Below are 72,089 nucleotides of genomic sequence, written 5' to 3'. Positions count from 1 at the left end.
TAAATGAAAGAGAAACAAAGAAAACAATGGCAAAGATCAATAAAACTAAAAACTGGTTCTTTGAGAAGACAAACAAAATTGATAAGCCATTAGCCAGATTCATCAAGAAAAAGAGGGAGAGGACTCAAATCAATAAAATTAGAAATGAAAAAGAAGAAGTTACAACAGACACCGCAGAAATACAAAGCATCCTAAGAGACTACTACAAGCAACTCTATGCCAATAAAATGGACAAGCTGGAAGAAATGGACAAATTTCTTAGAAAGGTTTAACCTTCCAAGACTGAACCAGGAAGAAACAGAAAATATGAACAGACCAATCACAAGTAATGAAATTGACACTGTGATTAAAAATCTTCCAACAAACAAAAGTCCAGGAACAAATAGCTTCACACGTGAATTCTATCAAACATTTAGAAAAGAGCTAACACCCATCCTTCTCAAACGCTTCCAAAAAATTGCAGAGGAAGGAACACTCCCAAACTCATTCTATGAGGCCACCATTACCCTGATACCAAAACCAGACAAAGATACTACAAAAAAAGAAAATTACAGACCAATATCACTGATGAATATAGATGCAAAAATCCTCAACAAAATACTAGCAAACAGGATCCAACAACACATTAAAAGGATCATACACCATGATCAAGTGGGATTTATCCCAGGGATGCAAGGATTCTTCAATATACGCAAAGCAATCAATGTGATACACCATATTAACAAATTGAAGAATAAAAACCATATGATCATCTCAATAGATGCAGAAAAAGCTTTTGACAAAATTCAACACTGATTTATGATAAAAACTCTCCAGAAAGTGGGCATAGAGGGAACCTACCTCAACATAATAAAGACCATATATGACAAACCCACAACAAACATCATTCTCAACGGTGAAAAACTGGAAGCATTTTCCTAAGATCAGGAACGAGACAAGGATGTCCACTCTCACCACTATTATTCAACATAGTTTTGGAAGTCCTATCCACGGCAATCAGAGAAGAAAAAGAAATAAAAGGAATACAAATTGGAAAAGAAGAAGTAAAACTGTCACTGTTTGCAGATGACATGATACTATACATAGAGAATCTTTAAAATGCCACCAGAAAACTACTAGAGCTAATCAATGAATTTGGTAAAGTTGCAGGATACAAAATTAATGCACAGAAATCTCTTGCATTCCTATACACTAATTATGTAAACTCTGAAAGATAAATTATGGAAACACTCCCATTTACCATTGCAACAAAAAGAATAAATTACCTAGGAATAAATCTACCTAGGGAGACAAAAGACCTGTATGCAGAAAACTCTAAGACACTGATGAAAGAAATTAAAGATGATACCAACAGATGGAGAGATATACCATGTTCTTGGATTGGAGAATCAATATTGTGAAAATGACTATACCACCCAAAGCAATCTACAGATTCAATGCAATCCCTATCAAATTACCAATGGCATTTTTTACAGAACTAGAACAAATCATCTTAAAATGTGTATGGAGACACAAAAGACCCCGAATCATCAAAGCAGTCTTGAGGGTAAAAAATGGAGCCGGAGGAATCAGACTCCCTGCCTTCAGACTATACTACAAAGCTACAGTAATCAAGACAATATGATACTGGCACAAAAACAGAAACATAGATCAATAGAACAAAATAGAAAGCCCAGAGATAAACCCACGCACCTATGGTCAACTAATCTATGACAAAGGAGACAAAGATATACAATGGAGAAAAGACAGTCTCTTCAATAAGTGGTGCTGAGAAAACTGGACAGCTACATGTAAAAGATTGAAGTTATAATGCTCCCTAACACCATACACAAAAATAAACTCAAAATGGATTCAAGACCTAAATGTAAGACTAGACAATATAAAACTCTTAGAGGAAAACATAGGAAGAACACTCTTTGACATAAATCACAACAAGATCTTTTTTGATCCACCTCCTATAGTAATGGAAATAAAAACAAAAATAAACAAATGGGACCTAATGAAACTTCAAAGCTTTTGCACAGCAAAGGAAACCATAAACAAGACGAAAAGACAACCCTCAGAATGGGAGAAAATATTTGCAAATGAATCGATGGACAAAGGATTAATCTCCAAAATATATAAACAGCTCATGCAGCTCAATATTAAAGAAACAAACAACCCAATCCAAAAATGGGCAGAAGACCTAAATAGACATTTCTCCAAAGAAGACATACAGAGGGCCAAGAAGCACATGAAAAGATGCTCAACATCACTAATTATTAGAGAAATGCAAATCAAAACTACAATGAGGTATCACCTCACACCAGTTAGAATGGGCATCATCAGAAAATCTACAAACAACAAATGCTGGAGAGGTTGTGGAGAAAAGGGAACCCTCTTGCACTGTTGGTTGGAATGTAAATTGATACAGCCACTATGGAGAACAATATGGAGGTTCCTTAAAACACTAAAAATAGACTTTCCATATGACCCAGCAATCCCACTACTGGGCATATACCCAGAGAAAACCATAATTCAAAAAGACACATGCACCCCAATGTTCATTGCAGCACTATTTACAATAGCCAGGTCATGGAAGCAACCTAAATGCCCATCAACAGACGAATGGATAAAGAAGTTGTGGTACATATATACAATGGAATAATACTCAGCCATAAAAAGGAACGAAACTGGGTCATTTGTTGAGACGTGGATGGATCTAGAGACTGTCATACAGAGTGAAGTAAGTCAGAAAGAGAAAAACAAATATCGTATATTAACGCATGTATGTGGAACCTAGAAAAATGATACAGATGAACCGGTTTGCAGGGCAGAAGTTGAGACACAGATGTAGAGAACAGACGTATGGACACCAAGGGGGGAAAACCGCGGTGGGGTGGAGATGGTGGTGTGCTGATTTAGGCGATTGGGATTCACATGTATACGATGATGTGTATAAAATTCATGACTGATTAATAAAAAAAAACAAAAACTGATAGCTAGTGGGAAGCAGCAGCATAGCACAGGGAGATCAGCTCAGTGCTTTGTGATCACCTAGAGGAGTGGGATAGGGAGGGTGCGAGTGAGGGAGACGCAAGAGGGAAGAGATATGGGGATATATGTATATGTATAGCTGGTTCACTTTGTTATAAATCAGAAACAAACACACCATTGCAAAACAATTATACTCCAATAAAGATGTTAGAAAAAATCATACTGTTAATGTTAATAGAATTGTCTATAATTCAGAATTTAATTAGAACGCTTAAGCTCTAAAGCCATAGGAATTAGGGGAAAAAAGAGAGAGATGAGAATGGGCTGAAGAAGCAAGGGATGTATTTCTGGAGAAGGGTAAATTTATCTGGACCTTGAGGGATGATAGTGCTTGCAGAGCTAAACAGGGAATGAAGTTCCATGTGGGCAGAGCAACAGCTGTGGCATGATCCAGGCACATGCAGGTCTGGTGAGAAACTCACTGGACCAGGTTCAGACTAATGAAGTCCAGTGTACTGCGTGTTTACATGAGCCTTTTCTCCTAGAAGTGTCTTCAGTGCCCATTTCAGATGAAAATACCTTCCTGGAAGTGACAACAATGTCAACTAAATTTTCGTATCTCCCCATTATACAATAAGGATGTGATTGGGTTGCAACATTTACGAGGCAGTTTTTGAAATATCTTTGAAAATAATTGTCAGTTCCTGCAGTAAAAATGAGCCTTTCATGTGACTTTCCCCCCAAAGTTCCCTAATCTGGTTGAGTTTGCAATTCTTGGCTCTATCATCATGTCCCATTAAGATTAAAATATGGAGTGATTTCAAGGGGTCCAGGGCTGGGGCAGAAAATAAATGCATGATGTTCTAATTGCTATTTAACATCATGGAATTGGAAGGAATGAGGTTAATGGACCACCCCAATGCATATGCAATCTTCCTCATTCTGAATGGTTCTCTGGCACTTTTGATTACCCACTGAAGCAATATAGCCTCCTCTGGAGGCTAATAGCCTCCTCAGAGGCCTCTTTCCCTACTCTGTGATTAAACCATAATTTTTGCAAATATCCTTACCCTCTCTTCAGCTTTGAAAATGGTCTAGCCAGCTTTTGGAAATGTATTGTCTCCAGCATGCCCATAGACATGGCAATCACCTGTCTTAATGTTTTCCAAGGTAGTTTCTATGTCTCATACCTTGTGCCATCATAAAACCTAGTACAAAGAATATGGGCTGGAAAAGTTTGGCAAATGCACTTAAAGGAAACTGCCTTCAATGTGCTCAGTGAAATAGCTTTCATTTTACCACTAACATAAACCCATAATTAGACCTACTTATCTACATTCATAACAAGTCCTTCTGCTTCTCAGTTCTGTTCCTACATCAAGCATGGGCTCAGAATCACTCTATACAGTGCTCCTCTCCTTGATAAAACTCTTCAAGAATCAATTCAAGACCTCCTGGACAGTCTAAGACACCGGGTCTTGCCCTTAGCTCTTTTCCTTGAATCCTTCCTGTCTAATCCACATACCTTCATTCTTAGCCAAGGTCTGTAATTTGTTTTTGTTTTTGTTTTTGTTTTTTATTTGATGTGTGTTTCTGCTTTCACTCTATTGCATCATTCTAAAGGCATATGAAAAATTTTAGTCTTTTTAGTTCACAGTTCTTTGGATCAAAAATACTCCTAAGAGGATGGATCGAAGGACTCTCATAGATATCAGAACCTAATATAGATCACGACATCATGGATTTCTAACCATATTCTGCTATCAAATGTAGGTTTTGATATCTTAGGAAGAGTGAGTTTATCTAGGAAGAGTAGAAGAGCTATGAATTACTGGGGCCAAATTGTAGACTGTGATAAACTGTTATGAACCATGCATCCCTGTATTTCTGTTCTTTTATAGTGTTCTTTCATGTTTATTCTTGGATTTTAGCTGTGATTTTCTTTGCCTATGGGACATTAGCAACTATGAAAAACACAAAGGCATGAAATGCTTGGAAAATGGGACTTGCTTTCTTGCAATGCTGCCACTTAAAAAAAAAAAACTCAGGATCACTCATTGGAGATAACATGACTCAGTAGACATCAAAAACAAACCACCAGACATAAGAAACCATCTAAGACCATCCATTCCCAGTTAGCTGCCAGGTGACTATAACTACAGAGTGAGACCAGACGAGACCAGAAGAAAGCCATCCAGCTGAGTCCAACCCAAATTTCTGACCAACAAATAAAATGATCATTGTTTTTAAACCACTAGTTTTGAGAATAGTTTATTTCACAGCAATGGGTAACTAACACATATTTTAAGCAGAATAGTAACATGATCTAACTTAAGTTATAAAACGATCTCTCTGACTACTGTGTGGAGTCTATGTCATAGAGGAATAAGGGTAGAAACCTAGGGACAATAAAGAGATGATTGCAGTAGGTAAGGATTGATGTGGGATGTGAGAAGGAATCTGGAATAAAAGGGACTGAGATAATTCAGAAATCTAGCTGGGCACAACTATTTTTTCAAGGATAGGAAATATATCTTGACTGAGTCCCAGGTCTCCTTCCAGGGTGTGGCTCCTATTCCATTTTTTCTCCATAACACTTGGTTACATCTTCTGAGAAACACTTTTTTTTTTCCCCCATGAAAAATAGCAAGTGGTTTCCTATGAATGTCTTTCTCAGGCTGCTTCCTGATCTTTGAAGTTTGAGCCCTAGAGTTCTCTTTTCATTTTGACTTATCTCAACCACTTTAGGTACAGACCATCAGTGCTTTCACTAATTTTACTAAGGCAATCCTCTTAAAAATGTTGTGTGTTTCCTATAAATCTTATTTGTGTTCACCCAATGCCCCCAAAACCACACCCAGAATTCTTTTCAAAGCAAACATCTCCACAATTTGAATGTGTCAGTCTACCATAGAACAGTATTCTTAAGATACTTGTTACCTGGGAAGTTCTACTAAGCACTGTCTTAAATCTTTCTGAAGTTTTAACAAAGAGTTTTACAAACCCTTTATTTGATCTTTACTGAGGCTATTTTTTACTTTGAGAATCTTTAGTCAACCAGAGAGACCAGTGATGTGAAAGTTTTATTTTCCAACTCAGCCAGTCCTGGCTCCTCTACATTTTATCTGAATTTTACTTGCAAACTAAGTAATCAACACTTTAGTTAGTCTCTTTCTTCCTATATTTTATCATATACAATTGAAGGAAGTAAATTGACATTGTTAAAATTCTGTTTGGAAATCTCCTTAGCCAAATCCACAAGGTCCCAATACATTTTCTATCTTCCAATTACCACAGGTGCTCATTTGGACAATATTTTATACCTCCATAAAACACCATTTTCCAAGCCTCCAAAAGCACTTTACTCACCATTTTGCCTGCCTTCACTTTTTGGTTCACTCTTTTTCCAAACTTCACCAACAGATTCCTTCCCACTTTTCCAGATTTCTCCTGCTGTCCAATCCCAAAGCTTATGCCACATGTGTAGGATTTTAGTTACAACAACATTCTGCTTCTAGATAATTTAATAGACTAGTAATGACCCCCAATAAATCATATCCCTGTATCTACCATACACTTATGTAGTCCCTTCACACATGGACTCTGGGCTTGGCCATATAGAATATCAATACACATGATGCAGAGATTTGAAAGTGCTTAAGCATTGGAGACAGCTCTCTTGAAATTCTGTCCCCACCATGTAAAGCATCTGACTCTTCTGCTAGAGACACATGGCCCAGCTGACATCTTTATACAACCACCAGACATGGGAGGCCATTTAAGTTTATCCAGCCTGAGATAAGTTGTCAGAATACCATAGTCGTAAGAGTGACCTCAAGCAAAACTAGCAGAAGAAATATCCATCTGAGCCCAGCCCAAATTCCTGACCCACAGAATTTACTTTTTATTAAAAAGTAAATGAAACTATTGCAATTTTAAGCCACTATGCTTTGCAGTATCTTATTAGACAGCAATAGATAACCAAAAGAGAAACTGGTACCAGGAGTGAGTACTATTATAATAAATACTAAAACATGTGACATTAGCTTTGAAACTGGGCAGCAGTTAGAATCTGAAAAAAAGAGAGACTCATGTTATATAGCAGCAGAACAACTGACAAAAATATTGTTGGCAGAGATTTGGGACACAGAAAATGTACTTAATGAATTTATAACTCTGACTAGAACAATCTCTGGATAGAATGTTAAAAAATATCAGCTGGATATTTCTAGCTATGCATGATTACTGTAAGACAGGTATAAACTAAATATTGTTTTGTTTTCTGGTGAATTTGAAAGACATATGAAGGGCCCAAAATTTTTCAGATTGGAAAATAAAACTATTTTTCATCCCTAATCTCTCCAACCAGTCAAATATTCCCAAAGAAGGAAATGGCCTCTCTGTAAATATCAAATCAAGGGTATGGCTGTAACATCATTTGTTAAAACTTTAGAAAGATAGGGATAGCATCTAATAAAGTCTCACAGGTAGAGCAAATATATCTAGGAATCTAAAGGTTGTGTCCCTCACTAGCTTATCATACTTTAAATGGAGAGGATTTGACTCAAAAAGGAATGTGATTGTAGCATTTTTCATATCTTAGTGGTGTGAAAATAATCTTATTTGGAAGCCCGCAAGTCTTTTAGTGGAATTTTATTATCTTGAACTAAATGGAACAAAGAAAGTTCAAAATAAAAAGAGACCTCTGATTGCTCAATGTGTACATGCAGGAAACAGCTTGAGAGAGCTACTCATTTGCAAAAATAGATTATTTGTTATGTAAAAGGAAATATGGACAGGTGAAGTCAAGTGCCTAGAGGGAAGAGCTAAAACTGGGAGAGAAAATAGATAAGTAAACTTATCTATAAGGGAGAGAAATAAATAAGGAAACTATCACTGGAAGTAGAATTATTCCCTAATTAGGGAATATCTCTTGTCCAGATGAGTGGAACTCAACAGCATGTGCCTGGTTTTATTTCAGAATTACTACAGGCCAGTTAATTATTCAAGAATTTTGTACATTGGTTGTTTAACCACTGGTAATTTGATGTCAGCCATAGTGGGAATATTTACACCACAAGTATCAGCAAATCTACAAATCAGAGATTTTAATTTTTTTCAGAGACCCAGTTGATCAGCACCCCATGGCTGCCATGTAAACAAGCCCAGTCTTATTTACTGGAGGATGAGAAGCCACCTGGAACAGAGATGAATCATCCCAGCTGCAGCTCAGCTAAACCAACCAGTCTACTAACTGGAAGGTGTGTGAGTAAGACCATGTGGGACCATCCACACCCAGCTGACCTTCCAGATGACTTTAGAACTCCCCAGTTGAACTGCAGCCTTGTGGACAATACTGAAATTCTTATTGTTTTAAGCCACTAAGTTTGGGTGGTTTGTTATGCAGCAATAGATAACCAGAACAACAGGTTAATAATTTCTCATCCCATTCAGTAAAATCCATAATTCTTAGTATGATATACTAGTCCTACGTGATCTGAGCACCCAATAGGTCCTAATCTCATTTCTTTGTGCTCTTTCCCCTTGTGTAGGCTGCTCAAGCCACTCTGGCTTCTTGGCTGTTACTCAAATAGGACAAAACACTTTCCAACTTCAGAGCTTTTGCACTTGCAATTCTCCCTGAAACACTCTTCCAGGCAGATACCCACATGGCTCCCTCTTTTAGGTTTATTATCAAATGTCACCTCATCAGAGGCTATCCTTCATAAAATAGCCCCCTTCACTTCATTCCCCTTCACATTGCTCTATTTTCCTTCATAACATATATCTAATCACTTGTATTATTACATGTTATCACATAATATATACACACATATATTTCAATAATCCATATGACTATATGCAATATACAGCAGGTACATACAATTATAATCACATGAATATATTACATATTAATATATATATTTTTTATTTATCTGCTACCAATAAAATATAATTTCTTTGAAAGCAGGGCATTATCTGTTTTGTTCTCTTCCATATCTTTAACCCTTAGAACTAACCTGGCACCTAGAAGGTGCTTAATAAGTATTTGTTGAATGAATTATTTATGTGGAATATGTTATATATCACATGTATGGCATTCTATTATGTACGGAAGAGAAGATAGAGAATAAGGCAAAAAATACAACCTATGCTTTGATAATGATAATAATATATATACACACAGTGCTTCTATGTACCTGGCACTGAAGTATGTGCTTTACATATGTGAACTCATTTAATTTCTCTTTAATCCTATGAAGTATGTACTATCATTATCCCCATTTTAGAAATGAGGAAAATTAAGTATGGGTGGGGGTTACGTACTTGCTCAACATCCCACAACTAATAAGTGTCAGAATCAGATTCCAACCAAGCAGTGGACTCGAGTTCAGTCAAGCTCTTGTCCAATATTCTATATGTCCCTCAATTAATTTATGGTCTAGCTGGAGAAACAAAATCCTTCTTAAAACAGAAAATAGTTAAGTGCTGTGCTATGCCATTTAATTATAATTTCAATAAAAATTCAGACAACCTGGGTGTTGATCAAACCTGTCATGGCCAGAAGAGATTTCCTGGAGAAGACAGGGCTTGGGGAGCTCTGAAGTGCCAGCTGAGAAAGGCAGTCTCTCTAGGTGGAGGATTCAGCTTGAGTAGTGGAGGAGCAGAAAGAAAGAACTCAACAGGAACGGGAAAGAGTGTTGGTGACCAGTGGTGATCTAATGGACTGACCTTATATGTGGTTTTAGGGAAATCACAGGGCCTTGAAGGAAAGATCAAGCAGAATATGTCTTAAGTGGAGACGTGATATTGTGAAAAATTCATCTTCTGATTATCAATTTATTTATTCTCTAAAAAAGAGTACCTTTGAGTACCTACTAAGTTAAAGGGACCTTGCTAGGTACTGTGAGAAGTGGGAAACTACGTGGGACATGACCCTCAACTTGGAGAAAGTACATCCTAGTAAGGGAGGTAAGGCTTGAACCCAAAAACCTGCTGGAGAAGGCGGATGTGTTGAGCGTCCTTGGGTTATTCACTGGGCTTCAGAATTTCAGAAAAAGGTTAGGATCCCTTCCTGCTGAGGAGCTTGGGAAGGATATTTTGTACTAGTAGTGTTGAACTTGAGACTTAGAAAACAGGTAGCCATCTTATACAATGAGTTGATTGAAGAAATTCCAGGTGGAAAAAGAGCAGTGGCTAAATTTACACCTACTATTTTAGAAAAGGTGGGAAATGGGTTTGAAGAATGAATAGACTGGGTTTAAAAACAAAAGAGCTGTTTCCTTAAATTATGTTTCTAGAAACAGTAGATTATCAAGATGTTAAATTAAAAATGGGTTATTTTTATTGTTTGTATATGTCTGTGTGCACATGCATGTATGTGTTCATGTTTGAGCCTGTGTTTGTACATGTGTGTGGTGGGCAAACACATTGGAAAACTAAAATAGAGGATTTGAACAATGCAGATAGTGGCTACAATGGTAAGTTGAGAACAGATTGCAGAAATCCTTGGAAAGTTTGTGAACAGAGAGGTGACATGAAAATATCAGCACATGAAATCTACCTGAATGAGAAACTAAAGGACAGATGAGCTGCTGTTTAAAACACTCATAGAGTGTTCTAGATAGGAAACAACAAAAGATTTGTTTCCATAAATAACTCTTAACAGAAGGGTGATGCAAAGTCATTTCTGTATGTTATAGTTCATTTTTAAAACCTCATCCCCACTTTTCTCTTACCTCTAAAATAAATGTATTACATGGAACAGGGTCACATTTTAATTCTCATTTCTTAGAGTATTGATATTCTGGGAATTCAGATTTCTCTAAGGTTGGAGGCAGTAAGAGATACCATCTATAAATATTGGAAGCAAGATGAGTGAGTGATCACCGGTTTCTGCTCCGGTGGTGCAGGACCCCAACTCTGAGTAGCTCAAATGATTCGCAGCATCAGGGCCCAAATCTAAGAGAACACCTTGTTCATTGGACTTCTCATTCTCAGCTGGTTCTCAAAAGTATCTCATTTTCCTCTCACAGGGTCATTAATGCTATCACCTTGAATGTCAGTTAAAGGGTATCCCTTGCATGACTTGGCATGGTTCCCAGATATGTATTTCATCCAAAATATAGAGACAAAATTACCAATAAAGAAATTATGAGTGACTAACGATGCTCTGGCTCTGTCATCCTCCTCCACAGTTGAATACTCTTCATTGTTAGGGACTCGTTTTTCCTTGCAATTCAGCTTCAATTTTCCCTCACTTGGCTTCCTCCCATCACTCCTAATTACAGACTAATAAAGCCTTTGGATTACTGCGTACAATTTTCATCCCTCCTTTCTCCCACCTCAAATTTCCTCCAGAGGTTTCCCAAACATAGAACTGTATCGTATTGAAGGAATGGTGACCAAAACCCACACGTTTATTCCATGGAATTAAGATCTAGGGTTTGAGGATGTATGCTCAAGCGTTGTTCTCTATTTTCACACATTATCCCTACTCCTAGTTTAAGGAAAGTATCCACTATAAGGGCTGTCTGAGCCGAAGGCTACCTGGAACAAACTGGAAGGCACAGAAATGGATCTGTGGAAGGTGCTTGATGGCCAAATTTCAGTGAACGGAGATATCTTCTGAATTAATGAATCCAGTTGTTTAGCCTCAACCCAGCCTATCTGCCAACACTGGCTGGAGAACCTTTACCTGACACCTACTGGAAGGCATTGCTTTTACTGGTCCCAGAAAGAAAAATACAGTTCAGTTGTATTTCCTGACCTACTCTAACTCACATCCTTAATGCAGTCTCTTCCCCCTCAAGATCAGACTACCCCATGGAATCAAACATTGAAGGCATGCGTAGGAGCAAACTTGAGTTACTAATTGTGTGATCTTGGGCAAGTTACTGAATTTCTCCACATATTTATTTTGAATATTTCATTTAAAAGAGTCATCAAAGTTCAATGTGGTGAAGGATATGATAATTGCCAAGTCAAATGCTATTAATATTCACTGGGACAGGAGTTCAAAAGAAGGAAGACTAAAGACTGGGATATTAAAAGTGGACTACTTAATCAAGAGAGGATTTAAGACAGACCCCCAAGGATGAGTAGTAACTGGAGACCCTGAGAGAGGGTCTTCCAAGCAGGTGAGCACCATGAACAAAGACTCATCTTTCCTAAGGAAAAAGACCTTAATTAGCATTGCCTTTTTCTCCTTATTTTATGTGCACACTGCAATTATTAAGGTGTAAAATCCAACCCAAAACTTAAATTTTGGGGGTCATCCCAAATAATTTGGAAGTAAAGATCTACTATTACCTGCCCTCTATACACTTTAGGATTTAAGAGTATAACAATCCTACCCCTTGATCCCTGCCACTATTACCCTTCTTATCCCACTCACCTCTAAATCATAAATACCAGCATAAATTGTATTTTGTAGAATGGATGACTAGAGAGAAATAGAGTTGGTTTCATTAATGACCCTGGATTGGGAGCAATGACATGGGCCTCCCAGTGCTATGAAAATCAATCAGTGTGGCCTGACTCTGGGGACGTTCTGACTGGCTCGCAGACACCTCTGGATGACAAGGGAGGTGAGGTGAAAGCCCTCCCATTGGCTACCCCTGGCCTGGAAATCAAACATGATTTATCTACATTAGTGAACTTCATCTTTGTCTTATTATCCCAGCCACAGCTTGTGACCCAGGCCAACTCTCTTGCCTTTTAATAAACAGATTTAATAGGACTGATAGTTTGGCAATTTGTAGGGTAAATTAGATTTAATTTGGCCTGAATGCCACTGATTTCTCTTATTGCTCAAAACAAATCTTATCCAGGACTGCATGTCATCTCAACACGTTCTCAACTGATACAGCTGAAAACAGCCAACAGACAGATTGAAATGAGTGAATGCTCTCCAATGAGGACATGACTCTCTCTCTTATTCCTTGCTTCTTGTAACTTAGTTCCCTTAGAAATAAGGTCCAGTATGGGGGCAGTGACTATGACAATAACAGAACCAGTGACAATCCCATTGTGTTGCCACCATTAGGTGTCTTGGCAGAATAAGCTGAACGTAGTGTCCTGTTACATAGAAAATATCAATATTTTAGAGATTTTGCATAGAAATCATTCTGAAATGTAATATAAATGCTCAAGCCCTCTTAAACAGATTGCACAGAACACAATTTTACTTTTCCTTGCTGACTGGGAGCTGATCAGAGCATCATTTGTTATACTGTACTGGAGAGCAGTGACTACCTTGGGCCTGTGTAGCTGACCATCTGCCTCTAAACTAAATAGCTCTAGTCATGTATCTTGACTTCTCATCTTTCCTTTGTCTCTTCCCTCACAAACAGCTGTCATTCTTCAGTATGTGGAATACCCTGCCAGTTACAGCCTTCCTTCACGTCTAGAGTACTCATTAGTTCTGGTCACCAAAACATTCTGGCTATGGTAGCCTTGAATGTTCTGGCTCCCTTGAGGTTTGGGGCATGTGGCCTGGGCCTGTCAATTTCATCACCAGTACAAGACCTCCATGAGATTTCCTCTCTGACATCATGACTGAGCACTCTAGAAAGTGGCTGCTTTGTCAAACTAGGTCTGAAGCAGAGCCCCCATCCAGCCTATGATGACAGCAAAGAGAAAGAAGCATTGTAATAAGCCATCAGGAGTTTGAGGCAATTTGTTAATACAGCATAACTTACCCTACCCTGGGAAGTTTACTTTCTCAATTTCTAATTTGAACATGCTAACATGGTTTGGACCTTGACATAAGATAACTAACCTTTTTTTTTCTTTTTATTGCTATAAATAACCTTTCAGTGGGCTCTCATCTACAGGCAAAATGCTTCAAAATACATCAAATCTATGATTTTTGTTATTGATGTTTAGAATTCCTTTTTTAAACCTATATATCAGTTGGGCCAAAACCATATATAGAATGAGTGCCTTTTTCACTGTGAACAATGCCCTACTCCTTTATAATGGAAACAGGCCAGTGTAATCAACCTGCCTCCAGGTAGCTGGCTGGTCACCCTGGGGAATGGTGCCATGTCCATGTTGTTTTTTGCTGCTGTCAGACTGAGCACTTAGCAGTAGCTGTTGCCAATCCATCCTTGGTGACTAGCAGTACATGTAGCTGAGCTTACATATACCTTCCATCCCTGCCACCATGGCCACTTTGTTGATTAACATATTAGGCAGTGACAGGAGTGGCTGCGGAAGGAAGCTGACGGGTGTTCACAGAGCAGGTCATACTATCCTCATGATTATTAAAATCCAACATTACTGGCAACACCCTTTGATGAGTATTCACATGGTACACAAATACACTAGCTGTCCATTCCAATAAGTCTAACTATAGGCCTTTTCCCCAGACCTTGTTGACACTAATTTTCCACTTGTGTTCTTTCCAGGTCCTTGACCAGCCAGCCAAACCATCCATAATCAACTAACTGGTATAGGTCTGCAACTCTTTCCATCTCTCCTGGACCCTATCCAATGTCCTGCCACTAGGAAGATTTCTCTTCACTATTGTCTTTGAGGGCCAACTGGAATGAGGATATAGTGCAGCAACCATACACTTTTTAAAGGTGACTATATCATGTAGAACCATCTATAAAACACAAGCCCATGATTTTCTTCTTCAGTGGACTGATGGTAGGGAGTTCCCTATGAGGCCATAGTTTGAGAGAGAAAAAAGAGTGTAGCAGAAGTAGAGGTCACGGGCATCTGGGCCACCTCCTCATGCAATACACTAGTGCTCTCAGAGGCTGCTTAAGCCCAGTCTCATACATATCACTTACATTTCATAATGTAGACCTCCTGTCCATGATGAACATCATGGCTTGGTGGATCACACAACACCAAATTGTGATGAGCAGCTCAGGTCACATGGTAATTTAGTGGGCTTTGGCCAAACATTCAGTCTCTACTAAGGCCAAATAGAAAGCCAAAAGCTACAGGAGAATAATTATATAAAAGATAATATGAGGAGCTTGAACCAAGATGGCAGAGTAGAAGGATGTGCTCTCACTCCCTCTTGTGAAAGAACTGGAATCACATCTAACTGCTGAACAATTATAACAGAAAGACACTGGAACTCACCAAAAAAGATACTCCACGTCCAAAGACAAAGGAGAAGCCACAGTGAGATGGTAGGAGGGGCGCACTCACAATAAAATCAAATCTCATAACTCTTGGGTGGGTGACTCACAAACCGGAAAAAACTTATACCACAGAAGTCCACCCACTGGAGTGAAGGTTCTGAGCCCCACGTTAGTCTTCTGAACCTGGGGGTCCAGCAACAGGAGGAGGAATTCCTAGAGAATCAGACATTGAGGGTAGTGGGATTTTATTGCAGGACTCTGACAGGACAGGGGGAAACAGAGACTCCACTCTTGGAGGGCAAACACAAAGTAGTGTGCACATTGGGACCCAGGAGAAGGAGCAGTGACCCCAGGGGAGACTGAACCAGACCTACCTGCAAGTGTTGGAGGGTCTCCTGCAGAGGCGGTGGGTGGCTGTGGCTAACCAAGAGGACAAGGACACTGGCAGCAGAAGTTCTGAGAAGTACTCCTTGGCATGAGACCTCCCAGAGTCCGCCATTAGCCCCATCAAAGAGCCTGAAGGCTCTAGTGTTGGGTCACCTCAGGCCAAACAACCAAAAGGAATGGAACACTGACCCACCCATCAGCAGTCAAGTGGATTAAAGTTTTACTGAGCTCTGCCCACCAGAGCAACAGCCAGCTCTACCCACCACCAGTCCCTCCCATTAGGAAACTTGCACAAATCTCTTAGATAGCCTCATCCACCAGGGGCAGACAACAGAAGCAAGAAGAACTACAATCCTGCAGCCTGTGGAAAAAAAGCAACATTCACAGAAAGATAGACAAGATGAAAAGACAGAGGGCTATGTATCAGATCAAGAAACAAGATAAAACCCCAGAAAAACAACTAAATGACGTGGAGATAGACAACCTTCCAGAAAAAGAATTCAGAATAATGATAGTGAAGATGATCCAGGACTTCAGAAAAAGAATGGAGGCAAAGATTGAGAAGATAGAAGAAATGTTTAAGAAAGACTTAGAAGAATTAAAGAACAAACAAACAGACATGAACAATACAATAACCAAAATGAAAACTATATTAGAAGGAATCAATAGCAGAATAACTGAGGCAGAAGAACGGATAAGTGACCTGGAAGAGAGAATACTGGAATTCACTGTTGCAGAACAGAATAAAGAAAATAGAATGAAAAGAAATGAACACAGCCTAAGAGATCTCTGGGACAATATTAAACACAACAACATTCGCATTATAGGGGTCCCAGAAGGAGAAGAGAGAGAGAAACGACATGAGAAAATATTTGAAGAGATTATAGTCAAAAACTTCCCTAGCATGGCAAAGGAAATAGCCACCCAAGCCCAGGAAGTGCAGAGAGTCCCATACAGGATAAACCCAAGGAGAAACACGTTGAGACACATAGTAATCAAATTGGCAACAATTAAAGACAAAGAAAAATTATTGAAAGCAGCAACGGAAAAATGAAAAATAACATACAAGGGAACTCCCATAAGGTTAACAGCTGATTTCTCAGCAAAAACTCAACAAGCCAGAAGGGAGTGGCATGATATACTTAAAGTGATGAAAGGGAAGAACCTACAACCAAGATTACTCTACACAGCAAGGATCTCATACGGATTCGATGGAGAAATCAAAAGCTTTACAGACAAGCAAAAGCTAAGAGAATTCAGCACCACCAAACCAGCTCTACAACAAATGTTAAAGGAACTTCTCTACGTGGGAAACACAAGAGAAGAAAAGGACCTACAAAAACAAACACAAAACAACTAAGAAAATGGTCATAGGAACATACATATCGATAATTACCTTAAACGTGAATAGATTAAATGCTCCAACCAAAAGACACAGACTGGCTGAATGGATACAAAAACAAGACCCATATATGCTGTCTACAAGAGACCCACTTCAGACCTAGGGACACATACAGACTGAAAGTGAGGGGATGGAAAAAGATATTCCATGCAAATGGAAATCAAAACAAAGCTGGAATAGCAATACTCATATCAGATGCAATAGACTTTAAAATAAAGAATGTTACAAGACACAAAAAAGGACACTACATAATGATCAAGGGATCAATCCAAGAAGAAGATATAACAATTATAAATATATATGCGCCCAACATAGGAGCACTTCAATACATAAAGCAACTGCTAACATCTATAAAGACGAAATCAACAGTAACACAATAATACTGGGAGACTTTAACACCTCACTTACACCAATGGAACGATCATCCAAAATGAAAATAAATAAGGAAACAGAAGCTTTAAATGACACAATAGACCAGATAGATTTAATTGATATTTACAGGACATTCCATCCAAAAACAGCAGATTACACTTTCTTCTCATGTGCACACGGAACATTCTCCAGGATAGATCACATCTTGGGTCACAAATGAAGATTCAGTAAACTTTAGAAAATTGAAATCATATCAAGTATCTTTTCTGACCACAACGCTATGAGATTAGAAATGAATTACAGGGAAAAATCGTAAAAAAAAAAAAAATATACATGGAAATTAAACAATATGTAACTAAATAGCCAAGAGATCACTGAAGAAATCAAAGAGGAAATCAAAAAATACCTAGAGACAAATGACATTGAAAACAGGATGATCCAAAACCTATTTGATGCAGCAAAAGCAGTTCTAAGAGGGAAATTTATAGTTATACAAGCCTACCTCAAGAAACAAGAAAAATCGCAAATAAACAACCTAACCTTACACCTAAAGGAACTAGAGAAAAAAGAACAAACAAAACCCAAAGTTAGTAAAAGGAAAGAAATCATAAAGATCAGAGAAGAAATAAATGAAACAGAAACAAAAAACAATAGCAAACATCAACAAAATTAAAAGATCGTTCTTTGAGAAGATAAACAAAATTGATAAACCATTAGTCAGAGTCATCAAAAAAAGAGGGAGAGGACTCAAATCAATAAAATTAGAAATGAAAAAGGAGAAGTTACAACAGACACTGCAGAAACACAAAGCATCCTAGGAGACTACAAGCAACTCTATGCCAATAAAATGGACAAGCTGGAAGAAATGGACAAATTTTTAGGAAGGTATAACCTTCCAAGACTGAAACAGGAAGAAATAGAAAATATTAACAGACCAATGAAAAGTAATGAAATTGAAACTGTAATTAAAAGTCTTCGAAAAAACAAAAGTCCAGGACCAGATGGCTTCACAGGTGAAATCTATCAAACATTTAGAAAAGAGCCAACACCCATCCTTCTCAAACTCTTCCAAAAAATTGCAGAGGAAGGAACACTCCCAAACTCATTCTGAGGCCACCATCACCCAGATACCAAAACCAGACAAAGATACTCCAAAAAAAGAAAATTACAGACCAAAATCACTGATGAATATAGATGCAAAAATACTCAACCAAATACTAGCAAACAGAATCTAACAACACATTAAAAGGATCATACACCATGATCAAGTGGGATTTACCCCAGGAATGCAAGGATTCTTCAATATACGCAAAGCAATCAATGTGATACACCATATTAACAAACTGAAGAATAGAAATCATATGAACATCTCAATAGATGCAGAAAAAGCTTTTGACAAAATTCATCACCCATTTATGATAAAAACTCTCCAGAAAGTGGGCATAGAGGGAACATTCCTCAACATAATAAATGTCATATAAGAGAAACCCACAGTAAACATCATTCTCAATGGTGAAAAACTGAAAGCATTTCCTCTAGGATCAGGAAAAGACAATGATGTCCAATCTCACCACTATTATTCAACGTAGTTTTGGAAGTCCTAGCCATGGCAATCAGAGAAGAAAAAGAAATAAAAGGAATACAAATGGGAAAAGAAGAAGTAAAACTGTCACTGTTTGCAGATGACATGATACTATACATAGAGAATCCTAAAACTGCCACCAGAAAACTACTAGAGCTAATCAATGAATTTGGTAAAGTAGCAGGATACAAAATTAATGCACAGAAATCTCTTGCATTCCTATAAACTAACGATGAAAATTCTGAAAGTGAAATTAAGAAAACACTCCCATTTACCATTGCAACAAAAAGAATAAAATATCTAGGAATAAACCTACCTAAGGAGACAAAAGACCTGTATGCAGAAAATTATAGGACACTGATGAAAGAAATTAAAGATGATACCAACAGATGGAGAGATATACCATGTTCTTGGATTAGAAGAATCAATATTGTGAAAATGACTATACTACCCAAAACAATCTACAGATTCAATGCAATCCCTATCAAATTACCAATGGCATTTTTTACAAAAGTAGAACAAAAAATCTAAATATTTGTATGGAGACAAAAAAGACCCTGAATAGCCAAAGCAGTTTTGAGGGGAAAAAACAGAGTGGAAGGGATCAGACTCCCTGACTTCAGACTATAATACAAAGCTACAGTAATCAAGACAATATGGTACTGGCACAAAAACAGAAACATAGATCAATGGAACAAGATAGAAAGCCCAGAGATAAACCCACGCACGTATGGTCAACTAATCTATGACAAAGGAGGCAAGGATATACAATGGAGAAAAGATGGTCTCTTCAATAAGTGGTGCTGGGAAAACTGGACAGCTACATGTAAAAGAATGAAATTAGAACACTCCCTAACACCATACGCAAAAATAAACTCAAGATTGATTCGAGACCTAAATTTAAGACCAGAAACTATAAAACTCTTAGAGGAAAAGATAGGAAGAACACTCTTTGAAATAAATCACAGCAAGATCGTTTTTGATCCACCTCCTAGAATAATGGAAATAAAAACAAATATAAACAAATGGGACCTAATGAAACTTCAAATCTTTTACACTGCAAAAAAACCATAAACAAGACGAAAAGAAAACCCTCAGAATGGGAGAAAATGTTTGCAAATGAACCAACAGACAAAGGATTCATCTCCAAAATATATGAACAGCACATGCAGCTCAATATTAAAGAAACAAACAACCCAATTCAAAAATGGACAGAACAGCTAAATAGACATTTCTCCAAAGAAGACATACAGATGGTCAAGAAGCACATGAAAAGCTCCTCAACATCACTAATTATTAGTGAAATACAAATCAAAACTACAATGAGGTATCACCTCACACCAGTTAGAATGGGCATCATCAGAAAATCTACAAACAACAAATGCTGGAGAGGTTGTGGAGAAAAGGGAACCCTCTTGCACTGTTGGTAGGAATGTAAATTGATACAGCCACTATGGAGAACAGTATGGAGGGTCCTTAAAAAACTAAAAATAGAATTACCGTATGATCCAGCAATCCCACTACTGGGCATGTACCCTGAGAAAACCATAATTCCAAAAGACACATGCACCCCAATGTTCCTTGCAACACTATTTACAGTAGCCAGGTCATGGAAGTAATTTAAATGCCCATCAACAGACGAATGGATAAAGAAGATGTGGTATATATATACAATGGAATATTACTCACCATATAAAGGAACGAAATTGGGTCACTTGTTGGGATGTGGATGGATCTAGAGACTCATACAGAGTGAAGTATGTCAGAAAGAGAAAAACAAATATTGTATATTAACGCATGTATGTGGAACATAGAAAAATGGTACAGATGAACCAGTTTGCAGGGCAGAAGTTGAGACACAGATGTAGAAAACGTATGGGCACGAAGGGGGGAAAGCTGTGGTCATGGGGGTTGGATGGCGGTGTGATGAATTGGGCGATTGTGATTGACATGTATACACTGATGTGTATAAAACTGATGACTAATAAGAACCTGTTGTGTAAAAAAATAAATTTAAAAAAATTCAGAATAATGATAGTGAAGATGATGCAAGAACTCGGAAAAACAATCGAGGCAAAATCGAGAAGACAAAAGAAATGTTTAACAAAGACGTAGAAGAATTAAAGAACAAAGAGAGATGAACAATACAATAAGTGTAATGAAAAACACACTAGAAGGAATCAACAGCAGAATAACTGATGTGGGGGAACGGATAAGTGACCTAGAAGACAGAATGCTGGAATTCACTGCTGCTGAACAGAATAAACAAAAAAGAATGAAAAGAAATGAAGACAGCCCAAGAGATCTCTGGGACAACTTTAATGCAACAACATTCGCATTATAGGGGTCCCAGAAGGAGAAGAGAGAGAGAAAGGATCCAAGAAATATTTGAAGAGATGATAGTCAAAAACTTCCCTAACATGGGAAAGGAAATAGCCACCCAAGTTCAGGAAGCACAGAGAGTCCCAAAGAGTATAAACCCAAGGAGAAACATGCGGAGACACATAATAATCAAATTGGCAACAATTAAAGACAAACAAATATTATTGAAAGCAGCAAGGGAAAACAACAAATAACATACAAGGGAACTCCCATAAGGTTAACAGCTGATTTCTCAGCAGAAACTCAACAATCCAGAAGTGAGTGGCATGATATACTTAAGGTGAAGAACGGGAAGAACCTACAACCAAGATTACTCTACACAGTAAGGATCTCATTCAGATTCGATGGAGAAATCAAAAGTTTTACAGACAACAAAAGCTAAGAGAATTCAGCACCACCAAACCAGCTCTACAACAAATGCTAAAGGAATTTCTCTAAGTGGGAGACACAAGATAAGAACAGGACCTACAAAAACAAACCAAAAACTATTAAGAAATGGTCATAGGAACATACATATCGATAATTACCTTAAATGTGAATGGATTAAATGCTCCAACCAAAAGACACAGGCTTGTGGAATGCATCCAAAACAAGACCCATATATATGCTGTCTACAAGATACACACTTCAGACCTAGGGACACATACAGACTGAAAGTGAGGGGATGGAAAAAGATATTCCATGCAAATGGAAATCACAACAAAGCTGGAGTAGCAATACTCATATTATATAAAATATACTTTAAAATAAGAATGTTACAAGAAACAAGGAAGGACACTACATAATGATAGAGGGATCAATCCAAGAAGAAGATGTAACAATTATAAATATATATGCACCCAACATAGAAGCACCTCAATACATAAGGCAACTAATAAAAGCTCTAAAACAGGAAATTGACAGTAACACAATAATAGTGGTGGACGTTAACACCTCACTTCTACCAATGGACGGATCATCCAAAATGAAAATAAATAAGGAAACAGAAGCCTTAAATGCCACATTAGACCAGATAGATTTAATTGACATTTATAGGACATTCCTTCCAAAAACAGCAGATTACACTTTCTTCTCAAGTGCGTATGGAACATTCTCCAGGATAGATCACATCTTGGGTCACAAATCAACCTCAGTAAATTTCAGAAAGTTGACATCATATCAAGCATCTTTTCTGACCACAGCGCTATGAGATTCGAAATGAATTACAGAGAAAAAAACGTAAAAAACACAAACACATGGAGGGTAAACAATACGTTACTAAATAACCAAGAGATCACTGGAGAAATCAAAGATGAAATCAAAAAATACCTAGACACAAATGACAATGAAAACACGATGATGCAAGACCTATGGGATGCAGCAAAAGCCATTCTAAGAGGGAAGTTTATAGCTATACAAGCCTACCTCAAGAAACAAGAAAAATCTCAAATAAACAATTTAACCTTACACCGAAAGGAACTGGAGGAAAAAAGAACAAACAAAACCCAAAGTTAGTAGAAGGAAAGAAATCATAAATATCAGAGCAGAAATAAATGAAAGAGAAACAAAGAAAACAATATCAAAGATCAATAAAACTAAAAGCTGGTGCTTTGAGAAGATAAACAAAATTGATAAACAATCAGCCAGACTCATCAAGAAAAAGAGGAAGAGGACTCAAATCAATAAAATTAGAAATGAAAAAGGAGAAGTTACAACAGACATTGCAGAAATACAAAGCATCCTAAGAGACTACTACAAGCAACTCTATGCTAATAAAATGGACAACCTGGAAGAAATGGACAAATTCCTAGAAAGTTATAACCTTCCAAGACTGAACCAGGAAGAAATAGAAAATATGAACAGACAAATCACAAGTAATCAAATTGAAACTGTGATTTAAAATTTTCCAACAAATAAAAGTCCAGGACCAGGTGGCTTCACAGGGGAATTCTATCAAACATTTAGAGAAGAGCTAACATCTGTCCTTCTTAAACTCTTCCAAAAAATTGCAGAGGAAGGAATACTCCCAAACACATTCTATGAGGCCACCATCACACTGATACCAACACCAGACAAAGATACTACCAAAAAAAAGAAAATTACAGACCAATATCACTGATGAATATAGATTCAAAACTCCTCAACAAAATACTAGCAAACAGAATCCAACAACACATTAAAAGGATCATACACCATGATCAAGTGGGATTTACCTCAAGGATGCAAGGATTCTTCAATATACAGAAATCTTCAATATATACAAAACCATATTAACAAATTGAAGAATAAAAACCATATGATCATCTCAATAGATGCAGTAAAAGCTTTCAACAAAATTCAATACCATTTATGATAAAAATTCTGCAGAAAGTGGGCATAGAGGGAAACTACCTCAACATAATAAAGGCTATATATGACAATCTCACAGCAAACATCATTTTCAATGGTGAACAACTGAAAGCATTTCCTCTAAGATCAGGAACAAGAGAAGGATGTCCACTCTCACCACTATTATTCAACATAGTTTTGGAAGTCTTAGCCATGGCAATCAGAGAAGAAAAAGAAATATAATTTGGAAAAGAAGAAGTAAAACAGTCACTGTTTGAAGATGAAATGATACTATACATAGAGAGTCCTAAAAATGCCACCAGGAAACTACTAGAGCTAATCAATGAATTTGGTAAAGTTGCAGGATACAAAATTAATGCACAGAAATCTCTTGCATTCCTATACACTAACGATGAAAACTCTGACAGAGAAATTAAGGAAACACGCCCATTTAACATAGCAAGAAAAAGAAAAAAATACCTAGTAATAAACCTACCTAGAGAGAACAAAGACCTGTATACAGAAAGCTATAAGACAGTGATGAAAGAAATTAAAGATGATACCAACAGATGGAGAGACATACCATGTTCTGGGATTGGAAGAATCAATATTGTGAAAATGACTCTACTACCCAAAGCAATCTACAGATTCAATGCAATCCCTATCAAATTACCAATGGCAATTTTTCAGAACTAGAACAAAAATCTTAAAATTTGTATGGAGACACAAAAGACCCCAAATAGCCAAAGCAGTCTTGAGGGAGAAAAGTGGAGATGGAGGAATCAGACTCCCTGACTTCAGACTATAATACAAAGCTACAGTAATCAAGACAATATGGCACTGGCACAAAAACAGAAATATAGATCAATGGAACAAAATAGAAAGCCCAGAGATAAACCCATGCACCTATGGTCAGCTACTCTATGACAAAGGAGGCAAGGATATACAATGGAGAAAAGACAGTCCTTTCAATAAGTGGTGCTGGGAAAACTGGACAGCTACATGTAAAAGAATGAAATTAGAACACTCCCTAACACCATACACAAAAATAAACTCAAAATGTATTAGAGACTTAAATGTAAGACTGGACACTATAAAACTCTAATAGAAAAACATAAGAAGAACACTCTCACATAAATCACAGCAAGATCGTTTTTGATCCACCTCCTAGAGTAATGGAAATAGAAACAAAAATAAACAAATGGGACCTAATGAAACTTCAAAGTTTTTGCACAGCAAAGGAAACCATAAACAAGACGAAAAGACAACTCTCAAAATGGGAAAAAGTACTTGCAAACGAATCAATGGACAAAGGATTAATCTCTAAAATATATAAACAGCTCATGCAGCTCAATATTAAAAAACAAACAACCCAATCCAAAACTGGGGATCTAAATAGACATTTTTCTAAAGAAGGCATACAGATGGCCAAGAAGCACATGAAAAGCTGCTCAACATCACTAATCATTAGAGAAATGCACATCAAAACTACAATGAGGTATCACCTCACACCAGTTAGAATAGGCATCATCAGAAAATCTATAAACAACAAATGCTGGAGAGGGTGTGGAGAAAAGGGAAACCTCTTGCACTGTTGGTAGGAATGTAAATTGATACAGCCACTATGGAAAACAGTATGGAGGTTCCTTAAAAACTAAAAGTAGAGTTACCATATGATCCAGCAATCCCACTACTGGGTATATACCCAGAGAAAACCATAATTCAAAAAAACACATGCACCCCAATGTTTATTGCAGCACTATTACAATAGCCAGGTCATGGAAGCAACTTAAATGCCCATCAACAGACGGATGGATAAAGAAGATGTGGTACATATATACAATGGAATATTACTCAGCCATAAAAAGGAACGAAATTGGGTCATTTGCTGAGATGTGGATGGATCTAGAGACTGTCATACGAGTGAAGTCAGTCAGAAAGAGAAAAACTAACATCGTATATTGATGCATATATGTGGATCCTAGAAAAATGGTACAGATGAACTGGTTTTCAGGGCAGAAGTTGAGACACAGATGTAGAGAACATACGTATGGACACCAAGGTGGGAAAGCGACGGGGGGGGTGGGGCTGGGGCTGTGATGAACTGGGCGATTGGGATTGACATGTATACACTGATGTATATTAAATTCATGAGTAATAAGAAGAAAAAAAAAAAAAAGATAATATGACTTTACTCCAAAATCTGAATCTGTTCTGTGATTCACCTCTAGGGACTTGCTAAAGACTGCAAACAGCATCCCTATTTGCCACTGACACTTCAATCACCACTGGATCTGCTGGATCTCACGTCCCAAGTGGCAAAACCCTTTGTATGGTAGTCTGGACCTGTGGCAGAACCATCTCTTATTCTGATTCCTGCCCCAAATTAGCAGATTTTCATGTCATTCGGTATATGGGTTAAAGAAGCACACCCAAATGAGGTATATGTTGCCTCCAAAATTCAAAGAGGCTCCCTAGATATTGTGCCTCTTTCTCAGTGGTAGAATAGATCAAATGCAGCAACTTGCCCTTCATTGTTGAAGGGATATCTTGACATGGCTCCAGACCACTAGACACTTACATCACCATGGCAGGCAGCCCTTGAATTTTTTGTAGGATTTATCTCCTACCCTCTAGTATGCAACTGTTTTACTAAGGTCTGTAGAGAATTTGCTACTTTCTGATGGCTAGATCCAATCAGCATAATACTATCCATGTAATGGGTGTGATGTCCTGTGGAAGGAAAAGCAATCAAGGTCTTTGGAGACTAGATCATGGCATAAGAACGGAGAACAAGAAGAAGCTGAAATATACTAGCAGGAGCTGGAGCCTATGAGTATGTTCTGAAACTTGTGTGAGTTCTTATGGCCTCTGACCTTAAGAGAGCCTTTGTCTCAAACTAAACCTACATACATGATCCAGAATTCAGGATGAGCTGGGGCAGCTGCAGGCCCAGCATTTATGTCACAGCAACAAGGTTAGTCAGCAGAAAGTAACAATATGTATGACATACTAAATGATTGCTGCTTCCTTTGGCCCAACGAATCTCTCATAAGAATCTCTTTTGTAACCTCCCTAACCAAAATATGCAGGAAATGGACTTGGCTTAGCTAAATGGACACATTATAAATCCACCACTGCCTATAATCATGTATTCCTTTTCACATGAGTCAGACAAAAAGGGCTACATGGTGCAAAGCATATCCATCTTTTCTAAGGAAGATACCATCATTGTGTGATGTAATGTTTGCCTATTTTACCTTCTTGAGAGGCTACATCTCGCACTTTGGGCTGAGCCTGGTGATTTGGACTACATGGTGACAACCAAGTTCCCACTCCCCATCTAAGATGGTGTATGCTGATACTGTCAGCAAAGGTCTCTGAAGAAGTGAATACGGAGTTCTGGAGTTCTGGACCTGCAGAGCACAGTGTAAGAGCAGCATCACAGTTGTATTTACACCAGTAATAATCTTCCTGCTCTAAGAGTCTCTTCAACCAGGAAAAAAGCAAGAGATAGAGGCAGAGATATAGACACAGACATAGGCATAGACATAGAGATGATAGAGATAGAGATAGAGATTGGGAGAGGGAGAAAGGAGAAAGAAGAAGAAGAAGAAGAAGAAGAAGAAGAAGAAGAAGAAGAAGAAGAAGAAGAAGAAGAAGAAGAAGAAGAAGAAGAAGAAGAAGGGGAAGAAGAAGGAGGAGGAGGAGGAGGAGGAGAAGGAGAAGGAGAAGGAGAAGAAGGAGAAGGAGGAGAAGGAGAAGGAGAAGGAGAAGAAGAAGAAGAAGAAGAAGAAGAAGAAGAAGAAGAAGAAGAAGAAGAAGGAGAAGGAGAAGGAGAAGGAGAAGGAGAAGGAGAAGGAGAAGGAGGAGAAGGAGAAGGAGAAGGAGAAGGAGAAGGAGAAGAAGAAGAAGAAGAAGAAGAAGAAGAAGAAGAAGAAGAAGAAGAAGAAGAAGAAGGAGGAGGAGGGAAAGGAGAAGGGGAAGAAGGAGAAGAAGGAGGAAGAGGAGCAGGAGGAGGAGAAGGAGGAGGAAAAGAAAGAGGAAGAGAAGGAAGAAGAAGAAGAAAAAGGAGAAAAGGGTAGAGCGAGGGAGGAAAGAAAGGAAGAAAGAGAGAATGAGCGGAGAAGGAGAGAAGGAAGGAAGGAAAAGAGGCAGAGAGAGAAAAAGAAAACAAGAAAACAGCTTATATGTGATTCTGGCCAGGCATCTTCCAGTTACCCAAGCAGGAACAGCATCTTGGGCTGGGTTGCTATAGCAAGTGATTGTTTTTTAATTTATTTGCCCTCACCAAAGAATCTCTCCAGACTGAAGAATTTGAAAATATGATGTACAGTGGGGTAGTCTTCATCAGCAACAATATCAATCAACTATATGAGAAGCCAACCGTGAAACTTGAATTGGATGGCTTAGACACCCTCTGAAAAGGACAATAAAGGATTGCAAATTAGACTAGCTAGCATCTGGAGTCCTCTAGTCTTGTGGCTCACAAGGTAAAGAGAGTTGGTTCTCTCCTAGCAATGCCACTAAACCTCTCTTTGACTTTGAGGAAATCTCTGTCCTGCTCTGGGCCTTGGGCTCCATAGATAAAAACATTGTCCCAACTTGTTCCCGCCCAGTGACACCATCAGAGACTGGAGGGACTGAGTATGGCTCAGGTCAGGTCAGTGGGAGGAAAATTCAGGAGCTCTTGAGGGTAGCCCTGTGCTGCCAGTATTTGTGCTCAGAATGATGGCACTGAGTTGTCCAGAGAAGAGTAAGGTATTCTCTCCATCTTCTCTTTACTGAAGACAAAAATAATTAGAACAAAATACTAACTATAATGAAAAAATTTTACAAAAATGGTTTGTTGTTGTTGTTGTTAAGTTTAGAACAAAATCAGTTTAGGTCTTTAAAAGTAGACAGAGTATAGTTCTGGAAGATTTAGTTGTGCAGAATCCCTCAGCTCTCAGGATTCCTAAATGTAGAGGAACTACAATGAATAAATGAGAACAACAATTTCTTGTCATCACTTCTAGATGACTCACCGCTATTATTTTAAATAACAATTGCAGTCTTATACGTGGAGGCAATGATGTCTTAGGGGCTGTGGCAAGCCACCTAATATCAGAGCTGGAAGAGACTCTAGGCTCTTACTTTTTCCAGATGAAGTGCTGAGGCCACAGAGTTGAGGCTGCTTGCCCAAGACCCTCTCGGTAGATCTGTGGCCTCCTGAACCAGGGCCAGTGCCTGGAAGCCAGGCCAGTGTTCCTGCTGGTAGCCTGGACCCAGTTGCTGGTTCACCTCAGCACTTCCCATAACTCCAGACAGTCCTGTCACTTATGATGAACTCAACCCTTCCAATGTGATGTCTCCATGTTTCCTATCTCAGGGAGTATTCGCAAGAAGACACAGCGTCCGGGGGAAACAGGCTCCACCTCAGGAGAGTGCTGAAGGAGTCGTCTTATCAATACATGCTCTGAGCCTGAAAAAGGATATGGGAGTCCTCTGCCTCCTAAAGAATTGGGGGCTTCTGCTTTACCACTACTTCTTTTGTCACATCACAAAATTAGGGTCTTTTTCTACCTCCAAACATTGGGCTATTGAAAGCGCCCTCTGAAGACTTTCAGCAGAGTTTGTGCTATTCGTTGTAGGTCCTTCAGGCTTCTTGTTCTAAGGAGGAGAAAATGCTGGAAAGAAACCAACACTGGGGATGATTTTTAAAAAGATGGTGTCTTCATTCATTTCTCCTTCCATCCTTCCTTTCCCTTTCTTCCCCTGTGTGTCTGTGTGTGTTTCTATAGAACATTAAGATCTGAAACAGACCCACCCCAGGAAATGCTCATAGACTCAGATCCATGAAGCAGAGAAAAATAAATGCATGATCCTAACAAGGTGGAAGCCGAAACGAGTAGTCCAGGTAATATGTGGCAGAGGACAAGAAGAATCAGTATGTACTGGAATACTGGGAGGTGGCACTTGAGCTGAAATGATGAGCAGGGGACAAAAGGAGAGATAAGCAGCAGGATGGTATGATATGATGTCTGAGCAGCAATTCTAGCAAAGGCTCACTGAGAGGAGCAGTTCACCTAATCTGCACTGTAACTCTGAGAAGTGGATTACTGCCTCGATCCTCATTCTGGGGATAAAAGAGCTGAGCTTCCTGCCCTCAGAAATCTGCCCAAGGTCACACAATGCATATAGAGCTTCCAGAGCAGGGACAAACTCAGGCAGTGTGACCCTGACTCTTAACTACCCCTCTGCACAGAGTCCAGGCTGAGAGCCTGGGTAAGGGGTAGAATGGAGCAAGGCTCAGGAGGACAGTGACACAGCAACCAGGGTCGTCTCCAGGACCCTGGAGGAAGTCCAGCCTTCTCTGCATCGGCTGGTTTGCCCAAGTCTGATCCACCCCCCTCTGTTTATGGTTTAGCCCCATCCAGCTGTCAGCATCAGAGAGCAGATGCTCATTTAATCCTTGGGATTAGATCCAGATCGTGGAGAATAATCAGCAGTCGGCAAAGGTGCATGCACACTCCTGCATAACCAGTTTCCTAAATGTAACACTGATACCCAGTTCTATCCCCAGATTTTGCTCTGTAATATATAAAAGAAGCAGAAAGCTGAGGCAAGCCTGCCACAAGTTCTAGCCATCATAACTGACAAAGGAGATAATGTCTTGTTATTTGGAAAATGTTTTGAAATCCATAAATGAATGACTGAGTATGTATATCTGTGTGTGTGCAAGAGAGAGGCAAAGAGAGAAAGAGACAGAGATGGAAGAGGGGAAGGAGAGATCATTCTAAACTTAATGCAATTTACTTAAGGTATAATAACTCAAATTTGATGCATGGAATATACATATCCATATACATACTCATAATACCGTCAAGTGGGGAAAGACATACCTAGCCTTCTAATGAGCAGTTGAGAGAATGAGCTAGAGACTATTAGATGCCTGCTGCCCTGAACAAGCTGTGTGGCCCAGGGCAAGGGATCCGCAGCCTGTTCCTTATCTCAAAGATGGATGGAGTGGTGCCTGCCCTTCCTGTCTTTTAGGCTCACTGGGAAGGGATCCAAGTGCAAGTACCTTAGAAAGTTGAAAATGCCAAATACATGAAAGTGATAATTATCAGTGACCATCATCATCATCAATAATTATCCAGAAGACTCAGCCAAAAACACATTTAAGCCAGTTTCCCACTCACCACTTTTCCTACTCTGTACTTTCTGTTCTCAATCCCAGAGACTCATTAGGGAGCATGGCTGTTTTGTTATTGTAAAATTATTGCTGGCATAAAAGACACAAATTTAAAAGGCCCTTTCCCCCTATATTTGGTGAACAACCTCTAGCCTGAGAAAGCTTGTGAAAAATGTGAAAAATCAAATTTGCCTTATTCTTCGTAGAACACGTATGCCTTGCTGAGTATGGTGCCGGATTCAATCTCACCCCTCACTCAGCATTCATTCCCATTTGGTGAGCTCTTGGTGACCACCCACCCTTCTCCGTGAAGCATCCTCGGTCGGGATTGACCTGCGCTAATCAAATGTGGAAGCACCAAAATCAAGCAAGTTTACCTTTAAGGTACCTTTGGAGCTGCCCACCCACCCTGGTTAAAGTACAATACCCAGCAAATTTTTCTTCCTTCTAGGAATTGGTTTTGGCTCCCCTTTTCCATCTGCCCACTTGTACAGAGTTCTTTCTTCTTCTCCCACCCTCTTCACCCTGGGAAGCACATCTCTCAATCCCTTTCTTCCCTCCCTGCTCCACCTTTTCTTCCTCTTCTTTTTCTAAAAGTTGGGATCGAAAATCACAAATGAGGACTTAGGTTCTTCCCTTTTCCTGGTCTCCTTTCCTCCTGTCTTGGCTACTTCTTAAGACTTCTTTTCTCGGATAGTTTTGTATGTTTTCTGATGTTTTTAATCAATGTAATTGTAATTTAAAAAATAAAGTTAGAATTCTGTACATCATTTGGCTTCCTTCCTCCCTTTCTCTTTTCCTCACTACGTTACTTCACCTGCTCAGTGATATTGGGCACTCCGGGGGAAAAGAAGGAAGTAGGGGGCAAAATCCTTGTGTTTCTAGACCCTATGCCCAGGAGAGGGAAGAAGGGATAAACTGTGACAGTGCTTACTCCTCAGTTCCTCCCTTCCTGCTGCTTCCTCTCTCCCAGGCCTTGTATGGGGGCAAGTCTTCTCCAAGACCACATCTCGCCACACACTGTTAAAAGAGCAGCTGCCCTTGACTTGTGAGATTGTGGGTAATCTTTGATTTCTTCTACCTTATGTTCCTTTATTTTCCAAGTGTTCTACATGAAAACTGTGTTGTTTAAAAAAAAATACAATAAAGTATACATTTTTAAACTTCCCTTGACAAATATCTCCCATATTTACTGTGTCATTTCTCTTCCCTTCATAGCTAAACTCAATTCGAAAAGGCAGTTGTCTCTTTCCTCACACTATGTTAATTCCATTTCAAGTAATGTTTTCACATCTGTTAAACCCTCTTTGACCATTATTTAATGTCTTTTACTATAATTTATAGATAAAGCAATATTAATATTTCTGGGACTAATTTCCTTTCTTTGTGTTCTCTTGTATTGTCTTTATCCATCCTTTTATTTCTAACTTTTCTTCCTTCGCCATCTTGTTTATGTGACTCTATTAGATTTATCATTAACCCAACATGAAAGCCATTAATTTAAACATTGGATATGAAAGCATTTATAATTATTGGAGTAACATGTATCTTGCTCTACTCACATACTCTTATTGAAGTTTCTCTTATTTTCTCATTCTTGATGCTGCCTTGGTTTTCTGTCTTTGACTCTGAAGATACAAATTATCTGCTTATATATCCTGTGGTAATTTGTAATTAAAAATTTTGGGGTTTAGTTCTAATAGTTTGCCAAATATCTATTTGCATTTCTCTCTAATTATGAAAGTTGAGATCAAATCTATACACTTTAAGCTTATTCCCACCATTTCCACATCATCTTCCTTTTTTTTTTTTTTTTTTTTTTCAAGAATTACATCCTGGGTTTTGCAACTTAAGTCTCTGTGCATTTTTACTTCTAGTGTTTTCTGATTTCAGTTATCCCTGCTCCTGAGGTGCAGATGCCAGGGTCTTTTGTGACTATTACAGGGTGTGTGTACTAATATCAGAACAAGCAGCAAACTGGAAACGTTTATGTTTAAGTAGAGAAGACACAAGGCATTTTGAAAGTGCAGGGATGAGAGGGAGGGGAGAAATAGCTTCTGCCCATGATCTGACCCCAGAGCAGGTCCTGGTCACCTGGCTGAGGGAAGAGGCAGTGGTGGCTGCAGCATCTCAGGAAGAGCCTGGGAATGTGTGCATCGAGCTTAGCTGCTTTGGGATCTGTGTGACCCAGAACTGGGGGGAGACCATCCTTCCCCTGAGTAAGGCCTGTTTCAGTCTGTCTCTCAAAATCCTGAAGCACAGGAACACCCAGACACTGCCACCTGAAGCTAGCGTTCCCACAATGGGTGGGGCAGTGGGTCTGGACACATCAAAGGACATCGGAGCAGGACAGGCCAATGAGGTAGGAGCCACTTGGTGCCCCTGAGCTGAGAGACAGTTCTGCCAGCCCAGGAATCACTCCCTGGGGACTCTCAGAGATAACTAGTGACATTTACAGGGATGTCTGAGGTTCTATTGTATGCACAGGAGGGGCTATTGAGTCAGTAAGTTTTGGACTGCACATTTCATGATTTAATCAATGGGCTGGATGTCTTCTAGGCTATTCATATTTTTCATGTTTAAAATAGTTTTCTAGCTGTGCTGCTTCTTTAGGTATTCAAGGCACTATCCTTTATCCAAGTACAGGCTTTAAATATACACAAACACACACATACACACATCCTTAGCAGACTGAGTGTAGAGTCTTCTGCCCCGAGGCTTCAGTGATTTAATCATGTCAACAACTTCCTCTCCACACACACACACATGCACACACACACACATACATACATTCATAAATACACACACACATCCAAGAATGGCTCCCATAGCCTATATGATGCTCTACACACTCTGGCTTCTTCCTTCCCTCAGTCTTCTAGTCACTTGTTTTCTGGCTTCCTGAGTACGCTGTGGTCAGTGTTCCTGTGTCCTCACTCAGGACACTGTTCCCAGTTAGAATGGCTTCTCTACACTTGCGTAGTGACCCTTGGGGCCACTTCCTCTCAGAAACCTGTCTGGTTATCCTCCAGCCCCATTCCCACACTCTTTCTAAACAGACCTTGATCACACAGTCACAGCTAATACATCTTATGGTTTTGGTTTACATCTTTGTTTTCTGCTGGATTAATAGTCCTTTAAGAACAGAAGAAGAGGTTAGTGTTATTTTTGTTTACATCCCCAGAACCTAGGACAGGTTCTGCAACATAGAAGAGGTGGTTGATCCATGTTTATGGAATGAATGGAGAAATGAATGAATGAATCACTGAGACAGAGTGTGCAGAAGAAATGGGAGGTCCAGCGGAGGGGGCAGAATTTCAGTCTGTGGGCAGTAGGGAGCCACTGGCATTGTCTGACAGAGCAAATCTTCTGAGCATTCTGAATAAAGCACCAATGAAGGGCGATCTATAGGGCCCTGTGTGCCCTTACCTCAAGTGAACTTGATGCATGGAAATGGCGCCCTGCAAAACAAGCATTTAGGTAACTTCCCTTCTCTGCAGTATCCAGAGAAATTATGCCAGTTACAGGGTTAGAAACAAAGTGGAAATCATAGGCTTATGGACGATGGGGACCTTTTTCTGTTCTAATCATAGAGGTCACGATCTCAGGAGTTGTGCCTAACCGAATAGGAAATTCAAAATATAATACTAGAAACCAGAAATAAAAAAACAAAACCTTCCCAAAACCCTTTATTTCCACTCTATTTTTTTTTTCTTTAATTACCAAAAACCAGCTATTAGACTTCAAGGACAAAAATAACTCTTAAAGCCCCAGATAGAAATGCCAAACTAGTCTTTTTCACACTGGAAGAATTTAGGGAAGATGTTTCCTTCGGGCCTCAAGAGTCTGTAATTGTCAGCATCCCTCCAGCCCATGGAGCCATGCAGGTGGGGGGGTCTCCACCCTGTGATTATGTCTTGTCTTGGAGCCATATTCTGACACCTCTAGGGTTGTCAGTTCTGGATAATGTTTGCCCAGGGAGAAGGGACTGGACAGTTGAATTCAGGGGCCATCCAGGAAGGGAGAGAGTTTAGCATGAGGATGAGCATGGAGGAGAACTACATGGCTGATGTTATATGGTGGCTGATATTATAAAGCCTGGGGATGTGACGGTAGGACCAGACTCTAAAGATGGAGACTTAGAGAAGAAGTAGGGAAAGCAGATTGCTTCTTGGGAGCCAGGTTGAGGTCGTCAGCCTGGATCAGAGAGATTCTGATAGAGAGCCCTAACCAACTACAGTCTCTGGCCTACACTGTTACTGTCTCATTTAATATTTTGGTCATAAAGGAGCAGCCAGAAGTGAGGAGACCTGGAAAGTGGAGGTTGGCAACCAGGGCCCCTTTGAGCTGGAGCCTTTCTCAGAACACCCAAATCCATTGGGCTGGGTGAGGCTCGAACAGCGGCAATAATTAAACTTAAAACTTTTACACAGCAAAGGAAACCATAAACAGGACAAAAAGACAACCCTGAGAATGGGAGAAAATATTTGCAAATGAAACAACAAAACATTAATCTCCAAAATATACAAACAGCTCATGGAGCTCAATATCAAAAAAACAAACAATCCAGTTAAAAACTGGGTGGAAGACCTAAATAGACATTTCACCAAGGAAGACATACAGATGGCCAAGAGGCACATGAAAAGATGCCCAACATCACTAATTATTAGAGAAATGCGAATCAGGACTACAATGAGGTATCAACTCACGCTGGTCAGAATGGCCATTATCAAAAAATCTAGAAACAATAAATGCTGGAAAGCATTTGGTGTAAAGGGAACTCTCCTGCACTGTTGCTGGGAATGTAAATTGATAAAACCACTATGGAAAACAATAGGGAGGTTCCTTAAAAAACTAAAAATAGAACTACCATAAGACCCAGCAATCCCACTGCTGGGCACATACCCTGAGAAAACCATAATTCAAAAAGTGTCATGTACCACTATGTTCATTGCAGCACTATTTACAATAGCCAGGACATGGAACCAACCTAGATGTCCATCAACAGATGAATGAATAAAGAAGATGTGGCACATATATACAATGAAATATTACTAAGCCATAAAAAGAAACAAAATTGAGTTATTTGTAGTGAAGTGCAAGGACCTAGAGTCTGTCATACAGAGTGAAGTAAGTCAGAAAGAGAAAAGCAAATACCGTATGCTAACGCATATATAAGGAATCTAAAAAAAAAAAAAAATAGTACTTATGAACCTAGTTGCTGAGCAGGAATAAAGAGGTAAACATAGAAAATGGACTTGAGGAAATGGGGTGGGAGGGCAAAGCTGGGACGAAGTGAGAGTAGCATCAACATATATACACTACCGAATGTAATTGCTGGTGTCTTCCTTCAGGGTCTGGGGCTAGGGGACTACTGCACCTTCCTCAAGCAGAATGCCCCTATCATGGCCTCTCCCTCCTGTGCTCCCCCTAACCACCTACTTTGCAGGAAGCAGTAGAAGGACAGCCAGGGCAGGAGTCCCAGGACCAGAGTGCCAGTTCAAATCTTTTTTTTTAACTGAAGTGTAGTTGATTTACAACGTTGTGTTACTTTCAGGTATACAGCAAAATGATTCAGTTATATATATTCTTTTCCAGAATCTTTTCCCTTATAGGTTATTACAAAATATTGAGTATAGGTCCTGGTGCTATATGGTAGGTCCTGGTTGGTTATCTATTTTATATATAGTAGTATGTAATTCCAAACACCTAATTTATACCCCCCTTTCCCCTTTGATAACCATAAGTTTCTTTTCTATGTCTGTGGGTCTATTTCTGTTTTGTATGTAAGTTCATTTGTATCTTTTTTTTAGATTCCACATATAAGTGGCATCATATGATATTTGCCTTTATCTATCTTACTTCACTGAGTATGATAATCTCTAGTTCCATCCATGTTGCTGCAAATGGCATTGCTTCATTCTTTTTTATGGTTAATATTCCATTGTATATATGTATCACAACTTCTTTATCCTTTTCCAATCAGGTCCTGAGCTGTGAGTAGGCAGAGGGAAAGGAGGAAGAGAAACTTAGTGGAACTCCTAGGTCACTTCCAGGAGTAAGAAGAGGGTAGGGAAGAGGGGAGTAGAAATGAGGCCACCTGGTTGGACTTGAACTCTCACTAAAACAGAGTGGGTGTTACAAGTGAATCTTGGCCACAGAAGACTCCCCCTTCACATATCCTCTTGCTCTGAAACAGCAGATCTCCCCCTTTCAAACATTACTAACAAGAATAAGTTTATCTTTTATTCATTCATTCATTTACATTATCACAAATTTACAGTGATGGACACTGGGGTTACAAAGACAAATAGAAGGGTATTGGGTGACCAATAATGGTAATTCAGGTTGTTTGCAACCTACACAAACTTCCACATCAGGCCAGCAGGGAAACATCAGGCAGAAAGCCCTGATGTATGCTGTCAGGGATTTCCAAACAAAGAACTGCAGGACTCTGCCTGAAGAGCTCAGAGAGCATTTCCAAAAGGAGAAGAAACTTGAAGTGGATCTTGAGGGATAAGTAGAAATCTTCCAGGTCATTAATGTGGAAACATAAAAATGCAAGGAGGCAGGAAAGAACCCTAAGTGATCTAGCAAAATGAAAAGTCTGTTGAGGTTCCAACAGGTAATGGTGGGGATAGTGGTGGGGAATGTGAACCATAAGAAGATAAGTCACATCTCCATAAAGAGGAGAAAAGTGACATGGGAAGATAAGAAGCCACATCTCAATGTAAAGGAGAAGAGCCTATGGGAGGGGAAAATACAGCATGGAATTTTTCAATATTAAATTGATGTGAACAGATTAAGTCAATAAGCATCTACTGAGCATCCACTTTGTGCCAGATGCTGTACAGAATATGAGGCTATGGAGAAAAATAAGATTTAATCCTAGTTCATAAAGAACTCACTATCAAGTGAGAAATATATGCAAAGGATCAGATATATCAGCATAATGTGATGCAAGAGCAAATTAACTGGGAAACTTCAGGAATTCTCACTCAATTGTATATATTTTTTCAGTTCCTCTCTTAAAGAGGATCCCTCAAATTTTGAGCCTCAGACTACAAAATCTAGATCCACTCCTCATGTGCTGAGTAATATGATAACAATAAAATCATAAAGGATGTGCACATAACCTTGATTTGGTTTGAGAGACGGTCAGAGAAGCTGTTCCGACAAGTCAACCCTTGGTTTAACTAAGCCATTCTTAGATTATTCATTAATAAAAAGCCATCCTATTAGGAGTGAGGCGATATCTCATCGTGGTTTTGACTACTTGCATTTAGCTGATGATTATTGATGTTGAGATACTTTTTGGCCTTTTGTATGTCTTCTTTAGAAAAATGTCTATTAACGTCTTTGGTCCATTTTAAATCAGGTTATTAAGGTTTTTTGTTTTTGTTTTTACTATTGAGTAGTAAGTGCTCCTTATGTGTTGTGGAAATTAACCCCTTATCAGATACATGGTTTGCAAATATTTTTTCGGTTCCACATGTTGCTTTTTCACTCTGTCGATTAAAGGGTCCAATTTCAGTCTTTTGCCTGTGCATATCTCATTTCCCAACATCATTTGTTGACAAAACTGTCATTTCCCCATTGTGTATCCTTGGCACCCTTGTCAAAGATCACTTGACCATATATGCATGGATTTCTAGGTTCTCTATTCTGTTCCATTGGCCTACCATCAGTACCATAATGTTTTAATTCCTGTAGATTTGTAATATATTTTGAAATCAGAAAGTATGATGAATCCAGCTTTGTTTTTCTTTTTCAAGATTGCTTTGGCTATTAAGAGTCTTTTGGGGATCCATATAAACTTTTGAGTTATTTTTTTCTATTTCTATAAGAAATGCTATTGGGATTTTCAAAGGGATTTCACTGAATCTATAGATTACTATATGTAGTATGGGCATCTTAACAATATATAAGATATACCTGTTAGAATGCCTATCATTTAAAAAAAGACAAGTGTTGGTGAGGCTTGAGAAATTGGAACCCTTGTACAGTGTTGGTGGGAATACAAAATGGTGCAGTCACTATGGAAAACAGTATAGAGGTTCCTCAAAAAATTAAAAATAGAACTACCATATGATCCAGCAATCCCATTTCTGAGACTTTATCCAAAATAATTGAAATCAGAATTTCAAGAAGATATTAACACTCTCGTGTTCATTGAAGCATTGTTTACCATAGCCAAGATGTGGAAACAACCTAAATGTTCATCAGCAGATGAATAAAGAAAATGTTGCATATACATACATACACAGTGGAATAGTAAGGCTGAACAGAGCCTTAAAAAAGAAGGAAATCCTGTAATATGTGACCATGTGGATGAATCTGAGGATATTGTGCTAAGTAAAATAAGCCAGTCACAGTAAGACAAATACTACATGATTCCACTCATATGAAATATCTAAAATAGTCAGACTTACAGATGCAAAAAATAGAATGGTGGTTTCCAGACGCTGGGGGTAGGGGAAATGGGGAGTTGCTAATCAATGCATATAAAATGTCAGTTAGGCAGTAAGTTCAAGATATATGATGTACAACATGGCACCTTTAGATTACAATACTGTATTGTATGCTTAAAAATCTGTTAGGAGGGTAGATCTCATGTGAAGTGTTCTTACAAAAAAAAAAAAAAAAAGGAAAAGCTCAGAGAAGAATTGTATGGTGGTACGGAAGGAAGAGAAAAAGGAAGTTTTGAATTCAGAGAATTCAGAGGCAAGAAACCACAAGACCCTAGACCAGTGGTTCTCAAAGCGAAGAGTACCCAGATAAGCAAGGTTGGTATTCCCTGCAAACTTGTTAGAAATGCAGGTACTTGGGCACCTCCAGACCTACTGCGTTGGACACTCTATGAGTGTGCACAGGAATCTGTGTTTTAACAAGGTTATTCTGATGCATGCTGAATTTTGAGAACCACTGCCTTAGATTAAGGGGTAAGAAATAATAATGGTTTCCCTAAGAACTCATTTTAAAGTGCAACCCAGCCCAGGTGAAGAAAGAAAAACTCAATCACCAAGGAAAAAGCTATTTTACATGGTAAGGAAGGGAGAGGAATCTACATTCAGGATAGTTGTACATTTTGCAGGGGGGAAAATGCATTACTATATACTGTCAAGACCAAACTTTTCACTGTTTGATCACACCTCATTTGCATTTTTAATAGTCCCCATTAGACAGCCTCTGAGCTAATTAGGCAGACGTCTATAATAGAAGACTTCTGTTTCCTGTTTTCAGAACTCCGAAACTAATGGCTGAAGCACTGCTAAAACAATTAAGTAATAAGAAAAATAATGTGTAAGATTGGCAAAAACACAGCTGCCATAAATCATTACAAATGACTCGCAGCTCAAATTGTTTAATTAGGGAAGAAAAGTAACCTATCGTATGTTTGGGATGGCAAGGGAAGACAAAGGGAGAGGGACCCTGGAACAGAGAGTTTATTGCCCTCTGCTAAGTGGAGATGGGGTGGAGGATTGTGATGCCAGGGATTCTAGTACCGACAGCATATTCCTCTGCCTTAAGTGATGTTCAGAGGCATCGCTTACTACATCTAAGATTAACAGTAAATGAAAACTACAGGTGGCGACCCAATCAAATCAGGACTACTAAAGACTCAGACTTATGTAAATGAAATGTGGGCTAACTACCAGTGGAAGAACCCTAACAACTGAGATGTTAGTTGAGGGCAAAGGAAATATGGAATGAATGGGTATTAAAATAAGGAAGCTATAAATATCACTTACAAACCCATCATCACTTTCAGAATTGAGGCCAATAACAGTGTACTTATTTCCTCCCTTGTTTTTTATGCATATGTTTGTGTATATTAATCAGTTTTCTACTCTCTCTTTCCCCTGTATCTTTATATAAGGAATGTTGGTAATGGTTAATGTAGGAACTTAGTCTTCAGGTTAATGAATATATAAATGAAATTGTGACTAGTTTAACATTACTCAAGTATAGACACAGAATGATTTCTTTTCTCTACTTTTTAGGAGAAGGTGAGCATATCTTCATTAGTATAAGTGTTAGTTGTAGTCTCTTAGGTGGAAGCAAGATGCTTGTGTTATCATTACATGAAAATGAAGAGGATGTATACGGATGCTGAGAAGTCAAAGAGGTGAACTCTTCCACCCAGTATTTCCTTTCCAGTTCCACATTTGGAGAGTTATTCCATGTTCATGGAAAGGAAGACAATATTTTCAAGATGTCAGATCTTCCCAACGTGATCTATAGATACAATGCAATCCCAAACAAAATCCCACAAGTTATTTTACAGATATTGACAAACTGATTCTAAAGTCTATATGGAGAGGTGAAAGATCCATAATAGCAAACACAGTATTGAAGAACAATGTTGAAGAAAGGACACTACCTGACTTCAAGACTTCTATAAAGCTACAGTAGTCAAGACAGTGGTTTTTTGGTGAAAGAACAAACAAATAGATCAATGGAACAGAATGGAGAGGCCAGAAATGGACTGCCATAAATATAGTCAACTGATCTCGACAAAAGAGCAAAGGCAATACAATGGAGCAAAGGTAGTCTCTTCAACAAATGGTGCTAAACAACTGTACATCCACATGCAAAAAAAAAAAAAAAAAAAAAAAAACCCTAGATACAGACCTAACATCCTTCACAAAATTAACTCAAAAGGGATCAAAGACCCAAATTTAAAATGTAAAACTATAAAACTTCTAGAATATAACATTGGAGAAGATCTAGATGACTTTAGGTATGGTGACGTCTTTTTGGATACAACACCAAAGACATGATCCATGAAGAAATAATTGATAAACTGGACTTCATTAAAATTAAAAACACATGGTCTGCCAAAGACACTATCAAAAGAATTCAAAGACAATCCACAGGCTGGGAGAAAATATTTGTAAAAGATACATCTGATAAAGGACTGTTATTCAAAATATATGAAGAACTCTTCAAACTCAACAATAAGAAAACAAATGACCCAGTTAAAAAATGGGTCAAAGATCTTAAAAAACACCTCACCAAAGAAGAGATACAGACAGCACATAGCATATGAAATAGCACATCATAGGTCATCAGGGAAATCCACATTAAAATGACAATGAGTTACCACTACACACCTGTTAGAATGCCCCAAATCCTGAATATTGACATTACCATGTGGAGCAATAAGAACTTTCATCCATTGCTGGTGGGAATGCAAAATGGCACAGCCATTTTGAAGGACAGTTTGACTTGGTGGTTTCTTACAAAACCAAACATACTCTTACCGTATGATCCAGCAATTGTCCTCCTTGGTCTTTATCCAAAGGAGCTGATCATTTTTGTCCACACAAAACCTGCACATGATGTTTACAGAAGCTTTATTCATAATTGCCAAAACTTGGAAATAACAGAGATGTCCTTCAGTAGATGAAGTGGTAAATATACTGTGGGACATCCAGACAGTGGAATATTACTTGGCACTAAAAAGAAATAAGCTATCAAGCCATGAAAAGACATGGAAGAAACTTACTTTATATTACAAAGTGAAAGCAGCCAACCTGAAAAGGCTACTCTCTATATGATTCCATCTATGTGACATTCTAGAAAAGACAAAACTATGAAGACAATAAAAGGATCAGTCGTTGCCAGGGGTAAGCAGGAGGAAAAGATGAATACACAGAGCACAGAGAATAAGGACAATGAAAATGTTCTGTATGATATTATAATGATGGATTTATATCATTATACATTTGTCCAAAACCATAGAATGTACAACGCCAAGAGTGAAACTAAGGTAAACTATGAACTTGAGTGTTATGATGTGTCAATATAGGTTCATCCTTGGTTAAATAAAAAACAATTACCATTCTGGTGAGTTGATGTTGGTAACGGGGGAAACTATGCATGTGTAGGGGCAGGGGGTATGTGAAAAAGCTCTGTACCTCCCACTAAATTTTATCATAAATAAAATTAGAAAAATGGAGAAGTTTGTCCAAACAAAATTAATACTTTAAAATGTATATCAGTTTCACTTACTTTAATCTATCATCTCATAGATACTTAATGCATCAGTAGGAAAACTATGGTTGTGGGCCAAATCTGACCCATTGCTTTTTTTTGTACATCTTGTGAGCTAGGCATGATTCTAACTACCCGGAAAAAAATTAAAGGAAAAATAACATTTTATGATACAGGAAAATTTTCCAAATTTTAGTGTTCATAAATACAATTTTTTTGGAACCCAGACGTACTCATTTTTTAAATATATTATGTATGGCTACTTTTACTTTGCAAAGGTACAGTTGAATAGTTGCAACAGTGACTGTATGACCTGCAAAGACTGGAATATTTACTACGTGACTCTTTACATAAAAAGTTTGCTGACTCCTTACTTAACATATTATCTTGCAATTCAGTTCCACCATTCAGTTCATAGCTCAAAATATACAAGACATTTTCAGATGCTTGTGCTTGACACCTAGTATGTCTACTCTCTTGCTGGTTCCTCCTCTGTCTTGTTTTCACTTGTCTCTTCCTTCCCAGTTTTCCCCATTTCAGGGTTCTTACCCTTTATTTAAATGGCTGATTCATAGACCTCTGTGGTTCATAGACCCACTTCCCCTTTTCTTCCCACTGAAAATTCCCTCTCTCTACTTTTTGTTTTGTTTTGTTTTGTTTTGAGAGGGTGATAAAATATTGAGTAGATACAAAAGAATGGTTATAAAATATCTATAGATTATAAAGAATGACAATAAAATAATTATTTATGTATCCTCCATCTAGGAAGAGAGGCAAAACATTATTATTTAAAAAGCTCCCTGGATATCCCTCACTCCTTTTATACTATTGATTCTCAAGGCTCACCTCCTCAGTGAAGCCCTCTCAAATAACTTAGGCCAACACTGAGGGTGCATGTAGCTTACTATCAGCACACATACTTTAGTGATGATTTGGATACTTAGAATTTAGAAATTAGGTTTAGAAACTCAAATATCAAATATATTTAAACCACCCTCGAAAATGTATGCAGTCTCATATATAACTTTTTGCCTGTAATATTCTGTATGCTAACTACATTCATCCATAATCTCGGGCTCTTTTTCAGTCAAGAGAGAAGGGAATTGCTATTGTCTTCTATGAAACTCATTTTCCACATTTACTGAATCTTTTTAGACACTTGGAAGACAGGTGTTCCCGATTTTAACATGCTACCATCAAACGGTGATTAAAACCTATGAAAGAAGGTAAAAGAAGAAATAGGTCAACCTCACAATTTTAAATAAGACCAAAGTGACTCTCTGCTAAACTGAGCTAGTGAAATGGTAATCTAAGTACTCCGTCCATCTTTCTTGCCCCCCCCCCAATTTCAATGGTTTATAAATGTGATGGTGCTTAAAGATCAAAGAGACTAGTGCAGAGGAAAAAGCCCTGGGTTAACATGTAGGGATATTAAGGTCTCGTTCTAATTCCATAGTGAAGGCTCTCTGAGACCCGTGAAAATAAGTAACTATTCTCTTGTCTTCAGTTTCTTCATCTGTAATTTCTGGGGTGCCTTCATGTCTATCATTCTCTGAGTTCATGGGTCATGGTCAATATCAACAGATAACAAAGCCAAAGTTCATGACTCCATGTTCATCCCCTCTTCTAAATCTCTGCTTAATCAAACATGGCCTTCTATTCTAACTGCTAACTTATTTAAGGAATTGATTCCTGACATTCGATAGGCATTAGAATTTAGGCCTGGAAATCTAATATGTCCTCACCATGATCCAGCAGGTCTTCTGAAGTCCAGACATCGGGCAATGCTGAAGAAAAGGAGAAGAAAATGAGTCCTGTGACTCAACATGGCAATACCTCCATTTAACGAGGGGTTGAGGCTGACTTTGCTATTGCCAAGGAGGAATTGGCACCATTGGTACCAACCAACTTCTGTTGTTCATGTGGTCCAAGAAACCTGCTCAGGGAAAGTTGCCCACCTCTCCAACACAGTCCAAATACTGAGTTTGGTAAGAAGCAGGTCTCTACAAAGACCCTACTCTTTTGACCAAACACATTCTTCCTTTCCTCCCTTGTAGATATCCTTGGCTACCTCCAGGTCAATCATATCACAGTTCTACTTACACCTGCCATAATCCCAGGTTAGCATTTCTGTCATGAAAAATGAAGTATTACCTCTTCATGGGCTTTCCTCACTTCTATGAATTTATATCTGATATATCCTTGATGACTTTGCTCCAACAAAACTTTGATAAACTATTTCATTCTTCATGTTCTACAATGTAGCCCAAAATGTAGATTTTCTTATGTATCTTCAGAATATAATCACTCTCTCTCTCTCCTTTCTTCCTTCCTCTCTTCCTTCTTCCCTTCCTCCCTTCCTCCTTCTTCCTTCCCTCCATTCTTTCCTCTTTCCCTTCCTTCCTTCCTTTGTTCCTTCTTCTATTTCTTTTCTTCAATGCTAGGCCAACCCCCAATACCCTGAAATCTAATAAGGGACTATTGTAGGCCTGGAAATATGTGTTTTCTAAAGCTCCCTCAGTGATCCTGAGGACCAAGGCCATATGAGAAGCACTAGCCTAGAACACATGTGAGAACCTAGGAAGACACTAACATAGCCCCAATGGCCAAAATAAATTTATCAAAATGTTTAGTTATAATGTACCTTCTTATGGAAATGTGTTTTTTTCCTCATTTACAGTTTGTGTACTCTTCATTTAAGCATATTATAAATAAGCATATTATAAATATGTAGCATTTCCCCATTTTCCACAGCAAATTTAAAACCACAGTGAAAAGCATATACAAGATTTGACCAAAGAGAGTTATGCCATTACACAAAGAAGTGGTAATTGATGACTCCCTCCAAAGGAGATACAAAGCAAAAATAAGAGCTTTAGGAAGGAGGTGCTTTGTCCTCCACAGGCCTCTGCCACCCTTTTCCTAGTCCTGCTGATAAAAGAGACTTAAGAGTTTGTTTTTGTTTTCTTCCATTTCCTGGTTCTAGACTTCTAGTTAAGTAATAAGCATTTTGTTTCCCCCGGCTCAATTTCCTTCCTCTATGGAGATTTAGATTCAGGAAAAAGAAAAAGAATATCCTACTTAGGCCACAAATCTAAATTTCTATCAGAAACTGATCTCTATCAGACCTGGCCATACAGCTGTTAAAACCTGGTACTCTGATGGCCACTGCCTTTACACTTAGTAACTTTAGTCACCACATGGGTGGAGGAAGGGGTTCCTAGAGGTAATTTGCTGGGGCAGATTTCTGGTTATTATACCATCTAATGCCATTAAACCTTGTAGTGGCCATCTTCAAATATGGCTGCCAAAAATCCTCCATTTCCTGTGAAGCATGTCATTTCTCACACCAAAAAGTGGAGACTATATTCTTTCTCCTTAAACTTGTGATGGCGTTAGGAATTGCTTTGACTAACAGAATGTGACAGAAGTGTTGTTCTGAAACTCTTGAGCTCAGTGAGCTTAAGAGGATAGGCAGCTTCTCCTTCCTCACATTTAAGCCTTGCAACCATGCTATAAGGAAGTACAAGATGATAGGTCATCTTGGACTTCCCAGCCACAGCCAAGCTCTCAGCTAAAAGAAGCTGCATGAGTGATCCCAGTCAGTATTACATGATGCTAAATAATTGCCCAGTTGAGCTCTGTTTGAATGCCTGACACACAGAATTAGGAAAAATAATAAATTGTATTTTTAAGTTTGGGGTTGGTTCATTATATAGCAATAGATAACTAGAACACTCTTCCTTACTCCCAACTAAAAGCTCATAGAATACAGCAGTTTAGATCCTGCTTAGGACAGGAAAAACAGTGAGACCCTGTCTGTGTTACAGCAGAGTGAACTAATTGATATTAATAATAATGATCTTAAGCCATTGATGACTTAAATGTTGCTTAAGGAAATAGAAATATCTACTTAAGCTTGCATGGTATATTTTAGAAATAATTCCACTTAAGTGTGTTAAAATTTTGAAGATTAATACAACAACTTTAAGGATATGTATCAGGAATCTGGAACATTAGTTTAAGTGGGAAGCTTCATTCCTGAGGAAGTTAAAAATGATTTGTTGTTAGACAGAAGAATTACTCTTGCCTTGAGATCAAAAAACCTGAAAAAGCAGATGAGTGCAGGGCGTGCAAAGATAACTAAACTTCATGTGAAAGAGATCTCAAGAGTAAGGTTTGGAAGGTTAGATGTTGAGCCCTAGAAAAACTCCCCCCAAACAGTCTACTGTATGTTCTGACCTTGCCACTGAACAATGTTTTTAGAGTGGATTACCTGAAAGAGGAGGTCTGGATCCCAACCTCACCACCACCATTTATCTCCTGTAGGGTTTTGGCTGAATTCCTTAACCTCTCCTGAACCCTAGTTAAAGAAAAAATGTGAATCCCACTGATTCTCCTTGTCGGCACCCTCTAGAGATTTCTGTTTGAGTGAAGAACATCACCTTCTCCTTTTGGCACTGGAACTGCTGAGCCAGGATAACTTCTTGGGAGTGGTGAGTTCATCCATGCTTGCAGGGCTGGCTGAGATCTTCTGATATATTAGTGTCCTAGGCCTGCTGTAATAAACTACCACAAACTGGGTGGTTTAAACAACAAAAATTTATTCTCTCTCAGTTGTGGAGGCCAGAATTATGAAATCAAGATGTCGCAGGCTTGGTCTTTTCTGAGGACTGGGAGGGAGAATCTGGTCCATGTTTCTCCTCTAGCTTCTGAAGGTTTATTGTCAATCTTCTCCAACATTCCTTGGCTTTTAGTTGTATCACCCTGAACTCTTTCATCTTCACATGACCTTCTTGTGTGCAAGTTTCTGTGTCCAAATTCCCCATTTTTATAAAGATACCAGTTATATTTGCTTAGGGCTCACCCTAAGAACCTCATTTTTAACTTGATTACTTCTGTTAAAACCGTATCTCCAAATAGGTCACACCTAAGGCAACAGGAGTCAGGACTTAAACATATATACATATACACAATTCAACCCATAACACTGGGTCAGTTAAGATATGCTATTCCAGCCTGTAGAAGCTCAGAGTCTGAGCAGTGTGATGCTTGAGCATACTTGGAAACAGTAAGCCCCACATATGCCTGTCCTGGTGTTTCCCAGAGATTGTCTCAGGCTTCTTATGCCATCAACCTGCAACATCTAGACAAAGAGTCCCAGCAGTTATGCTGACAGCCCTTGCCATCCTGAGCTTCTGCTGTGCCTCACTCCACCTGATGCCTCAAATCTTCCACAACCCTAATCCCATCACTCCCTCAACAGGCATCTCCTGCGTGCTGACTCCCCTGGCTCACTGCCCTAATCCTCTTCAAGATTTTTTCCACCTGGGTATTTTTCAATACCCAGAACACTGAACTTAAAGGGGTCTTTTATTTTTTTAAGTTTTTCTTTCCTAAGCAGGAGAAGACACGATATTTCAATGACAAATATGTCTATCCCTTCCTTAGGAATTTTAAAGGGAAAAAAAAAAAACAATTCTCACAAAGCAGACAGGAATAGCCACTTAATGATTCAGTGGTTGTCTTGGTGCACATGCCTCCCTCTCAGTTAATTCTTTTACACTAACAACTGCTCTGGGCACCATAAATTATATACCTGTTTTGACTAAGAGGAGTTGCGTGACAAGTGGTAGGGGTTATCAAAATCGAGTCAACATTACAAGGGCTGTCAGTGTGATAGACAGAAAGGCAAGGTGTAATCCTAATGTCTCTCTGATGAAATATATACAGAGGCTTAACCTAATCCCTGAAGGAATGACAGGGAAAATAAGGTGAAAGAACAATTAGCCTCTTTCCATATAATCCTGAACTTATTGGTTGGCTGCTTTCATTTCTTCCATTGCCTGACTCACCAAGTAGGAGCCAGGAAGTGACAGAAACCAGTGCTTTCTCAGCAGAGCCATCAGATACTTTCTGGTGGACAATCTACCTGCCTTTCACTGGATTTTTAAAAATATGTCATATCTACCCACACCCTTTCTTTTCTTTTAGAGAGTTGAAAAATCAGCACATTTGTCTCCATTTTTTTCTAAGTGGGAGAAAGTAGTTATTTGAAGAGAAGCATTATTTCTTTCTAATGTCATCCATAAGTTACTGAGTGCCCCCTTTGTGTTAACCCCTTGTTATGTATTGTGGAAAATATGAGGGAAAGAAAGTAATATTCTTTGGCTTCTCAGAGTTCAGAGTCTAGTGTAGGGGAGAAAATAGATAAAACTCTACTTTAGTAAAAGAAAGTCTAAATATTGCTGCTATTTTTCATATGTGATCAAATTACCTCTTCCCTTTTAATAGTAATGTTTTTGGAGTTTATTCAGCTCTAGGTATGGATGTGTACTAGGCATTCATCTCTCTGGAGTCTTTCATTTAGCATCCTTTGTAAACAATGGGATATAGTTAAAAGTATACTGGTCAGGGTTCATAATAGCATCTGCAGTACTATTTAAGGGCTGAGACCAGGAATAAGTAAGTATATGGCTTGAGTCATACTGTTATGTTGCAGTGAGATTATGTGCCCACAACGGGAAGTTGGCTAAAAGTCAATGATACTGAAGATGGTAAAAGCTTATGACCAGGTTGAGAGAGTCACTTGGTAGTTTTAGAAAAAAATGTTTCCTTTCTGAAATGGCAGTGATGTTCACAGTGCTCAAATGTACTAGCGACTCTTCCTAACCAACTTCTCCATATAACTCTGCTATCTTTGCTCACATATGCCATCTCCCCGAACCAACTTCAATTAAATTTAACTTAATAAAGATTGATAGTAATTATTATTACTGTAAAAACGAATCTTTTATTTTCCCATAGTGATTTTATTTTTTTTTTTTTCTAAACCAGTTTCACACACATTAACTAATTTAATCTTTACCACCTGCATGTGCCCAGCCAGGTGTGAGGCACTGTGAGAATGCAAGAAACAAAGCTTTGCACACCTCCTGATTTGTTGGGGAGCTCCCTCCCATTGCTTTCCCAAGTCATTGTGATCAAACTCATCAGGCCTGAAGCCATCTGACACAGTCACCAGAGAGGAGATCTGGCTTCTTTCTGGGAGGAGAACATGGAAATCTGTTGCTCTGTCCAGCCTGACCCTATTGTCATCACTCCATCACAGTCAACAATTGACCCAGTTCCCAGGCTGCTCCCAGCCTCTGGGATTATGGAGCTGATATTCCTCCTCTCTAGATGATCTCCATCTTTTTGTTTCCAATTCTCACCTCATCCTGGTCTGCTATCTGCACTTTCCCAGAATGTCTCCAGATTCCTTTGCATTGTCTTTTGGCTCTCAGCTGGGTTTGCAACTCCTCCCAATTTAGCAACATCTGAAAATTTAATTAGCAGGAGGTTGTCTCCCTCTTCCACATAATTAATGAAGATGTTAAAATAAAACTGGATTAAGAATTTATTACACTATAATTTGCAAATCATTGCCACAGTTACTAGATAAGCTCTAACAAGGCAGGAGGGAGCAACTTGATAGAGCCAAGGGTATCTAAGCCATTGTGGTCTTTAACTCAAAGCCAAAGGCAGTATGGTACAAGGGGAAGAGTTTAGGTTGAGAGTCAAGAACCAGGATACTCACTGGGAATCTGGTGCTAACTGGGAGAAACTGCCACATTGTATTCCATCCCTAACCCCCAAGGTACAGGCAGCAGGACAAGAGAATTTCTGCTCAAATGACCAAGGAGTCAAGGAGACTCTCATGTGAAGATGGAATCCAGGCAGTGATCCATTCAAAAGGGAGAAAATGAGGAATGGAGATGGAAACATGAATCTCTTATTGAATATTATACCACTAGTAAGAACAAGCCTTTCTTAAAGAGTGAACCAATAGTATTAGGTCAAATAATAAGACCCCAGGAAGTGCCTACTCCTAAATACCTATTCTTGGCTAACGAAAACAATCAACTCTAGACAAAAATTGTCAGTCATAAAAGAAGGAGAGTTTCTAACATTTAAAAGTAATAGACAGTGAGAAAAATTCTATACCTAATTTTATCTCAGACCATTCGCAACAAATCCCATCTTTGTTTTTACCTTATGCTGTCCTTCGTCTCCTTCAGCTTGGCTCTTCTTGGGCTGCTCAATCCCATGTCTTTCCAGCAGTAACCAAGCAAGGCTCCTCATCTGCTCCAGCATTCAGGTCAATTCCACACATGGCCCCTGTGATGTTCCTGGTCCAGGCAGCTCTATCTTCCCTCTTGGAGCTGCCATCTCCTCTCTGCTGGCCATGCCCACGCAGCAGAGAGCAAAGCTAGGAACAAAATTAAGTGCATTTATGAAGGACAGGCACAAAATAGATTTTTGAAGGAGTTATTAGTGTATTTAGAACAATCTTAGCTTCACAGAGCAAATATTAAAGAGTTACTGCTATGGTATGAATGTTTGTGTCCCTTCAAAATTCATATGTTGGAAACCTAACCCCCAAGGTGATGGTATTAGGAGGTGATTAGAGGGCTGGCAGAACTACCCTCTGAGGATCCAAGGAAAAGTCTTCCACCCAGAAGAGAGCTCTCACCCAACCATGCTGGCACCCTTATCTTGGACTTCCAGCCTCCAGAACTGTGAAAAATAAGTTTCTGTTGTTTATAAGTTACCCAGTCTCTGGTTTTTTTATGGCAGCCCAAACAGACTAGTAGGTAGTCATTCTTGTGGACTTTTTTTAGAAACTAAATATTAAAGAATATAATTCATGAGTCTGGTTTTATTCCAAAGTCCTTTTGTTATGTCCAACATATAGTGATGTAAATTAGAATTGGCAACTCATGCAAGATTTGAATGCTTTGTTGGCCCAATATTGCAAATTTCAGATGAAGTTTGGTATCAGATACATTAATTTCTATGTTTGAGCCTTTTATAGTTCTTTACATCAATGTATTGGAAAGGCAAAGCCTATTTTGTTAAAAAAAAAAAAAAGAAAGAAAGAAAGAAAGAAAGAAAATAAAATACAAAGTAGTGACTCACTCAAGGGAATACCTTGAAACTGGTATAATTTATAAAACAAAATACCCTTAATATGACAGCAGTCAATTTAGCCTGACATAAAAGAGGGTCTGTGTTTTCTTTCATTTATATTTTTATGATATGTAATGTCTTTATAATTTCACCACTCCACATCAAAGCTGCCAACTGCTGAGTGCCTAAATAAGTAGCATGTGAAGAAAATGAATGAATTGCTAAATGTCCCATTACGTCCACAGAGAATATCCTTCTATTTGGAGTCAGGAATCTTAAATTGAGATGACAAATGAATGGTTTTCACTCCAGTGGAGGGAGAGTTTTGGCAACTTTATTACATTCAGCATTTGAACAGAATAAGGGGGGAATAGAGAGAGAAATGAAGTTTTAAAAAATAATAAGTATTGTTGGTATCTGAGCTCTGGCTCTAAATGTCAGTTCCTCTGTGAGACAGAGTGATGGGGACAGTAGGGGGCATAGCACATGCATAAAACTCCAGGGAGATGGAGAGGAGAGCCTGTCACTGGTGTGATTTCTCTAGCACAAAGAAGCTACTTGGAGAATCTTAACAAGTTCCAACGTGTTTGGCCCAACACATTAGAACTGACATCAAAAATTGAAAAGCAAAGAATGTGTGGAGCTGGTTAAAGGAAATCACAATAATCAGCAGCTCTATAGGGCACTTAACCATAGACACCCAGGGAGGCCCAAGGCAAAGGATAAGAAATAGCAGGAGGCTGGTGACTGCAGCATCACCCAGGAGTTCATTGACTTTAAAAATCTACCCAACATTGCAGAGGAAAATAGGATGAGCACTATAGAGAATACTGTACAACTACTGATCTGTGTGTACTGTCTGCACACTAGTTGAAAAGGAATCCTTTAGTAAAAGTCCACTTTCACAGGCCCTCATTCATTCATTCTTAAATTCTCGATATTTAAAACTTGTTTTTCATGTTCCAGATCCCATCCCATCTGTCTCATCTCCCTTTCTCTCACCATCTGCAAACTCCCATATAGACTTCCACTCAGCATGGCGCTTTGTGCCACACTTGATGATGGAGGAGGAATGGGCACACTAGAGCCGTAGTGGCCTCCAAATCAGGAAGCAGGGTGTCCACAGGGGAAGGCATTTAACTTACTGGTCTTTAATTAAACAACTGACTAAGAGCACACAACCAAAATATGCCAGATGTACTTTACTTTGAGCCTTGTAATCCCAGTACAGGTGATCAATTAGCCATCAAGTTAATTATTTACTCCCTTAATGAGGTTGACTTGAAAATTTTTGACTATGGGGGAATATATGTGTGATGTACATGCAGTCAGAGCATGATGGGAAGATGGTTGCCTTCCTCTCTGTACCTGTTAGGTTCTATATTTTAGACAAAATAGTTCATAGCCAGATGGGGAAAATAAAACCTAAGAAATTCTAAGGTTCATCTTCTATGTAAATAGAGAGTAGTATTTTACTCCGTTAACTGGGAAAATATTCACTGCATGTGACAAATATGGTTTTAAACTTGTAACATAATGTAAATCAGAACATAAACTTTGGAACTTGAAAACTCTTCTTTTAAGACAAAATAATCAACAGACTGTTCCTCTCTGACCTCAGTTTTCTAACTATAGGAACAAATGGGTTGGATTACATAATTTCTAAATTCCCATACAGTCTAATATTGTGTGGTCTTTAACAATACAAATAGTAATGCCACAACTACATAATAATGTCACATTGGCAGCAACAATCTTATCAAGAACCATTTGCTAAACACTTTCAAAGAACCAGACAATATGCTAAGTGGCTTATGGACTTTACCCCATTTAATCCTTGCAATAACTTTATGAAGGAAGAATGAGTATTCCCATTTTTATAGATGAAGACAAAAAAAGTTTCCCAGTATTATAATTTTGGGATGCCAGGATTGGACTTCTAACTTACATTGAACCCCAAATCCTGTGTTCTTAATTTAAAAACATGTTATCTGGCATTTTAAGTTTCCTTATTATGGTGGGAGGAGAAGATAGGCTACAACAGACTGAGAAGTAGAAATGTTTTCACTATGTATTTACAATATTATTGAAGAGAAAAGACTCACATGGGGAGGAAATAACTGTACAGTTTTGTATGTGTGTAAGTGCCAGGCTGAACAGATCAGTCAATAAGAACTACAGAATTTAAAGAAGGGACAATCATTATTAGTTAGATACTAGCAAGAAGCCTAGTTGAAAAGGTCTTTGTGTCATTAGGCTTTCAAAGGAGAGGCTACAAGGCAGACAGAAAGACTGGGAAAGATATTTCTGGTGGGGAAAAGCGCATTAGCAAAAGCAAACACTGGAAGTATTGTAGCATGAATGAGACACAACAAAGAAACAAGTTGACTTTATCCAGTTTAGAGGAAACTCACAAAGCTGATATTTTGCAAAAAAATAAAATAAAAAATAAGTTAGTATATATTTTTTGAAATGGAGAAGAATTCAGAGACAACAAATTCATTGTGAGTTATGATTAATTCATTTACTTTTGCAAAATGTGATCAGCACTTCTGGACCTACAATATTATGTTGGATTGGTCCTTTCAAAGGTATAATTGACAGACCACATGCACTAGGATCAACCAGGGCCTCTTGTTAAAAATGCAGATTGACTGGTTCTCACTACAGACCCACTGAATCAGAATCTTTGCAAAATGAACCCAGGAATTTGGATGTCCAAATGCTTTTCAAAATATTAAGATACTTCACTGAGGTATAACTTTCATAAAATAAAATGCACAGATCTTAAGTATTTATTTTGATAAATTTTGACAAAAATATGCACCCATGTAGCCTTTGTACCAGTCAAGAATACACAACATTTCTAGCACCCTAGAAAGTTACTTGTGCCCCTTTGCAATCAATCCCTCACTGCTCCAGGTAACCACTGATCTGATTTCCAATCTCCATAGGCTACTTTTGATTGTTCTAGAACTTCATATAAATGGGGTCACACAGGATGTACTTTTTTGCATGGACTTTTCCCTTTCAACGTCAAGTCTATGAGAGCCATCTTGTTGTGGGCATCTGCAGTTTGTTCATTTTTGATGCTGAGTAGTATCCCACTATATGAAAATACTATAATTTGTTTATCCATAGTCTTACTGATAGACATTTGAGTGGTTTCTAATTTTTGGCTGTTGTGAATAAAACCATTGTGAATATAATTATATGTCATTTCATGAACAAATGTTTTTATTCCTCTTGGATAAATAATTAGGAGTAGATTCACTGAGTCATAGAGTAGGTGTATATTTAGCTTTAAAATAAAAATGACCAATCAGTTTTTTCAAGTGATTGTACCATTTGATATTCCCACCACCTATGTATGAAAGTTCTGGTTCCTCCATATTTCACTTGATATTTTCAAGCTTTATTGTTTCATCCACTCAAGGTCAATCTATATTTTTATGGTTAGTGCTTTTTGTGTCACAAGGTTCAAAGATTTTCAGTACCTTCATTATAATAATTCCTAACTTTCTTGTAAGTTCTTCTTTGACTCATGGGTTATTTAAAGATGTCCTCTTTAATTTCAAATATTTAGGAAGGTTTCTGTATATCATAATATCATTGATTTTCAATTTAATTCCATTGTAGTCAGAATAAATGTTTTGTAAGACTTCAATTTCTTGAAATTTATGAGATGCATTTTATGGATCGATATATGATCTAGCTTTATAAATGTTCCATGTGCACTTGAAAATAATGTGTATTCCGCAGTTGTTGGGTACGGTATTCTGTTAATGTCAATTAGGTCAAGTTGGTTGATAATGTTTAGATTCTCTATATCCTAAATGAATTTTTGCTTATTCACTCTATTGACTACTGAGAAGTATTAACAATTCATCTATGATTGCATGATTTATATATGTATATATACCATTCAACCTGCTTACATTTAAATGATGTCTTATAGACAGTATATATATATTTTCCAGTTGATAATTTCTGCATTTTAATTTGAGTGTTTAGTCTATTTTCATTAATGTAATTATTTATATGTTTAGATTTAAATCTATCACCTTGCTATTTATTTTCTATTCACTTCTCTGTTTTGTTTTGGTTTTCTTTTTTCTATTTTGGAAGGTTAATTGAATAGTTTTAGTATTCTATTTTATTTAGTATCCTATTTTATTTCCTCTACTGGCTTTCTAGCTATACTCCTTTTTATTATTACTTTTCCTTGTTGCTCTAGGAATTACAATATGTATCCTTAATTTATCAGAGTATCCTTAGAATTAATGTTTTACCAGTTCACACAACACACTTCCAACTTCACAAATGTAAGAACATCAAATCAGTTCACTTTTATTACTCCACCAATTGTAGTAATATTATTGTCACATATTTTATTTCTACATATGTTTTTTACTCTACCTTACAATAATGTCATTTTTGCTTTAAAGAGTTTATTTACCTTTTTAAAGATGCAGATGCAGAGAATGGACTTGAGGACACAGGGAGGGGGAAGAGTAAGCTCGGATGAAGTGAGAGAGTGGCACTGGCATATATACACTACCAAATGTAAAATAGATAGCTAGTGGGAAGCAGCTGCATAGCACAGGGAGATTAGCTCTGTGTTTTGTGTCCCCCTAGCGAGGTGGGATAGGGAGGCTGGGAGGGAGACGCAAGAGGGAGGGGATATGGAGATATATGTATACATATAGTTGATACACTTTGTTATACAGCAGAAACTAACACACTATTGTAAAGCAATTATACTTCAATAAATATGTTTTTTAAAAAAAGAGTTTACCTTTTAAAGAAATTAACTGAAGAAACTTTTAAAGTTAGTCTTTTATATTAACTTGCATATTTATCCTTTTTAGTGCTTTTCATTCTTTTGTAAAAGCAAATTACCATCTGACATCATTTCCTGTCAACCTGATGAATTTCCCTTAAAACTTCTTAGTGTGCAGGTCTGCTAGCAACAAATTTTCTCAGCTTTCATTTGTCTGTAAATGTGTATTTCACTCCCATTTTTAAGGATACTTTCACCGCATGTAGATTCTGGTTTAGTGAATTTTTTGTTTTGTTTTTTTTCTTTCAGATCTTTAAAGATGATCATTCCATTGTCTTCTGGCCTTCATTGTTTCTCACAAAAAATCAACCATCATTCATATTCCACTGCATATAATGTATTTTTTTTCCCAACAATTTTAAATATGTTCTCTTTATCTCTCTGTCTTTGGTTTTCAGCAATTTGACTATGATGTGCCTAAGTTTTGTATTCTTTGTATTTACTCTCCTGCAGCTTTTTATTACAAATGTAGATGACCAGTTCCCACTTCAGACCCATTGTATCAAATTTTCTAGTAATGTAACAAGGATCTAAATTTCTAAACAATCCTTAAATTATTTTTATGGACACTGAAGATTAGAGGATCACTAAACTACAGTAATAAAACTAATTGCTATCCTGAAGAAATTTAAGATATTTTATAGAGCTTAGATATATACTCAAAATGTATATTATTAAGATATAAAAATATGCCATATCAGTAGAGATGACTTGTTATGGAAATTCAGGAAAAAAAAAGAAAATTAAATGATAAGAAACAGAAGCTTTTGGGAAGGCATAGCCTTTAAGTAGAACTTAAAAGGTGAGTGACATTTTTATTTGGAAAGTTGGATGAGAATGTCCCCAGTTTAAGTGGGCACCTTTAAACACTATCAGGAAAAATAATTTTACCACTCCAGCACTAATTTTGAAACCTCTATTGCTGACAGAAAATAAGGATGAGAGGCCAAGGTCAGGGAATATTTCTAACAGACTTAAATAGAAGGTCTCTGATATTTCAATATTTAATATAGAGCTGTACCCACACACACAACATGTGATAATCCCACACTGAGGAGAAAAAAGAAACCTGGAATGTTTTCCAGCCCATTAACAAAGTGCAATAGCTTCTTATTTTTTTAATGTAACATAACCTGGATGTCAGGTTGCATTAAGATGCCTTGGGTTACGATGACATAAATAGTTCAACATAATGAAACATGACACTGAGAAATATGGGCATCGATCTGTGGCACTAATTTAAAGACTCACTGGGTTTTGCCTTGATCTGTTTTTATGTCCTCAACCAAGAAATGACACATGGATAATGGGTATTGTCTGCTTTGTTGTTCCCTGGACAGGGCCCATAGAAGAGTTTTTCCATTATTGACACATCGTTGGTATTGACAGGAGGGTTATCATATTCTCTTTCTCATGAACTCTTGTCAAATGGTCATAACTTAGGCAGACAAGAACAGAATCATTCTAAAGGCAGTTTTCAGGAAAATGGATTCCAACTGCATCTTCCTCACACTTTCAGTCTGCATTATAGAGCTGAAATTTAATCTTAATTTATTCACATTATCAATAAACTATAGTACTAGGCTAGGGGCTAGGGATACAAAGATGACTAAGACCTGACTTCATAGTCTTGTCCAGCATTTATTAAAATATATTTTTCAGAGTTCTTCCTTGATGTAGCCATAAAATCTCTGTGTTTTGGAAATACAGATAAACACATAGCAGAGATTTGGGGGCAAAACTGGAGATTGAACTGATTCAGAAATGCCTGCCTCCCACCCATGCTGGAGCAGTGTAGTCACAGGTCTCAGCTCTGTGAGAACTGGAATTGAGCTGCCTGTAAAACCTGGGAGTTGTCAAGCATTCTCCTATCCATTAAACAGAGACTAGAAGATTCCACCCATCAGCCTGGGGAAATAACAAGGAATCTTTTTATTTCCCTGATGCTATGGGTATGATCACTCAAAATATTTTGGATACTGGAGCCTGCTCCAAATGTAGCTGTGAGTTCCAAATTTATTCATGTGGAATAGAGACCCAAATTGGGAATAAACATAAAGTTGGCCTATAACTTGTGAAGCCTCAAAAGTGGCAAAAGAATACTCTGTTGTTAAAGGATTTTTCCAAGGTACAGAAACGGCTGGACTCCAACAGAAAATAAATTATGCTGATTATAGATAATAATAATAATAATAAATTACAAGCCATTTTAAGAAACAAATCTCCATGAGAGAGAATGAACACACATAATCACACCAATAACAAAAAAGGAGAGATTGCTTAAAACTCTTTTAAAAGATTTAAAAATAAGAATATTAAAATGGCTTTATAAATCCAATTTAACGTTTTCTTAATGTTAGTGCTTTCTGTGTCATGTTTAACAAATTTTTGTCAGTTCCAAGGTTATAAATATATTTTCCTATGTTTTCTTCTAGAAACATTGTTTTAATTTTCATATTAGTCATAGAGTAGAAGATATTTTTAATACATATACTGACAAAAATTCCTATCCAGAATATATTAAGAATACCTACAAATCAATAAGAGAAAGACAGACAATCCAATAAAATAGTAGGCAAAAAACTTGAACAGGAACTTCACCAAAAAGGATATCAAACTGACTAATAGATATTTGAAAAAATGTTCACCATCATTAGTTATAACCTAAATGAAAATTTAAAACACTATGAGATACCACTGCACACCCAGCAGAATGTCTAAAATTATAAAGGCTGTTAATACCAAGGATTGGCAAGGATGTGAAGCAACTAGAATTTTTATACAATGATGAGTTTGATTGCATATTGTTATGCCCACTTCAGAAAATAATTTTGCAGAAATGATTAAAGCTAAACACATGTATAACTTATGACCAGCAATTCAATATATAGGTATATAATTAAATGTAATATACTTATGTCTACCTAAGACATACAGTTATAAAAGCTGTTGACATAAAGGGAAGCTCAGTGAAAGGTTTATGGGAACTTTACTGTTTTTGCAACATTTCTATAATTCTAAAATTACCTAAAATTAAACAAAATTAACTGTTTTAAAAGTACCAGACAGAAGTAATATAAACTTAAGATTCCATTTGTATGGAATTCAACAAAAGTAATCAATGGCTATAGAGAATCCTTTAGGGGAACATTGATTCAGAAGGGACTAAAGGAGCCTTCTCTGGTACTGGAAATGTTTTATACCTTTTTCTAGGTGGTGTTTATATAATATTTGTATAAAGAAAATGAAAAGAAAGAGACAGGGCTGAAAACTTAAACTTGACACAAATAGAATTCATTTATTTGTAAAGATATAATGAATGTAAAGATGTAATGAGATAGGAATTATGAAAAAAATTGTAAGACAGATGAAACACAGAGTAAAAAATTCCATATATATCTTCTAGGGGTTCAGAAGGGGAACAGTAGTACTCCAAGATATAATGTCTGGGACAGATACTTAATTTAATAAAAGATGTCTTTCAATTCAAAGACCACACTGAGTTTTAAATAGAGTAAATTAAATCTACACCTAGTTCCAGTGTGATGAAAGGACAAAGTATCGGAGGAAAAAAATCTTAAAAATTACCAGAATTAAAACTCTCACTATTAGAGTGGGAATTTACAGATTAGCAAGGGTGGCTAGCATAATCCATGTAGCAATGGATTCGAGTTGGGGATATCAGTATGAGCTCATCTTTAACTTAATTTAGATACAGATGATTACATATAGAAATATCTGTTGATATGTGTATATACAAAGGTTAATATTCACACATATGTTTCTTTGCTGTCAGCTTAGAGAGCCTAAGAGAAAAAAACATTCTAATAGTAACAAGCAAATCTGGTGCCCAAATCTTGGTCTTTAATACCATCTCTAATAAAAGGAACAAGGAAGGGTCTTGGAGAAATGGCTGATTCTAGGATTGGAGCAAGAGGTATAAGGGTGAGCACTAAACATTTTATAGTACTGGAAAGTAAGGAGAAGAAAGCCAAAATCCCACAATGTTGGGCTTATGCCAAAGGAGCACAGAAGCCCACTGGCCAAAGCTGGAATATATAGAGCAACAAAATAAATAGAGTAGTGTTGAATTATAACTCAAAGCATAAAATAAATATCCATGAGTCCATACTGATAAAAATGGTTGAATAAACTAATATATGGGGAGAAGAGTCACATTTCCAGTACAGAAGAATTCCAAGTAATTTATGTAGATGGTTCACCTTCAAGGAAGGGAAGCATAACTCCCCACTCTTAAGATGTGGGCTGCACATAATGGCTTCTTTCCAAATAATAAGTCTGGAAAGGAGGAAAGAGTGACTTTACAGTGGAGAAATCTGACAAACACTACCTCAACCAGGTGATCAAGGTCAACATCAACAGTCATAAATCAGAGTCAGAATACATAGCTCTGATATGATGTGATGAAAATAGTACTTTACCTCTGTGGTTTTCCTCCCCGAAACCCATATTACCAGTTCTATCATGAGGAAATATCAGACAATTTCTAGTAATGGGGCATCCTATACAATGTCTGATCAGTACTCCTCAAAGTTGTCAAGGTCATCAAAAACAAGGGACGTCTGAGAATCTGCCTGTCAAGGAAACATAATGACTAAATATAATGTATTATCCTGAACGGGATCTTGGAAAAGAAAATGAACATTAGGTAAAAACTACAATAATCTGAACAGACAATGGACTTTAGTTAATGGTAATGTGTTGATATGGGTTCATTAATTGTAACAAATGTGTCAAACTAATGTAAGATATTAATAAAAAGGAGATGTGGGTGTAAGGTTATGGGAACTCCCTGTACTATATTCTCAATTTTTCTGTAAATCTAGAACTTTTCTAAAAAATAAAATATATTTAAAAAATACCACCTATAGAGGAATCCCAGTTGGAATGACAGCAAAGTTGACAATAATAGCTATTAGTGGTGATAGAAGATTGATTAACTCAAAGGGATTGATCAAATAAATATATTGAAGGTAATGGATACAGAGTTTCCCACTTTTAGGGAAGACAACTATAAATATATAGAAAAAGCATAAATAAGAATGAAGTCTGTGGTATTGGATTAGAATTGGATATAGCAGTATAAATTCACGGTTTTAGAAATAGGTAAATGACATCAATAAGGAGAGAGAGAGAGAGATCTAAATGTATGTGTTTACTCACCCACTTCCCCTCCACACATACACATATTCTTTAGCTTGATCCACTTAGAGGGCCTGAGATAAGTGACATCCCAATAAGAATGAGCACACCTGTAATCCAGATCTGGTTTTCTAAACGCTGCTGCCCACTAAAATAAACCAATGTTCCTTGAAGAAACTGCTGATTCCAAGGCTTGGACAGTATAAGATGAAATTGAAACACCTTGTGACTGAAAGCAGGAATATGCTCAAAGAATGATGGGGATGTGTCAAAAGAACAGAGTCCTATTTCTAAGGTTCTTCCACTGACTTTGTCCAGGATAATTTCAGCATCAAAATAAGTAATGATAGTATCTGATCATAATCCATTGAATAAAATTAAGAAGGCATGAATATAAAAATATGAATGAATTCATTGGAAGTTCATTGATTAATGAGTATTTTCAGTCTACATGAAATTCTTAATAATTTTAAAAAGAAAAAGAATAACTTTTTATCATGGAGAAGTCAGACAGACACCAGACTTTGTCAAGTGATTAAAGTAAATATTACCAGTAATGAGACAAATCAAAATGGTGCCACTTGTTATGAAGCAATGAGCAGAACACCACATTTCTCTGTGACTTTTCTGCCAAAGATATAAAATCCAGATCTAATCACGAGGAACATCAGGCGAACCCAAATTGAAGGACATTCTTCAAAATAACTGGCCAGTAGTCTTCAAAAGTGTCAAGATAATGAATGTCAAGGAAATAATTGAGGAACTTAGTTTGGAAGAAGCTAAATAGACAGGACTGCTAAATGCAACAAGTGACTCTGAACTAAATCCTTTTGCTATCAGTGATATTATAAGGATCCTTGAAGAAAAGTGAAAGGTTATGAAGATTAGATGAAATAATGTACCAATGCTATTTTTCTGACTTTGATGGTTGTATTATGTAGGAAAATGTCCTTTTTTTTTTTTGAAGAAATGAATTCTGAAGCATTTAGGAGTGATGGAACATCCCACCAGCGACTCACGAAGAAATGGTTCAAAGAATAAAAAGTTATTTGTATTGCTAATGAAGGTTTTTTAAGTTTCTTTTAGAATAAAGATTTTAAAAAAATAAGTGAGAGCATCTCTGAGAGGCTGCAACCTGTCCCTCTGAACCTACTGCCCGACACTGCACAGACCTACCCTCAAACCAGCTATAACCAGTATCAGCATGATGCCCAGCAGTATAACCAGTATTATCAGAACCAGAGCCAGTGGCCCCCATACTGCGGGAGTACTCTGGGCACTCACCAGGTGACACAAGTACAAAGTAACCAGTGTACTCCAGAGGCCCCGGCACCCCCGCAGGCATCTTCCACCCACACCGGTCCTGTGGTGCTGAAGGACCATCCCAGGGCTGTTTCCCTGCCCAGTCTCCCTCCAGCCCACTGCCTCCTTTCTGAGGGGCTTCTTCCTTCCACGCAGAGTCAGGCATTTTTCTCTGGATTCAAACTGGCAACAGTGGCTTTTTATTTTCTGTTTGCCCCCACCCCTCTTCCTCCCTACTTCCTTTTTGGCTCAGGAATCCTTCCCTCTCCCTTGGTCCTACGTGGCTGAGGGGAGGGCCCCATCCTGTTCATTCATCCCAGCCCTCCTCCAGCCCCTCAACTCCTCAGATCTCATGCAGCTGGTTGGAAATTCTTCCAAGAGCTGTTTTACTGTCTGCTTTTCAGGATTAAAATAATAATGAACTTTTTTTAAAAAAAAACCCACAAGTTTAAAAATCAAACCGCAGAGCGAGGAGGCAATGACATATTTTTTGATAATTACGTTTTTTGTTAATTTTTATAACTCATCCATTTTTACTGTGAATCAGCTATTGATATTTCATCAAAATAACTATTTCTTTGCTGAGTTCAGGTGACTGAAGTAAAGCCATGTCTTGGAAACAAAACAAAACACACCTAAAACAAAACTGTACAATCATCTTTAACATAACTTTTTACATAATGTCTCAGTTCCCTGTAACTTTGCACACAAACTTCTGTGTTGAATTGAATTTTAACTGCTTTTTGTAGTATTTGGAGAAAGTGTGACTATTGAAGTTGAAACCTTTAAAGAAGAAAATATGAGAGCAAAATAATTTTTTTTTCTGGCAAAGACTACAGGATTTTATTATAAGCAAACTCTCCCTCTATGAGAGAGCTCTTAAAAGACAGACTTTGTATATCAATGGAGAGAGACTGGGGGGAAGCTAGGCTTTGCTAATAAGAAAAGTCGTGGGTAGCTGGAGCTTGGCCCCATGTCCTCTGCACTCCAGATCCAGCTGCCCTCAGAGCAAAGTCAGAGATCCAGCTCGGCAGCAACACACTTCACTTTTGCTCACAGTTCATTGGCCAAAATAAGCTTCCCATCCAGGAGGGAGGGAAGTATAATTCTATGACAGGAGAGACAGTCAATATTTTGAATATATCTCCCACAGCTTGATAAGAGGAAGGAGTGGCATGCAAGGAAAATATCAAATAATTAATATAGCAAGCATGATTGTGCATTAAAAGTATTGCCAGAAAATAATGAAAAATATAAATTGGGGTTTTAGAAATAAGGCAAGAAATATAAGACAATGGAAAGTGAAGGAGACATGAGTTTTAAAGATTCAAGGTCTTCATACATTTTGGCTTAAGAATAAGAGTAAGATTAACTTTTAATTATCTTGGGTAAATGTGCATTTCAGACACAGCCATTAAGAACAAAAATATAGTGAATTCCCTGGCAGTCTTGTGGTTAAGACTCTGTGCTTTCACTGCTGTGGCCTGGGTTCAATCCCTGGTGGTATAATGTATACCTTTTTATTTCAGTTGATTAAAAATGTAGTATAAAGAAATCATGTCTAACCCAATAGAAGTCAGAGTAGTAGATTAAAAAATATAAATTAAGATAAACATAGTAAAGTGAAAAATGCAATATAAGATAACAGAAGCAAGTTTAAATATTCAAACCCCAGCTATGGACCAAAAGATTTCCCTATTCACCATCAACATAGAGGCCAATATTTAAAGTGGAGGTAGACCCTTAACCTGGGTCAGGTTGCCTGCAGACTTTGAGAAACCTTGGAAGTTTTGCTCTAGCCCAAGGATTTTCACCAGTAACACAGACAGCCCCAAAACTCTTAATAAAATGTGTCATTTGTAATTTTAAGAGTTGTAGCATGAATTCAAGCCAGGTGCAATTTGTTTACAGAGCAATCTTACAGAGGCTTTTATCTAAATGTTTATGGTGCTTAAATGACACACAAAGGCATAATACTTAATTTTTAAAAAAAAACTAAGAAACTATGAAAGAAACTTAGGAGTGAAGCAAGAACAAAAAGACAAAAAAGAAAAATGTAAAAAACCTTAAAAACTTAATTTTTGAAATTTAAATGATGTTTAAAATTCTACTCTGGGCATTAGTGAATTAGAATTAAGAATTTAAAGATAATTAAGAGAAATAAGGATTTTTCTAAAAAAAGTCATTGAGGCCCTGGAAAATAGGATGAAAGATTTCTAGGAAAGAATGGAAGAAAGGGTAAAGAATATTTAAGAAGGTAATACCTGAGAATTATCCAACATTTAAGAAAACCAAAATAAAAATATCTAACGGACATTCTCAGATTTAAAAGAAATTTCAAAAGAAAGTTAAACTATGGAACAGTGTGTGTGTGTGTGTGTGTGTATTATATATATATATATTTTAGATGAATACATGTACTCATACTATATATACTATAGATTATTATTTATTTATTCATTCATTTAAAACTTTAAAAATCTACTCCAGGTCACATAGAAGCAAAACTATAGGATATCAAGAATTAAATGACAATTTTAAAAGCTTTCAAAAATTGAAAGATTACTTTTAATATAGGAAATGATAATTAGTATGATAACAGGTAAAATTCCCTTTAGCAACCATAGGTGCCAGAAGATAATGGAATAATATATTAGAAGTACTAAAGGAAATAACTGTAAACCTAGAATTACAGAATTGTAAAGGATTGTAAAACAAAGGCATAATTTAGTCACTCAGCAGATAATCTTCTTTGTGTTTACTGTTTCACCTCCTGTCCTAGTCTTTGGAATATAGCAGGAAACAAAAGAGACAAAGCCCCTTTTCTCAAGCTTCTTTTCTATGAGAACAGACAGACAATAAATATACACTACATCATGAAGTGATAAGTCCTAGCAAAAAGAAAAGGCAGGATGAGGGATACAGATTGGTGATTGGAACATGTCATTTATGAAGAGGCATAAAGGAAGCCTATTTCAAAGATATGACAGTTGATGAAACACCTAAAGGAATCTAGAAGTTATCCATACAATTGTCTGAGCTAATGAATTCCAGATGGAGGACTCAAAATGCCTTTTAAAGAAGAAGAAGAGGAGGAGGAGGGTGAGGAGGGGAAGAAAAAAGAAGAACTCAAGGTTTTGGCCAGAGGAATTGATAAAATGGAGTTGTCATCTATTGTGAAGGAAAAAAAACTTCAGCAGATGCAGATTTGTACATTAAAAACTTAGAGGCTGCTTCTGTACCTGAGATATCCAATAAGACAATTAAATGAGGAGTCATGTAGGCAGCTAGATATAGGAATCTGGAATCCAGGGGAAACTGATGGAACAAGAGATACATGTCAGCATCTATTTATTAAAGCTGTGTGTCAGGTATGAATAGCAATAAAAAGAAACATCTCAGAACTGCACCCTGGGGAATGCAGGATGTACAAGTAAAAAAGGTGGAAAGAACCAATATAGTAGCCTGCATTAACAGAGGCCAGCGAGGTTGATGGAGAACCCAGAGAGCAGTACTGTAAACATGAAATGTGGAATGTATTCCACAAAGGAAGAAGTGGTAAACTGTGTCCAATGTTGCTTATAGGTCAAAGAAGAGGAACACAAAGACATGACCATTGGATGTGGCAATGGAGGTCATTACTTAATAAGAACAGATTTGATATGTATATGTATAACTGATTCACTTTGTTGTAAAGTGGAAGCTAACACACCATTGTAAAGCAATTATACTCCAATAAAGATGTTAAAAAAAAAAAAAAGGAAAGCAATGGAATCACCTTTCCTAGAAACTGTTGAAAAATACAATAAACGTTCATTTGTAAAGTTAAAAAAAAAAAAAAGAACAGATTCGGTGAACTGAAAGTAACAATGACCTGACTAGGGAGGAGAAAAAACAAACAGGATAATGTGGACAACTCTCTCCAAGAGTTTTCTTGAAAAGACAGTTTCAGTTATATAAATGCTGAGTTTATTACCCATAGACTCTAGTCATAAAAATTATTAAGGTATCCACTTCAGCCAGAAGAACATGTACTTAGAAGAAAGTCTCACAATGATAAGCACAGAAATGGTTTTTAAATATTAATAAATTTAATTAGCTATGGGTTATAAATAAATTTAACCTTTATTTTAAAAAGTAAAAATAATTTCTTAAATTAATAAGATAGAGGGGAGGGCTGTTCAATGAAGAAATATGGCATGCTAAAACTGACAGAATTTTCAGAACAAATGACTAAAACATAATTATAGTGGAAAATTTAAAGCATATTTTTCAGGGACTGACATATGAAAATGACAATAAATCTTTACCAGTATGGAAGTTTTGAACAAAAAAATAAAAATATTTATCTAATGGACATTTACACAACTCTCCTCAGAAAAATAAAGATACATGATGTTTTCAAGTGCATATAAAACATTTTTTAATTCTTCACATGTGAATAAAGTCACAAAGCTAGGTTCAGCCAATTTCAAACACTCACTATCATGAAGGATATATTCATTGATCACAGTATCACTAAATTAAAAATTAAGAGGAACAAGACAATTAAAAACAAGCTCAGACTGTTTTTATGATTGCTCAACATTTTGTGGGTTAAAAAGAAAATTATGATGGAAAATATAGAATGTTTTGAAAGCAGCTTTTAGCTATAAAAGGATTAATTTAAAATTATAATGATGAAAAATAAATGAATTAACTTTCAACTCAAAAGCCTGATAAGGAAAAGAATAAAGCTTTAAAAAGTAGAAGGAAATGAAAATGATAAGATCAGAGAGTAATTAGTCATTAGTTGCACTTCTATAATGTTTATAATTAAATAGAAAAAAAAAACAAGAAATGCAGAGAACCAACAAAATTAAAAAAGTTATTTTTTGAAAAAAACTAATAAGATAAACTTCTAACTTGAACACATAAAAAATCAAAGGTAAAAAAGGCAAAAATAAACAATATTAGTAATTAATAAGAGAATTAATAAGGGATCAATAGATATATGAGATAAAAAAACAATAGACCAATATTTCCATAATTTAAATTTTAACTTATGTACATTTTATTGTTCCAAAACATTTGTTAAAATGAAAATAAGATTTTTAAACATGAGAAAAAAATACATAAAAACTTTGACAATGAAATTGAAACAGAGAGAAACTGTAAATACAGAAAAGTACTTTAGTAAAAATAACATACAGATGCCAAAAATGAGATAATCAATTTATTATAAAAATTATTTTAAAGAAGGGAAAAACAGTAAAAGGACACCAATTTTTTTTATTATTCTAGTGTAACTTTGACACCACAGTTGGACAAGGGAGTTTCAAAAAACTTATAAACTAAATCTTTTATAAATATAGGTACAAATATCATAAATAAAGCATTAAGACTTTGAACTTTATGTGTATTTTAAAAGATTGCATCATTACCAGGTAGCATTTTACTGAGAATGCAGGATTATCTCAAAATCAGAAACATCAGTTTATCGTTTATTGACAGATTAAAGGAAGAAATAATATGAAATACCAATCAATGCAGGAAAATCATTAGTTCATTCAAATTTTTAAATTCTTAAGTTAACTTAGAATACTTAAGTAGGGACATCCTTAAACTGATAAAGGCTATCTATCAAAGCTTCCAGCAAACATCGAACTTAATTGTGAAAGTTTAGAATCACTTTCATGGATGTTAGGGAAAAAAATAAAGAAGCATGTTATCATATTGTCATTCAACATTGTACCAGAACACCATACCAATTCAATATGACAAGAACAGACGTAAGAAGTGTAAGAATTAAAAAGAAAGTGGGGGAGACCTTCAAGATGGTGGAGGACTGAGACGTGGAGATCGCCTTCCTCCCCACAAATACATCAGAAATACATCTACATGTGGAACAACTCTTACAGAACACATACTGAATGCTGGCAGAAAAACTCAGACTTCCCAAAAGGCAAGAAACTCCTCACATACCAGGGTAGGGCAAAAGAAAAAAGAAAAAACAGAGACAAAATAATAGGGACAGGACCTGCACTACAGGGAGGGAGCTGTGAAGGAGGAAAAGTTTCCACAAACTAGGAAGCCCCTTCACTGGCGGAGACGGGGGTTGGCAGGGTGGGGAGCTTCAGAGCCATGGAGGAGAGCACAGCAACAGGGGTGCAGAGGGCAAAGTGGAGAGATTACCATACAGAGGATCAGGGCCAACCAGCACTCACCAGCCTGAGAGGCTTGTCTGCTCACCCAGCAGGGCGGGTGGGGGCTGGGAGCTGAGGCTCTGGCTTCGGATGTCAGATCCCAGGGAGAGGACTGGGGTTGGCTGTGTGAACACAGCCTGAAGGGGGCTAGTGCACCACAGCTAGCCGGGAGGGAGTCTGGGAAAATGTCTGGACCTGCCTAAGAGGCAAGAAACCATTGTCCCAAGGTGCGCAAGGAGAGGGGATTCAGAGCACCACTTAAATGGGCTCCACAGATAGGTGCGAGCCACGGCTATCAGCGCAGACACCAGAGACGGGCATGAAATGCTAAGCCTGCTGCTGCAGCCACCAAGAAACCTGTGTGTAAACACAGTTCACTATCCACACCTCCCCTCCCAGGAGCCTGTGCAGCCCGCCACTGCCAGGGTCCCGTGATCCAGGGACAAATTTCCCGGGAGAACACACGGCGCCCCTCAGGCTGCTGCAACATGATGCTGGCCTCTGCCTCTGCAGGCTCATCCCGCATCCGTACCCCTCCCTCCTCCCGACCTGAGTGAGCCAGAGCCACCGAATCAGCTGCTCCTTTAACCCCGTCCTGTTTGAGGGAAGAACAGACGCCCTCAGGTGACCTACACGCAGAGGTGGGTCCAAACCCAAAGCTGAACCCCAGGAGCTGTGCGAACAAAGAAGAGAAAGGGAAATCTCTCCCAGCAGCCTCCGGAGCAGTGGATTAAATCTTCACAATCAACTTGATGTACCCTGTATCTGTGAAATACCTGAATAGACAACGAATCATCCCACAATTGAGAAGGTGGATTTGGGAGTAAAGATTTTTTTTTTTTTCCTTTTTCTCTTTTTGTGTGTGTGTACTTGTATGCTTCTTGTGTAGTTTTCTCTGTAGAGCTTTGCTTTTAACATTTGTCTTAGGGTTCTGTCTGTCCTTTTTTTTTTTTTTTTTTTTTTTTAGTATAGTTAGTTTTTAGCGTTTGTTATCATTTGTGGATTTGTTTTTTGGTTTCATTGCTCTCTTCTTTCTTTTTTTATTACATTTTTTTTTGTTTTTAATAATTATTTTTTATTTTTTATTGAATAATTTTTTATTTTATTTTATTTTATTTTTTCCTTCTTTCTTTCTTTTCTTCTGAGTCATGTGGCTGACAGGGTCTTGGTGCTCCGTCCGGGTTTCAGTCCTGTGCCTCTGAGGTGGGAGAGCCGAGTTCAGGACATTGGTCCACCAGAGACCTCCCGGCTCCATGTAATATTAAATGGTGAAAGACCTCCCAGAGATCTCCATCTCAATGCTATGACCTAGCTCCACTCAACGACCAGAAAGCTACAGTGTTGGACACCCTATGCCAAACAACTAGCAAGAGAGGAACACAACCAAACCATTAGCAAACAGGCTGTCTAAAATCATAAGTTCACAGACAACTCAAAACACACCACTGGATGCGGTCCAGCCCACCAGAAGGCAAGATCCAGCCTCATCCACCAGAACACAGGCACCACTCCCCTCCACCAGGAAGCCTAGACAACCCAATGAACAAACCTTAGCCACTGGGGGCACACACCAAAAACAACAGGAAGTACGAACCTACAGCCTGCGAAAAGAAGACCACAAACACAATAAGTTAAGCAAAATGAGAAGACAGAGAAACACACAGCAGATGAAGGAGCAAGATAAAAACCCACCAGACCAAACAAATGAAGAGAAAATAGGCAGTCGACCCGAAAAAGAATTCAGAGAAATGATAGTAAAGATGATCCAAAATCTTGGAAATAGAACGGAGAAAATACAAGAAATGTTTAACAAGGACCTAGAAGAAGTGAAGAGAAAACAAATGTTGAACAACACAAAAATGAAATTAAAAATTCTCTACAAGGAATCAACAGCAGAAAAACTGAGGCAAAAGAATGGATAAGTGATGTGAAAGATAACATATTAGAAATAACTACTGCAGAGCAGAATAAAGGAAAAGAATAAAGAGAATTGAGGACAGTCTGAGAGACTTCTGGGACAACATTAAATACACCAACATTCAAATTATAGGGGTCCCAGAAGAAGAATAGTAAAAGAAAGGGACTAAGAAAATATTTGAAGAGATTATAGTTGAAAACTTCCCTAATATGGGAAAGGAAATAGTTAGTCAAGTCTAGGAGGCACAGAGGGTCCCATACAGGATAGATCCAATGAGAAACATGCCAAGACACATATTAATCCAAGTATCAAAAATTAAATACAAAGAAAGAATATTAAAAGCAGCAAGGCAAAAACAACAAATAACAAACAAGAGAATCCCCATAAGGTTAACAACTGATTTTTCAGTAGAAACTCTGCAAGCAAGAAAGGAGTGGCAGGACATATTTAAAGTGATGAAAGGGAAAAACATGCAACCAACATTACTCCACCAAACAAGGATCTTATTCAGATCTGACAGAGAAATTAAAATATTTGCAGACAAGCAAAAGCTAAGAGAATTCAGCACCAGCAAACCACCTTTACAACAAATGCTAAAGGAACTACTCTGGCAGGAAACACAAGAGAAGGAAAAGACCTACAATCACAAACCTAAATAATTAAGAAAATGGTAGGAACATACATATCAATAATTAGCTTAAATGTAAATGGTTTAGTGCTCCAACCAAAAGACATAGACTGGCTGAATGGATACAAAAACAAGACCCATATATATGCTGTCTACAAGAGACCTACTGCAGACCTAGGGACACATACAGACTGAAAGTGAGGGGATGGAAAAAGGTATTGCATGCCAATGGAAATCAAAAGAAAGCAGGAGTAGCAGTACTCATATCAGACAAAATAGACTTTAAAATAAAGACTGTTACAAGAGACAAAGAAGGACACTACATAGTGATCAAAGGATCAATCCAAAAAGAAGATACAACAATTGTAAATATTTATGCACCCAACATAGGAACATCTCAATATGT

This window comes from Balaenoptera ricei, chromosome 14 (assembly GCF_028023285.1).
Source record: "Balaenoptera ricei isolate mBalRic1 chromosome 14, mBalRic1.hap2, whole genome shotgun sequence".
Taxonomy (NCBI): domain Eukaryota; kingdom Metazoa; phylum Chordata; class Mammalia; order Artiodactyla; family Balaenopteridae; genus Balaenoptera; species Balaenoptera ricei.
Note: the sequence above shows the minus strand (reverse complement) of the source record.